General features: G+C 44.5%; 3 protein-coding genes and 1 non-coding gene across 4 annotated transcripts; 1 reads left to right on the top strand and 3 right to left on the bottom strand.

The window, feature by feature from the left end:
* Positions 1-11,354: 11,354 nt before the first annotated feature.
* On the bottom strand, positions 11,355-18,284 carry FAM209A (family with sequence similarity 209 member A). The gene is made up of 2 exons (XM_012467504.2): positions 12,643-18,284; positions 11,355-11,711 (listed from the first exon to the last, which is right to left on the bottom strand). The coding sequence occupies exons 1-2, from the start codon at positions 12,919-12,921 to the stop codon at positions 11,445-11,447; spliced, it is 546 nt and encodes a 181-aa protein (XP_012322927.1). The 5' UTR covers positions 12,922-18,284; the 3' UTR covers positions 11,355-11,444.
* Positions 18,285-18,370: 86 nt separating this feature from the next.
* On the bottom strand, positions 18,371-70,193 carry RTF2 (replication termination factor 2). Its single transcript, XM_012467503.2, has 9 exons — positions 70,057-70,193; positions 68,286-68,380; positions 66,582-66,675; positions 63,580-63,719; positions 57,394-57,472; positions 24,670-24,783; positions 20,593-20,647; positions 20,062-20,157; positions 18,371-19,160 (listed from the first exon to the last, which is right to left on the bottom strand). Exons 1-9 carry the CDS (start codon positions 70,123-70,125, stop codon positions 18,982-18,984), a joined length of 921 nt encoding a protein of 306 aa, XP_012322926.1. The 5' UTR covers positions 70,126-70,193; the 3' UTR covers positions 18,371-18,981.
* Positions 39,949-48,369, top strand: LOC105727546 (beta-1,3-galactosyl-O-glycosyl-glycoprotein beta-1,6-N-acetylglucosaminyltransferase 7). Its single transcript, XM_012467505.3, has 3 exons — positions 39,949-40,925; positions 42,598-42,693; positions 48,085-48,369. Exons 1-3 carry the CDS (start codon positions 39,956-39,958, stop codon positions 48,309-48,311), a joined length of 1,293 nt encoding a protein of 430 aa, XP_012322928.2. The 5' UTR covers positions 39,949-39,955; the 3' UTR covers positions 48,312-48,369.
* Positions 65,079-65,182, bottom strand: LOC135277138 (small nucleolar RNA U13). Its single transcript, XR_010344736.1, has one exon. It is a non-coding gene; the product is annotated as a small nucleolar RNA U13 (small nucleolar RNA).
* Positions 70,194-71,101: the final 908 nt, after the last annotated feature.

The following is a 71,101-nucleotide window of genomic DNA, read 5'->3' as shown; positions in this document are numbered from 1 at the left end:
CTCTAGAGAGAACTCTGGGAATTTCTTGTTCCTGGATAATAAAATGATGAATCAAATAAAACAGTTAATGTATCAAGACTAATGGCAGCTGGAGAAGCTTTGCTTCCGGGCCTCACCTGGCCCCACCCCTCCAACTGTCAAATATGGAGCTCTGCCCAATTCCAACCAGCACCACCGCCTGAAGACCCACCTCAGTAGCACCCAGCTCAGACGTAAAACTCCATCAATATCCCCATCTCACCTGCCCTCCAGAAACACCTGGGCGGTCAGGGTGGTTTCTCCCTGACTGCCGTGAGTCCAGTGCACGCAGCTTTGATTGGTCCACTGATTTCCTGGTGGTCTTTTGGTGACGAAAATGTCATAATTTACCTAAGATTTTTCTTTAAATCACTTACTTTTTTTAAAAAAAGTAGGTAAATTAGCTTTAAAATAAAACTTTATATCATGGCCACATTAAGAACTCACAATCAATGGAAATTAATGTTAAAATAAATCTGAAACTATTAGACTTTTAAATTTTTTTTATTATTTATTTTATTTTTTGAGATGATGGAGTTTTGCTTGTCACCCAGGCTGGAGTGCAATGGCATGATGTCTGCTCACCACAACCTCTGCCTCCCAGGTTCAAGCGATTCTCCTGCCTTAGCCTCCTGAGTAGCTGGGGTTACAGGCATGCACCAATACGCGTGGCTAATTTTGTATTTTTAGTAGAGACGGGGGTTTCTCCATGTTGGTTAGGCTGCTCTCGAACTCCCAACCTCAGGTGATCTGCCCACCTCAGCCTCCCAGAGTGCTGGGATTATAGGAGTGAGCCATCGTGCCTGGCCTACTTTTTTTTTTTTTTTTTTTTTTTGAGATGGAGTCTGGCTCTGTCACCCAGGCTAGAGTGCAGTGGTGTGATCTCGGCTCACTGCAACCTCTGTCCCCAGGGTTCAAGCAATTCTCCTGCCTCAGCCTCTCTAGTAGCTGAGATTACAGTCAGAAGCCACCACACCTGGCTAATTTTTGTATTTTTAGTAGAGACAGCGTTTTGCCATGTTGGCCAGGCTGATCTCAAACTCCTGACCTCAGGTGATTTGCCCACCTTGGCCTCCTAAAGTGGTGGGATCACAGGCATGAGCCACCGTGCTCGGCCACTGTTTGACTTTTTCAAAGTTTGTTTCCCACTCATGCATTAAAAAATAATGAATTTGGCCAGGCGCGGTGGCTCACGCCTGTAATCCCAGCACTTTGGGAGGCCGAGGCAGGTGGATCACGAGGTCAAGAGATTGAGACCATCCTGGTCAACATGGTGAAACCCCGTCTCTACTAAAAATACAAAAAAAAAATTAGCTGGGCATGGTGGCACATGCCTGTAATCCCAGCTACTCAGGAGGTTGAGGCAGGAGAATTGCCTGAACCCAGGAGGCAGAGGTTGCGGTGAGCCGAGATCGTGCCATTGCACTCCAGCCTGGGTAACAAGAGTGAAACTCCGTCTCAAAAAAAACAAAAAATGAATTTGGGCCAGGTGTGGTGACTCATTCCTGTAATCCCAGCTCTACCTTGGGAGGCTGAGAGAGGTGGATCACTTGAGGTTGGGAGTTCTAGACCAGCCTGGTCGACATGGCAAAACCCCATCTCTACCAAAAATATAAAAATTAGCCGGGCGTGGTGGTGCACGCCTTTAATCTCAGCTACTCAGGAGGCTGAGGCAGGAGAACTGCTTGAATCCAGGAGGTAGGGGTTGCAGCGAGCCAAGATTGCACCACTGCACTCCAGCTTGGGCAACAGAGTGAGACCCCGTCTCAAAAACTAAAAATAAATAAGTAAATAAAAATGTAAATCAGGCCGGGCGTGGGGGCTCACACCTGTAATCCCAGCACTTTGGGAGGCCAAGGCAAGCGGATCACGAGGTTAGGCGTTTGAGACCAGCCTGACCAACATGGTGAAACCCCGTCTCTACTTCAAATACAAAAATTAGCTGGGCACAGTGATGCGCATCTGTAATCCCTGCTACTCAGGAGGCTGAAGCAGGAGAATCGCTTGAACCCAGGAGCGGAGGTTGTAGTGAGCTGAGATTGTGCCACTACACTCTAGCCTGGGCAACTCTCTCTCAAAAAAAAAAACAAAAAAAAAGTAAGTCATAGAACAGGACCTTGGGTATAGGATGTCTCCAGAGCTAGCTAATTCCACAGTTTGGCTCCAGAGTCTCCTGGCATCTCTTCCCTCCACATCCTCAGCTTGTCTGTGGCAGCTTCCTCCATCGTCACAGGTCGGCCAGAGAGACCTCCCTTCTGGAAACCTCTTGGGCCTGGAGCATCAAGTGAGGACTCTCATGGATAAATGTCTCTGTTTACTTTCTTTCTTTCTTTCTTTTTTTGAGACAGAGTCTCACTCTGTTTCCAGGCTGGAGTACAGTGGTGCAATCTCGGCTCACTGCAACCTCCGCCTCCTGGATTCAAGTGATTCCCCTGCCTCAGCCTCCTGAGCAGCTGGGACTACAGGCGCATGCTACCACACCCGGCTAATTTTTTTTTTATTTTAGTAGAGACTGGGTTTCACCATGTTGGCCAGGATGGTCTTGATCTCCTGACCTTGTGATCCACCCGCTTCGGCATCCCAAAGTGCTGAGATTACTGGCGTGAGCCACTGTGCCCGGCCTCTGTTTACTTCCAGATAATTATTCTGACTGGGTTTTCTATCTCTGGTAGAATCCACTTAGATTCTACCTGATGGGTGCTGGTTTTCTTTTCTTTCTTTCTTTTTTTTTTTTTTTTTTAAATATTTTTTAGAGACAGGGTCTCGCTCCATTACCCAGGCTGGGGTACAGTTGTGTGATCACAGCTCACTGCAGCCTTGACCTCCTAGGCTCAAGCGATCCTCATACCTCAGCCTCCCAAGTAGCTGGGACTACAGGTTTTCTAATGTCTTTCTAGTACCTAACCTCATAGCAGCGTAGCTTGTAAATTGCAAAAGACCAAAGCAACCTGTCCATCAACAGGGGAGCAGTTGAACGAATGGTTTACTAGGCAACCACATAATGGAACTGACTAGGACTATTCAAGAAAAAGGGGGAAAAGAAAGAGAAGACCAAAGATTTGTGTTTGAATACAGGGCAATTTCCAAGAAAGAAAAAGCCAAGTATGAATGAAAGTACTACCCTTGTGTATTCAAAGTGAGAGTAAAGATACACAAATGAGATAAATAGATCTATGTAGTAAATGCGTAAAATATCACTGGAAGGGTACAGAAGAAACTAATAACATTGTTTAACTTTGGAGAGAGAAAATTGGGTAACTGGGAAAGAGGGAGACATTGACTTTCGAAGCACAAAACTGTTACCCATTACACTGTCAACTTACATGTTTATTTGTGGATTTCTGCCTGGGAAAAATAACATACATAATAGGTTATAAATAGGTTCTGGTGTTTTTTTTGTTTTTTTTGTTTTTTTGTATTTTGTTTTTGGTAGAGACAGGGTTTCACCATGTTGGCCAGGCTGGTCTTGAACATCTGACCTCAAGTGATCCACCTGCCTGGGCCTCCTAAAGTGCTAGGATTAGAGGCGTGAGCTACTGTGCCCCGTCGAACATGTTTATGTGGTTACAGAAATGACCTGGAAACTAGGGACCAATCAATGATGGAGAGAAAATTGACAGTTACAAAACTAATTTCCTCCAGTAGGTGAGAGGAGATGAAATCCAGATCCAGCTGTGGTCACTGGAGCAGGAAAGGAGGAGAGCAGATGGATGCAGAAGCCAGCAGGGAGGTGGACTGGGTGGGGAAGGTGATTAGCAGGAACAAGTGTGGAAGAAAAGAGGCAAGGAGGTTTGAGAAGGGACACGGGATAAGCCTCTAGGAGTGTGGGAAAGGGAGCTCATTGGAAATGGAAAACAGCTGAGGTGCCAGAGGATCAGGAGAAGCCTAACGCCCAGTAATCTCATCAGCTCCCTGGATAGGAATAATCATTTTCTCATTCTCCTCTAAGGTGCTGAACAAATGCAGCTGCAAGCGCCCTTGAGTCTAGACAGCCACCAAGAGTCTCCCTTGCCCTGGAGTTGCCCCAAGGACAGACAGCAGTAGGGGTGGCTCTCACCTGCTCCCAGCCACCAGCTCTTCCAGCACCTGCTTGAGCTGTGCACAGACACCAGGTCCCGGCCTGCGCTGGTCCTGCGCAACCGGCAAGAGAGTCAGAGTCTCAAGGGTCCCTGACCCGGGCCTCTTGTAGACCACCCCCACCCGAGGCCCCACCCACTCATGACCACACCTCTTGGCCTACTCTTCTTTAGCTCCATCTGGTGGATGGCTCTTTCTAGCCCCCATTGGCTCCACCAAATGTGGGGCCCACCAGCAGTAGCTCTACCCATCTCCTTCACCCAGCCCCTTCCAGGGCCCAGCAATTCTGAGTCTCTGTCCTCCCACAGCTCCTGGCATCCTCAGTACCCCCAGAAGCTGTGCTTTTATTTATTTATTAAATAGGAAATAAATAGGTTCGCTGGGCACAGTGGCTCATGCCTGGGTAACAGAGTAAGATTCCATCTCAATAAATAAATAAATAAATAATTCTTTCTTTTTTTTTTTTTTTGAGACAGAGTTTTGGTCTTGTTGCCCAGGCTGGAGTGCAGTGGCACAATCTCGGCTCACTGCAACCTCCACCTCCTGGGTTCAAGCGATTCTCCTGCCTCAGCCTCTGAAGTAGCTGGGATTACAGGCATGCGCCACCACCCCCAGCTAATTTTTTGCTTGTGGTTTTTTTGTTTTTTTTTTTTTTTGAGATGGAGTCTTGCTCTGTTGCTCAGGCTGGAGTGCGGTGGCGTGATCTTGCTTCACTGCAACTTCCACCTCCCTGTTCAAGCGATTCTCCTGTCTCAGCCTCCTGAGTAGCTGGGACTATAGGCATCCACCAGCTCGCCTGGCTAATTTTTTTGTATTTTTAATAGAGACAGGTTTCATCATATTGGTCAGGCTGGTCTCAAACTCCTGACCTCTTGATCTGCCTGCCTCAGCCTCCCAAAGTGCTGGGATTACAGGCGTGAGCCACTGCACCTGGCCTTAGTCACTGTTTCTTGAATGACAAACAGAGAAACGATTGAGTGAACTAAGAGCTAATGGGTCCTCGGGAGGGGATGTTTCTGGAATAACACAGCCGAGTCAGGCGGCTACTGACTGCAGGGGTCCAAGTGAGAGACCACATTCTGGAACTGTTGGCCGGACCTCTGCGTCCACACGCACTGGGGAAGATCCTGAGCAGCCTGTGGCCTGCCCAAGGTCAAGGAATCCAGAAATCTCTGCTCTGTAGACCTACAGGGCTGTGTCTTACGGACCAGGAATGAACTTCGGGCTGGGGGCCTCCAACTCACCAGACCTCACCCCGTGGGTGAATGAAGCCTCGGGCAGGGGAAAGAGGAGGAGTAGGAAGGAAGCTTGGGGGCGTCAAGATGGGAAGGGAATTGGCTATGGGAAGAGAAGCTGGATGTTGGAGGAAGGCTCTGGCCAACTGCCTTTAGGACTCTGATCTGTCCATCCACCCACACTGATGTCGAGGAGCAGAAAGTTTGCATTTGCCTGTGGTGTGTCCACCTCCCAAATCTCTCTCCAGTGTATCCGCTCTGCTTCATCTCCCCTGGAGGACAGTGTGCCCTGGGCTTCCCCAGGTGACTGAGATGGCCTAGAGGAGGCAGGACCCACAGTGAAGGCCATCAGCCTGCCTGCCCCACCCCCGCCCCTCTCCTCCCAACCAGAGTTCCATTCCAGGGGTTTTTAATGGAAGGGAATCTAATTTCTTTCTGAGAGCAACTTGCTCTAGGAGGTCATCATTTCTACACTTGTTACTCATCGGAGAAAGGCCCAAAGCACTGGCAGAGGGAATTTTTTTTTTTTTTTGAGATGGAGTCCTGCTCTGTCGCCCAAGCTGGAGTGCAATGGCGCAATCTCAGTTCACTGCAAACTCCGCCTCCCAGGTTCGAGCAATTCTCTGCCTCAGCCTCCCGAGTAGCTGGGATTACAGGCACGTGCCACCGTGCCTGGCTAACTTTTGTATTTTTAGTAGAGACAGGGTTTCATCATGTTAGCCAGGATGGTCTTGATCTCCTGACTTCGTGATCCGCCCGCCTCAGCCTCTCAAAGTGCTGGGATTACAGGCATGAGCCACTGTGCCTGGCCTGGGAAATGTTTAAAAGAACGTAGACTCACAACTCCCATACAGAGATAAGCTGACTGTGTGACATAGACTTTCTCTGACTCATTATTTAAGGAGGAAGCAAGTAAGAGGTTGCAACCACTTCAAAGGAGGATACGGAGAAGCACGCGCGGCAGTCATGTGCTGCTGGGAGTTCGCAGGCCACGCAGGCCTCAACGCGCTGCAACTCATGCGCGTTTTCATGAACAGGAATGTTTGCATATTGTTGGTGTTCTACAATTTACAGATTTTTTTTTTTTTTTTTTTTTTTCAGATAGAGTCTCACTCTGTCACCCAGGCTGGAGTGCAGTGGTGCGATCTGGGCTCACTACAACTTCTGCCTCCCGGGTTTAAGAGATTCTCGTGCCTCAGCCTCCCAAGTAGCTGGGGTTACAGGCATCCACCACCACACCCAACTAGTTTTTATATTTCTAGTAGAGACAGAGTTTTGCCATGTTGGCCAGGCTGGTCTCAAACTCCTGACCTCAAGTGATCCACCCGTCTTAGCCTCCCAAAGTGCTGGGATTACAGGCGTGAGCCACAGCAACCAGACTACAAAACCGTTAAGTAGCTCAAACACAATCAGAGGCTGAGGACCCCCCGAAGGGCACCCTGCACGGGCCTAGTTTTCTGCCAGTGGCCTCCATAGTCCATTTCAGAGCGGGACACAACCCTCCCTGACTGCATGCTTGCTCTTCCTGGGAAAAAAGGCTTGTTGCCCATCTGTTGCCCACCACCCCCAGACTGTCAGAGCCCGCTGGGTCCAGAGTCCAAGTGTTACAGGAAAGGGGTCCTGATCCAGATCCCAAGAGACAGTTCTTGGATCTCGCGCAAGAAAGAATTCAGGGTGAGTCCGCAGTGCAAAGTGAAAGCGACTTTATTAAGAAAGTGAAGGAATAAAGCCAGGCGCGGTGGCTCACGCCTGTAATCCCAGCACTTTGGGAGGCTGAGGTGGGCGGATCACCTGAGGTCAGGAGTTCGAGACCAGTCTGACCAATATGGTGAAACCCCATCTTTAAAAAAAAAAAAAAAGTAAAGGAATAAAAGAATGCCTACTCCATAGACAGAGCAGTTCTGAGGGCTGCTGGCTGCCCATTTTTATGGTTATTTCTTGATGATATGCTAAACAAGGGGTGGATTATTCATGCCTCCCCTTTTTAGACTATATAGGGTAACTCCTGACGTTGCCATGGCATTTGCAAACTGTCATGGTGCCGGTGGGAGTGTAGCAGTGAGGATGACCAGAGGTCACTCTTATCGCTATTTTGGTTTTGGTGGGTTTTGGCCGGCTCCTTTACTGTAACCTGATTTATCAGCAAGGTCTTTATGACCTATATTTTGTGCTGACCTCCTATCTCATCCTGTGACTTAGAATGCCTTAACCATCTGGGAATGCAGCCTAGTAGGTTTCAGCCTCATTTTATCCAGCTCCTATTTAAGATGGAGTTACTCTGGTTCACATGCCTCTGACACAAGCTCCTCTCGCAATCAAACCCTGGGATCAGGGCCGGCCTGTGGTAGCCATTAGTAAGTACCTGGTGAATGGGTGAACTGCGGTGAGGGGAGTGAGCTGAGGACAGCTGCCTTCTGTGCTTCTGAGAGATTTGATTTACTCTCCCACGGCTCTCCTTTCTCACAAGGACAAATCCAAAGTCCTTCCAGTAGCCTACAGGGCCTCCATGGTCGACACCCTGCTCCATCTCTGCTCACCACACACACACACACATACCCCCATGCACACACACGCACGCATGCACATATATGCACACACACACACACACACCGTGTTTCCCTTCTGTGCTGTCTTTCTCCAGAGCGCCTATGCCCCCAGTAGACTATATATTTGGCTTTTGTATTTCCTTTCTGTCTCTCCCCCAGGAAAATAAAAGCTCTATGCAGGCTGATGGTTGTGTGTGTTTGTTCTTAAATCTCTTCATCCCAGTGCCCATAACAGCACATAGAACAAATATACACTTATTGTATGAATGCATAATCAAATGAAAATGTTACTTGCTAATAAAAAAATGTTACTATTACTACCAGTATTACACATGCTACTTGTGGCCAGCGTGGTGGCTCATACCTGTAATCCCAGCACATTGGGAGGCTGAGACGGGAGGATTGCTTGAGGCCAGGAGTTTGAGACCAGCCTGGGCAACATAGTGAAACCCTGTCTCTACAAAAAAATTAACAAAATTAGCTGGGCATGGTGGCATGTGCCTGTAGTCAGCTACTCAGGAGGCTAAGGCAGGAGGATCACTTGGACTCAGAGGCAGGTAGAGGCTGCAGTGAGCCAAGATCATGCCACTGCACTCCAGCCTGCACAAGACAGCAAGACTCTGTCTCAAAACAAAACAAAACAAAAACAAACTCCAAAAAAAGTTAGTTATTGTGTTATTAGTCATTTAGAAACAGCCTATTACTCCAATTTACACAACTGTTGTTTATCAGAGGTCCCTGAAGCAAAATCTGGAGAACGTGAGCTCGCTGTTCTCTGTGACGGGCTGTATCTGCCATCTAGTGGCACTCTCTAGTAACTGCAAGTCGCGTAAGCACCGGTTCTAACATTGATGCTGCGGGGTGAGCTGCTCCAGCCATCTAGCCATATGTCAATCTCAACGACCTGTACTAGCATCTCTTGTGAGAATGCGAATTGCCACAATCCTTTTAGAGGGAAATTTGGCAATACCTAATAAAACTCCATATGCACTTAACTTTGTACCTTACAATCCCACTTCTAGGAATCTACCCTGAAATTACAGCTTCAGCAATACTAAAATACACAGACACTTTTAAAGGACCAGATCACACAAGAACTCACTCACTGTCACAAGAACAGCACCAAGGGGATGGTGCTGAACCATTCGTAAGAAATCCACCTCCACGATCCAATCACCTCCCAGCAGGCCCCACCTCCAGCACTGGGGATTACACTTCCACATGAGATTTCAGCAGGGACACAGATCCAAAGTATATCAAACATAGAAATAAAAACAGAACAGGAAAGCCAGGTTTCCTGCTGTTGGATAAAGAAGCTGTAAAGAAGGAGAAGGAAGGTGGCTAGGATGAACATGAAGTGTCTTTCTAGAATTGGAGGAGTCAGCATAGAGTCATGGTATTTCACATGTGTATACCCAGACAGATGCAGAACCATAGCTGTGTTTGGGGAGAGGCTTCATATGCCCAAATGTATATTTCCTATTAGAGGGCCTAAGAGCAATAGCAGCCCAGTAGCAACAAGCACACCTAGGAACCAGGTCCTGGCTTCTAAACACCATCCAAGAAAAGGAACTGGGCCCTTGGGGAAGTGGCTGATCCAGGATGAAGGAGGCAATGAACCAGATGACCATGGAGCATCTTGGGTTGCCAGAAAGGGATTGCTGAAAAGAGGAAGGGGCTTGCTCACAGAACACATGTGCCAACCCGAAGGAGCTCCTAATGCCAAAGGTGGGAAAGTTGAAGCCAGAAAATAACAAAAATATCAGATTTTAATAGAGTAAAATAAACACCTAAAAGTCCATACTGAAATCCATTCATCAGTCAATGGCGAAGGAACAGCTCTTCCTTACAGCAGAATTCCAATCAAGAAAAAATGTACAAGGAGCGAGGAAAATTGAAATCGCCATCAGGCAAGCACCGAACCCTGCAGAAATCATTGTTGCAGCAAGGCCCACTGATGCATGCTCAGCTTAGTGGGTGGAAGGCTAAGGAGGCAGGATTGATGCATCTCAAAGTAGTTCCCCTAATACATTTATTAACAATAAGGGGAAAGATACTGTTCCAGAGCCGACACCCATCATAGCCCAGTGAACACCAGTATCATCCAATGAGCACAGCTAATGTGCACAGTAAGGGGTGTAAACACAACACAAACCCCGGTCCGAGGCACTGAGGACACCACAATGCTTCTCCAGCATTACTGCCACACAAGCACAACCGTGTTCCCATCATGAGAAAACACCCTTCAAACCCACAGCATGGCACATTCCACCAAACAGCCGATCACTGTTCTTCGTTATACAATTGACTGTGGAACAACACGTTTGGGCTGCAGGTCAGTCTATGCTCAGATTTTCTTCCTTCTCCGCCACACCTGAGGCAGCAAGACCAACCCCTCCTCTTCCTCTTCCTCCTCAGCCAACTCAATGTGAAGATGACGAGGACGCAGACCTTTATGATGATCCACTTCCACTTAGTGAACAGGAAATACATCTTTTATTTCTTGATTTTTTTTTTTTGAGACAGTTTTGCTCTTGTCACCCAGTCTGGAGTGCTACTGGCGCGATCTTGGCTCACTGCAACCTCCGCCTCCCGGGTTCAAGCAATTCTCCTGCCTCAGCCTCCTGAGTAGCTGGGATTACAGGGGCATGCCATCGCACCTGGCTAAGTTTTGTATTTTTTTTTTTTTTTTTACTATAGACGTGTATAGAGAACACGTAGTATAGAGAACACGTCAACTAATCTGGGAGCTCTGGTTAGCACATCTGTATCCAAAACTCCAATGGCATAGAGAGTATGAATTCTTTCTCCCGTTTTTTTTTTGTTGTTGTTGTTGTTGTTGATTTAAAATAGTAGAGACAGGATCTCACTATATTGTCCAGGGTAGTTTCAAACTCCTGGGCTCAAGCAATCCTCCCACCTCGGCCTCCCAAAGTGCTAAGATTACAGGTGTGAGCCACTGTGCCCGGTCTCTCCCTTTTTCTTAATCCCACTATTGACAAATGTAACTGCTAGTTTGGTAAAGGGAAGAGTCAATACATGGAACCTTTGAAATGGAATGAGTGAAAGGACTCTTGTGGTGCTGAGAGAATCAGACGGACTCTAGAATACACCCCTCCTAAATGAATCATTTTGCCACTTAAAAACTGTCATTAAAGTCGTCTTTTGTAATGTGTCAAAGACAAAAAGCAGTTCTGCGTCTTGCACAAATAGATACTATAGAGAAGAAAACAAGAGTTTCTCTGGAAATGACATCAGCATCTCATCCCAGATTTCCCAGCTCCGTCGTCCACCCGCGGCCATTGCATGGAAGCACGAAGTCATTGCGTACTATTATGTAGCTTTCAGTGCCCTTCTCACCACCCACAGCTCTAGAGGACGTGAGAGAGGCAAAACCAAAACCATCACTGCTGTGGCTGCTGGTCTCACATTCACTTTTCCTTCTAGTGAAAAAAGAAAATAAGCAGGGTCTCAAATGTGGAAGTTCTTCAGAATAGTTTTATTAGTTTGCATACAGTTTGTTAAAACTCAACTTTTTTCTCTCCTATTTTTTTGACACACAATCCATTCAGTCAGAGTCTTCTCTCCATATTTCATAGATCGTGATATTACTGTGTGGATCTGCAGGCATCTCTGACCTTCGAAGCCTGACATTACTGCCACCACCTGTTGCCATGGCACCTTTAAGATTCCGCACCTTGGACACACATTTCACAAGCTCTACCTCGAGTTGGTTTAAGGTGTTGAATGCACAGTCTTTGTTGGGGGATGCTTTTTTATTTTTCTTTAGTGGAGTGCGAAATTGGCAGCCTTGAAGGCCAGGAGGACTCTGCTCCTGTCGAGAAAGATACTCAAAGTCAATAATATAGTGGACTTTGCTGGTTTTGACACAGTTCCAAAAGAGTTGGGCTCATTTAAGAGAAGATGGTTCTTGCATTAGAGCAATCTCTAATGCAGGCATTGGCAGACTGTGGCCAAATTTGGCCCACCGCCTGTTTTTGTAAATAAAGTTTTACTGGGACATGACTATGCTCATTCATTTGTATAGTTAAGGCTGCTTTCATGTTACAATAGCAGACTTGAGTAGTTGCAAGGAAGACCGTACTGCCCACAGAGCTGTACCTATTCCCACCCTCCCTAGTCCTTTACAGAAAAAGTTTGCCAATCCCTGCTCTGATGGGTTTGGGCACAATATCATGATGTGCTGGGTCTTTCTAGGGGAGAACACACTTTCTCCACGAACACTGGGCACTTTCCCCTTCTGCTTGAAAGAGTTGTTTTTGGTCACTTTGAGGCCCAGCTCAAACTACTTTACACCTTTATCTCTTTAGCACAAGTCTCATATTTTGTTGGGTAATAATACCATTTCCATTTAGCTCAGGAATTTGTAGTAAGTCAAAACTAGGAAAAATGTAAAAACCAGGGGACAGTGAATCTGGCCCTGTGAATAATTTTGAACCTCTGAAACACACCATAAGTTGCTGAATCTATCCTACATTTGAAAAAAATCCATCTAACCAGAAAAACTGGGAGCCAATAAGCAGAAGGTCATCTTCCACTGTTTGTTCCAGTATCTGTGGTTCTGGGGACTTGTCTTCACTAAGGATACATCAGGAAGGGAATATGCCAACTTTGCCCAGGGCCATGAGGTAGGTTCATCATATGCAACGGTCCCGCCTAGACTCACTAGAACATCCATTTCCCTGAGACCCGGAGACTCCTGAGATTGAATCAATTATGGTGTAAAAAAATGGAGCCATCCTTACCTTTTTCTTCCCACTGTCTCCTCGACACTTCAGTATCACATACAGCACAACACCACACAAAAGCCAGAGCCATTTGTTCCAAAGCCAGCCTTGGGTGTGCTCTGGTGGCTTCTGCCGAGTCCGAAAGTGCCCTTCGTACGGTACCTTCCCCTGAGGTTCATTAGTTTTCTCTCTCGGAGAAGAGAATATAAAGGCATAGCTATAGGTGAGGCACAGAAGCAGGACCAGGAACCATTTCAGCGTCCACATGGTGAGCAGATGGGGAAGGGAGTTGCTCATGATGAGTTTGCTTGCTCTTGCAACTGGGAGACTGGGTATTTGGTGCCAGGCCCTTGGTGATGTCACAGAGGCCCTGACCTGAGGCCACTCTGGCCATTGTGATGATTTCAGGACAGAGGATAATGAGGCTCCAGGGTAGCCCCGGAGGAGGAATCAAAGGGAGATGGGGACATTTCCAGTAGGCAGTAAGAGAGAGAGGATGGGCATAATGGGTGCCAATTCCCTGCCAGGGGACTCTTTCCAACCCTGGAGCTTTGCTGGGCGAGGCCATCATGTTTTCATTATTTATTTGTTTGATCCAGACATTATGATGAGCAGAGAGGAGATGGCATGTGCCCCGTGGAGCTGAGTTGAACGGGAAAGAAAGATGTTAAACCACAGGCGACCTGCAAACTCGGAGCCACCTATATGGTTGTTTTTGTTTGGTTTGTTTTTTTGTTTTTGCTAATTTTGTATTTTTAGTAGAGACATGGTTTCTCCATGTTGGGCAGGCTGGTCTCAAACTCCCAGGTGATCTGCCCGCCTTGGCCTTCTAAAGTGCTAGGATTACAGGCGTGTAATTGGTGGGCCACTGTGCCTGGCCCACCTATTTGTTTTGTTTGGCCTACATTGTTTTTAAAAATTGTCAGTACAAATATTAGGGGGCATTTCACTTTAAAACTCCAGGTTCTGGCTTCCTGTGAAGATATGGGAGGTCTGCAAACACTGGGCACACACTCATAGAAAGTTTCTCTGCTGGAGCCAAGCGAAACCGGCCTTTCTGTGGCCATATTCCCTCCACAGTCCCCAAAACTCCCCATCACCTCACACCATCATTGATCATAGCAGTGTGTGCTCACCCTGGGTTAAGAGTATACTTTAGGCCGGGCGTGGTGGCTCACACCTGTAATCCCAGCACTTTGGGAGGGCCACGCAGGTGGATCATCTGAGGTCAGGAGTTCGAGAATAGCCTGGCCAACATGGTGAAACCCCGTATCTACTAAAAATATAAAAATTAGCCCAGCATGGTGGCATATGCCTGTAGGCCCAGCTACTTGGGAGGTTGAGGCAGGAGAATCGCTTGAACCTGGGAGCCAGAGGTTGCAGTGAGCTGAGACTGTGCCATTGCACTCCAGCTGGGGCAACAGAGTGATACTCAGAAAAGAAAAAATATATAGTTTGATTAAAATTGTGATAAGAACACGCAGCTTTAGAGACTAGCAGAAGGAGACTGTTGTAAATTAGGTTATGCAGGAAGAGTTTCCAGAAAAAGACGGTTGAGTAGAGCAGGAGAGATGATTAGGAGTTGGTGGGTAAAATGGGAAGGAGCTGAAGCCCCCAAATGAGAAGGAACAGCTGGCCTGACAACTGAGGCCAAGGCTGGGAATAAACCTAGGGCTCCACAGTATACTGGAAACCATGGGTGTTTTTAAAATGACATGAAACAAGAAATCCTGGGTACTGGAACGCCCAGCTTGTTCCCCTGGGTCATCTGTAGAGCCAGCTTCCTGAGGAAGGCTCTGATTCGAGGATTTACTTCCAAGGAGCAAAACTTTATGCTTCATGAGAAATAATCAAAGGTCTGCTGGGCACCTTCGCTGTGCCTTAAACTGTACTGAGCTCTGTGGAGTGACAGAGTAGTTCTGCAAGACTGGCCAGGTGCGGTGGCTCATGCCAGTAATCCCAGCACTGTGGGAGGCCGAGGCGTGCAGATCACCTGAGGTGAAGAGTTTAAGATCAGCCTGACCAACATGGTGAAACCCTGTCTCCACTAAAAATAAAAATAAAAAAAACTTAGCTGGGTGTTGTGGTGCACACCCGTAATCTCAGCTACTCAGGAGGCTGAGGCAGGAGAATCACTTGTATCCAGGAGGCAGTGGTTGCAGTGAGATGAGGTCGTGCCACTGTACTCCATACTGGGCAACAGAGGGAGACTCTGTCTCAAAAAAAAAAAAAGTTCTGCAAGACTATTCTAGAAAACCAAAAGGGGAAAACAGCACTGAGCTGTGCTGCATGGCTTCCTCCATGAGCGTGGCGCAGTGTCGGCTGGGGAGTGGGGCTTCCTGCCAGAGACTGGGCAGGACTGGAGAAATGCAAATCTCCAGGCTGATGAGAAGCCGGCACTTCTCTTCTTACAGGAGCCCACTCAGCTCGGCAGCTACTGCCTTGAATTATGTCCACTGTAGAGGCAGCTGCCCTGATGTCCAGGGCCTTGGGCCACCCTGTGACCTCAACTTAGAGGCCCGTCCTTGGTATCACGCTGCTCCGTCCCCAGTCTTCCCCATTCCAGCAGCTTTGAAGGCTGGCTGCTAAATATTTTCAGGGGCCTCCAGGTCCATACGCCTGTGTCTTTTTTTTTTTTTTTTTTTTTTTTTGAGATAGGGTCTTGCTCTGTCACCCAGGCTGCAGTGCAGTGACATGATCTTGGCTCACTGCAGCCTCGATAATTTTTATTTTTTTGGTAGAGACAGAGTCTGGATAATTTTTGTTTTTTGGTAGAGACAGGGTCTCCCTGTGTTGCCCAGGCTGGTCTAACTCCTGGCTTAATGAGTCCTCCTGCCTTGGCCTCCCAAAGTGCTGGGATTGCAGGCGGGAGCCACAGCGCTCAGCCAGCCTGTCTTAAGTGGGCTGGGAAGTTTGGCGGCTGTGGTGAGATGCAGCAACAAGGGGCAAACAGACTTGGTTTACAGGAATGGCCCCAAACAACAGAAATGTCAGAAGTTTTGCCACATGTGATTTTGTTATTTGGAAATGTTCACGTCTTTAATAATAGCAATCACTTTTTCCTACATGTGTTCAAAAGTGTGGAGTGCTTTCCAACCGAGCAGGACCAGTGGGAAAGCAGACAAGATCTTTGAACCAAACTTCTCTCTGAGTTGTGGGATGGAGTGGCACTGTTTTCATTCATTCTGGCACGGCTTTAATTTCATCTGTTGGAAATAAAGGGCTGTGGGAAGTCGAATAGATGGTATTTCGGAGAATTTCTCATCTTTCCAATTTTCTCCTCCCAGCTCCCTCCTCTGGTAGAAAGCAGCTCGGGTCCTGGGGGTGGACGGGGGAGGAGGAAGAGCCACTTTCCCCTTGGGCGCAGCACCTGAACCCGTGGTCTTTGCGTCCTGGGTGGGAGTCTGCCCCAGCTGCCACATTTCTTCATCTGGTAAGGACTGAATGGGGAGGAGGTGTGGTGTGGCCAGACAGAACTGTGATTCACCTCGCTGCTTTGGAACTCAGGAACCTCATCTATAAGGTGGGGGATGGCTATCTTCCCACTGAACTGGGTGGCTGGGAAGTCCCAGTAGAAGAAGTCTTTCAAGTGCTTGGCTGTTCAGTGAGCCCTAAAAACAATGTGAACAATCACCCCTCCCCAGCCACTAGCATACTGAGGTCCCATGCCCGGCATAGGTGGAGACATACATTGTGGACACCTTCTTCCCTCACATTGGCTAGGAGCCTTGAAGAATGGTGCCTTAGCAAAATATTAAAGGCTGGCTGGAAATCTCCAAGGAAGCCCTGATCCCTCCTGCGTGGATGGTCCTGAGGCAGCTGGGGAGGGAGGCCCACAGCCTGTTTATTTCAGAAAGGCCCAAAGCAGAGGACTTTGAGATGCTAAAGTTTTCATGTTGAGGATGCTGTGACTCAAGTTACCAGAGATAACTGGACACAGTCAATAAACTCAATGCACAATAAACTCAATGAACAATAAAACTGATTCAGGCTAACATGAAGAAAACGGAATTGGTAAAAATAATGGTGATTAAAAGAAAAAAAAGCCCCATGATGGCAGAAGCTGTATTAGTAAAATGTGACTAAAATGTGACTAAAAGGATTGATCAAGTTTTCTCAGTAAAATTAAAATAGGGAAGAAGAGTGATAGAAAATAAAATAATGTTATTCAATTGAGGAAAGAACTGACTGTTGTGAAAGTAAATTAACAAAATGAAAAGGGGGCCCAGGCAGGGTGGCTCACGCCTGTAATCCCAGCACTTTGGGAGGCCGAGATGGGCAGATCGCTTGAGCCCAGGAGTTCAAGACCAGCCTGAGCAACATGGTGAAACCCCATCTCTACTGAAAATAGAAAAATTAGGTGGTGCAGTAGTGCGCATCTGTAATCCCAGCTACTTGAGAGGCTGAGGTGGGTGGATGACCTGAGCCCAGGAAGTGAAAGCTGAAGGTTGTGATGAGCCATGATCATGCCACTGGACTCTAGCCTGGACAACAGAGTGAGACGAAACCCTGCCCTGTCTCAAAAAAAAAGAAAAGGGAAAGAAAAAGGTGTTGAGATTCACTCAGGTGGCTGGCAAAATATTAAATATTAAGAAGAGTTATAGATTGTAATCTCAAACCTTTTGGAAGGCCAAAAGGTTTTACTGGGCAGGCTGAAGGCAGCTGCCTCATTTACATTAGCATAGGAAAGAGACGATCAAAGGCATTCCCAGTTTAAGTCTGTTTACCCCACATCCCTTTGACTCCACTGTTTACTCATGTAAACGTAGTGCTTGGGGGTCCTCTCAGGGGAGATCAAAGGGGAATTGCCCGTTAATAGTGTTTACTCTGGGCGGCCCGGAACCTAAAGCACTTTTATCATTCATAAAACCACTGTTAACCATGTTAATTATCCGCAAGTGTGTTGACTTAGATCCTCTGTCAATTGGTTGCATTTCACCCTCTGAAAGCAGCCCACCCATCCCTAGCCCACTTGAATCACTAATGGTAAGAGAGTGCATTCGTTCATCCATCACTGAGTCAGGGTCTGAAGGCCAGACTTCCACAAGCGGTGCTCAGTACCTCACGTGGTGACCCTGACACGATCGAGGTCACAAACAAGGGAATAAAACCAATGAGAAAATGGTTGAATTCAGCTGTATAGAAAATTGATTGGGGAAATTAAATGGCTAATTCAGGTTTGTTCTGGAGAAGACCATGACAAAAATTCATTTAATATAATTTCGATTAAAATGCTCTATATCACAATGTCAAAATAGCCTTGGGGCCAGACCTTCCCATCACTGTGAAGCCGAGAACCACACAAGGTTTGAGAAGAAGCAGGGCCACCCATGGTTCTCCCTTGCTGGCCTCTCCCTGGCATTCTCCCCACGTCTGTGTGTCCCACAGAACCTGCCTACTCACCTCCCACCACTCCCTCTGCTTCTTAAGGAAACCCAGGGCCCCGGGGTCTGGTGTAGAGAACCGGTCACTATCTGTCATACCACTGTGTGCAGAACACCATACAGAGGCCTGGGGTTCTTGGTTCTTCATTAGGAGTGTAATGGGAAATTTCACTAACTATTGATGTCAACACACATTATAGGTAGATCAAATGCACCTTTTTTTGGGGACAATTCTTCCTTTACCATCTGCTGGAGGAGAGAAGGGTGATTTCTGTGACTTCATGGAATGACTCCTATCATCACCAATGCAACAGTTGCAATGTTCTTACCCAAGCATGAACAGAAGGTAGAAAAGATAAAAATAGAGGAGAGAAGAGGCAGATCAGCTTTATTTCTGAACCCAATCACTGGTGCCCAACTGAGACTCTGCTGTCTTCAAATGATGAGATAGGGGCAGACTCCCCTAATAGTATTTAGCTAGACCAACAAGGATCCGGGCTCCTCCCAGGGATGGAGCAGAGGGACGAGGCCCTTCAAAGCTTCCAGTGGGCACAGTGTATTTGAAATCCACCCTTTGTAAAGCCCAGTTTCACTTGACCTACTTAATTTATTGCTGGAAACAAAATCATAATTTTAGTTAATATGTGCCAACTCTGCTCTCATGAGGCCTCCGGAATCTCTCGTTACTGGAAGCATAAAAAGTGCAGCCTGCAGGGCTTCCTGGTCGTGGAAAGGACCAAGTGTGCCTGCAGGTGGAAGCAAGCAAGACCTCGGGCCACTGTGCAGCCCGTCCTATGTCCCCCCCTGGAACACACACACCTCACAGCAAGAGTGGCCACACCAGTTCCAAGGCTGGCCAGGTCAGCTTTATGACGTACAGAAAAAACACACAGCAGTGCGTGCAGGTGCACAGCGACCCACCTAGGTGGAAACCAGACAGCCTCCTGGGGCAGGAGCGGTGGCAAGGTGGGTTTCAGAAGCAGTAGGACGTGTGGGTGACCCAGTGGGCGGACTCCTCCTTGGAGCGCTTGGCAGAGCTGTGAGTGGTGAAGAGGGACTTGTAGGCCTCGGATTCTTCACTGTCAGCGATGGACCTCTTTATGGCTCCACACATAGGCTTCCCAGCTTTTCCAGAAGAGCTCTCATTTGTAGCTGGAAATATGAAGAGCCGAAGCTGTCAGGGTTGGGATGAGGATTATCCTAACTTCACAACCTCAGAAGGGAAGCGTGTCAGTCACTCTGTCCCAGACTTACTCCCGCTGGCTGTGCGAGCGCTGACGGACATAATCTTAATTGCCAACTCCAGCAAAGCAGACCCAGCACAACACATCTATTATTTACTGTCCCACCAACTACTCCCTGCTCTGTCGCAGACAATGGTCCCAGCCCCGTGAATGACTTAGATGGTCCTGATGAGGCGGGGCCTGCATTACAGGGGAAGAAACAGAGAGACACAGGAGCCTGAGTGACCGTCCAGTGGAGAGCTGGAATGGGAGCCCATCAGCCACCGTGGATGCTATTTAGAGCACAAGATCACAGTCTCTTAACAATGAGTCTGTGTTTTTCGTTTTGTGAAATAAATAGTATTTTCTTTGAGTTAAAGAGAGTGAGTTCTAGGAGAAACTTTAATCCCTGGTCAAGAGGCAGCAGAGAGGGGATTCTGAGAGGCATATGTGGAGCCCATAAGAACCCCAACAGTAAAGAAACGGGGAGCATTCCCACCCAGTCCCTCAGCCACAGTCCTTCTGACGGTCTCTGTGCGACATCTGAGTCAGTTCTCAGGGCAGCCTCTTTTGCTTGGCACCAAGCGTGTCTGCGACAGGAATCTAAACAATTAGTATTTGTGCCCAGACCCCATCAATCCTGCCAGGGCTCCTGATGAGGGTTTAAATATTTCTCAGTTATCCCCGCTAAAGACAGTTCAGTGTACTCTCTAGAGACATGACTTAGGACAGGCCTGGGCTTCCCATCCACCCACTCCAATGAAACCTGGGCTCAGCCGCCTGGGTTTCCAGCCTTCTCAACATCTCCCCGGAGCTACAACTAAACCCACCTGTGCTTCTGGGAGCCAAGTTGGTTTTCTTCTCTCTAGAATCAAGGCTGGCTTCTTCAGGCTTCCCTGTCTTAACTTTTGATGGCCCTGGGACTTCTGTAAAAGAAACAAAATAGGGCTGGGCATGGTGGCTCATGCCTGTAATCCCAGCACTTTGGGAGGCCGAGGCGGGTGGATCACGAGGTCAAGAGATTGAGACCATCCTAGTCAACATGGTGAAACCCCATCTCTACTAAAAATACAAAAAAAATTAGCTGGGCATGGTGGCGAGCACCTGTAATCCCAGCTACTCAGGAGGCTGAGGCAGGAGAATTGCCTGAACCCAGGAGGCGGAGGTTGCGGTGAGCCGAGATTGTGCCATTGCACTCCATCCTGGGTAACAAGAGTGAAACTCCGTCTCAAAAAAAAAAAAAAAAAAAAAAAGAAACAAAGTAGACAAAGCAAAAACAATGCCAAACAAAGCGTGAACTTACTAGCAGACTGGCCTAGAGTTGTATTTTGCTAAAATAAGGATCTCTTGTAGCATCTTACCTTCACTGGCATCTGGTTTTGAAACAGACTCTGCTGCCTTGGGTTTCTTTGTTTTCTGTAAAAAGAAAGAGGATGTTGGAGGATGTGCTCAGATTCACTCCACTTCAGCATCAGTGTGGCTGCCCATTGTCCCGGGGACCCTGTCAAACAGGGCAGCCACACTGACGTTGAGATACCAGTCACATGAGACAGGCAGTCACTCTGACGAAGGCCTTTGATGTTCCGTAACTCCTAAGCCTGAATCCTCTGCATGTGACTCCCGTCATGCACTTCTGCCTCACACAAGAATGTATCTGCACAGAGCTGCTCACTTTCATATTTACATTTCCCAAATCACATTTGCAAAACTTATAAATGAAGTTGACCGATTTCAGTAATAAGGGCCAATGTTAACGGTGACTACTGTATACAAAGGAGCACTTAAATGAATAATAACACAAAGTTTACATGGGTATGTGAAGTCCAGCCAGCATAAGCACGAACTAAATCTTGCCCATTCCACTAACTTTCAAAGCTGTCAAACTACTTTGGTGTTTGTTATTCAAGTATAAGGCCTTAAAGTTTATATTAAAGACAGTTTAGCTAATTATTCTAAACTCAGGACTACTGTTGTTAAGATTTTCAGGCACTAGAATTGTTACTCATAATATTTTGACCAGCAATAATAAAAGAAACAAACCATTCTACAGTTACACAGCAGCGCTGGAATTGATTTAATTGTAGAAATAACAAGTAGGACTATGTTCATTCAATTTACTTTAAAATGTCAATTTCCTAACCATCCAAAAGGTGGCACTAAAGATGCGCAGCCTGACTACTATAGCCATCCCCCAGCACTGAGCATTGAAAAAAGACAGGCCTTGAATTTGTAACACATACATGCAATGTGATTTATAACAAAACAAAGACCTTCTGCTCATTTCACACATCCAATGCAAGCATGCACATCTGTGAATATTGATACTCAGTCCTTCAAACTGAGTATAAAAGACAACTGTTTATTTCTAAGCTGTCCATTCACAGCTGAGGTTATTTGAAAAGAACGGGCAGTCAGGTGTTAGGAAATGTTATCTCCTGCTTCCAGTACCAATTGTATTTGGGAAATATTTTGGTATCCTGGTAGCAGTAGCTATGAGGCATTCCCAGAAGCTCTGGAGAATATTTTGCAGAGAGAGGCATGGAGTCCCTCTGGGCTTTGAATAAGTTGGCAGGAAACCTGTGACCAAGAAAACTCACAAAAGCAAAATGGTCAAAGGTAATAATGAACTATTTCTAGTAGCTTCCTTTGAATTTTCTTGTGTGTGTGTGTTTGTGTGTGTGTATGTTTCAGACAGAGTTTCACTCTGTTGCTCAGGCTGGAGTACAATGGCGTGATCTTGGCTCACTGCAACCTCTGCCTCCCAGGTTCAAGCAATTCTCCTGCCTCAGCCTCCTGAGTAGATGGGATTATTGGCATGTGCCACAATGTCTGGCTAATTTTTTTATTTTTAGTAGAGATGGGGTTTCACCATGTTGGCCAGGTTGGTCTCGAACTCCTGACCTCCAGTGATCTGCCTGCCTCGGCCTCCCAAAGTGCTGGGATGACAGCACCTGGCCACCCTTTTTTTTTTTTTTTGAGATGGAGTTTTGCTCTTGTTACCCAGGCTGGAGTGCAATGGCGCAATCTCGGCTCACCGCAACCTCCGCCTCCTGGGTTTAAGCAATTCTCCTGGCTCAGCCTCCTGAGTAGCTGGGACCACAGGCACACGCCACCATGCCCAGCTAATTTTTGTGTTTTTAGTAGAGACGGGGTTTCACCTTGTTGACCAGGATGGTCTTGATTTCTTGACCTCGTGATCCACCCGCCTCGGCCTCCCAAAGTGCTAGGATTATAGGCTTGAGCCACCATGCCCGGCCCCTTTTGTGTTTTTTAAAAACTGAGCTTGATCAATGATAGTGAAGAACAGGGAGATCCCTTTTGGCAACTGCCCTTAGCTAAAAAGACCTCAAACTGGCCGGGTGCGGTGGGTCACGCCTGTGATCCCAGCACTTGCGGAGGCCAAGGCGGGCAAGTTACAAGGTCAGGAGTTCGAGACCAGCCTGGCCAACATGGCAATACCCCGTGTCTCTACTAAAAGTACAAAAAAAATTAGCCAGGCATGGTGGACACTAGGGACAGTGACGCAGGAGTTGCGGTGAGCAGAGATAGTGCCATTGCACTCTAGCCTAGGCGACAAGAGCAAGACTCCGTCTCAAAAAATAAAAGGACCTCAAACTTAAGCTTCCCTCTTTTTTTCTCTCTTAAAATAATGAAATCATAGTAATTTAGAAAAACAACTTAGAATTAACACACTTTATATACGATATACATGTATTCACTTTTCAACCTTAACACAGCACTTAAATGGCCAAGTGGCTTTTTTTTTTTTTGAGACAGAGTCTTGCTCTGTCAGGCTGGAGTGCAGAGGTGCGATATCAGCTCACTGCAACCTCTGCCTCCCAGGTTCAAGCGATTCCCCTGCCTCAGTTTCCCAAGGAGCTGGGATTACAGGCACGTGCTATCACGCCCACCTACCAAGTGGCTCTTTAAATAGTTCTTATGAATGTTGTATTAACATCTTACAAAATTGCTCCACAGAATATTTCTACTGGCATCTGAATTCCAAGTTTGGCACAATTACTACAGAGCCATTTTCAGACATTATTTTCTACCTAGGTAAAATGATGAAAGGAGAAAATGCAAATGCTTTGGCTCTTTCTTTTTTTTTTGGAACGGAGTTTCGCTCGTTACCCAGGCTGGAGTGCAATGGCGCGATCTCGGCTCACCGCAACCTCCGCCTCCTGGGTTCAAGCAATTCTCCTGGCTCAGCCTCCCAAGTAGCTGGGACTACAAGCGTGCGCCACCATGCCCAGCTAATTTTTGTATTTTTAGTAGAGACAGGATTTCACCATGTTGACCAAGATGGTCTCGATCTCTTGACCTCGTGATCCACCCGCCTCGGCCTCCCAAAGTGCTGGGATCATAGGCGTGAGCCACCGCACCCGGTCCTGCTTTGGCTCTTTCTAATCATTCTGGGTTCATGTGTAAAGATAACACTGCTACCATGTGCTCAAGCCTCACAACCATGCATTACACATTATTTCAGGGTGATAACGGTCCTGTCTCATCTTCTATTAGTTTTATAAAAACCTCAAACCTCTGAAAAATCATAAACGATTCCATCATTCTCACCTTGGACTGGCAATGGTAAAATGCAGGCCCAGGTGAGGGTAGGCGATTTTTTTCATAATTTTATGTCCTCAGCCTACTGGAACTAATTTTCTAGTACTTCAAGCATTTTTTGGCCTTAGTTCTGATCACATAAAGTTTTCTCCCTAGTTTATCCTGAACCCAACTTTGAGCAATGCCTTGCTTCTGGTTGCCAGGCTCCCTTCTGGTCGCTGAAGCACCATGCTCCGTAAAAGCCCCTCCCTCTCCCCATGGGACAGCTTAGGAAGGTGACGGATTTGGCCCCCATTTTTGGGAGAGCTACTTATTAGCTCCTTGCTATTCAAAATGCACCCTTGAGTTGCATTCACATGCCCTAGGAGTGGGTGAGAAGCGCAGGTGCCCAGAGCCTACCCAGGCCTAAATCTGACAGCCACAGCGATGATGGTGACTTTTCATTTTTCCTGTTTTACAAGCTGTGAGAACCGAGTATGTACTGTCTCAGAATCAACAGCAACAGTAAGTGACAGCAACAGCAATGGTGGTGGCTCCCTTTCCCCAAGGCTCGCTGGGGCCACATCAGTGACAGAGCTTTCCCCAGGCATGGTCTCTGGAGCCTGCTGACAGCTCCGTGCCCTTGCATGTCATCACTGCCCCACTTCAGTGATGACAAAGCTGGGCGTGGAAGAGCAGAGGTGCTGTGCTCACCACAGCCAGGCAGTGCCCGAACCACAAGAACCTGGAATCTGCTTCCACAGTCCAGGGCCTTCTAGGTAATAAAAATCACCTTGATAGCGCAAACCCCTAAGCAGCTGCCAGCTCAGTTCAGTGGTTTCAGTCGGCTCTGGAGTAGAGGTGGGGGCTGGGTGGAACCTGAAGACTCCCATTACCTTTTCCAGCTTTGCTCTCAGCCTTCTCTCCTCCATCCTGGTCTTCAGCACGTCCACATCCTCCTTGGTGCCATTGAGCACGATGACATCATCATCCTGAAAGGCAGCACCACACTGGAGAGGGCAAACGAGAGGGCAGATTCCATCACCACTCAGTGGGGAGCCCACGCTTCGGTCCCCCACTCTCAGCCTTAAGCAGTGGCCCTCAGGCTCCAAGTAAATTCCCATTACCGGTTTTCAGTTCAAAGTCTTGGTTTGGGAAGTTCCCAGGCACAGAGAAGTGTCAGCATAGCAGCTTAAGAGTGCTATCACTTGCAAGGCAGGTGCCTGGCTGGTGTTTGGGAGCTTGGATTTTGGGAGGGTTCCCGATATTTTTTAACTGGTAAGAGTAGCTTGGCTCACTGTGCCCAGACCATCTGTATGAACAATGTGGTCTATGCTAACACCTGCCTTCCTTAGGGGAGTGTGGAATTCTGGAACATGCTAGGTCGAGGGTATAATGCCAGCCCTCAGCCAAAACTCTGGGTACCGAGTCTCTAACTTTCTTCCCCAGGCAAAAACATCTCACAAGTGTTGCAGTTTTGTTGCGGGGGGAAGTGTTCACTACATGCAACCCCGTGAGGGAAGGAGTGTGCGCAAAGAAGCCCCACGTGGATTCTTCCAGACTCTACTACCTGCGCCTTTTCCCTTACCACCCAGCTCCGTATCCACACTACACTGCTGCTGGGAATCTCAGAGCTGAGTACAACTGTATGCTGTGTCGAGTCTTTCTAGAAAATCCCCAAGCATGACGGCAGTCTTGGGGACCCCCAACACACCCTGGCAGAACAAGACTGTGAGCAGGGTCTAGACCACTCAGACATACCGTGCACACCCAAAGGCGTGCCCACACTCAGAACTGTCAGTGGGCAGCTACTCAATTCAAAATGTAGGACTGGGAGCCTCCACTCATGGTACTCATTTTTCTCCCTTTTTCCTGTCCCCAGCCCTGGGTACCTCTGCTGTGCCAAAGACTGGGTAGCTGCTGGCCCGCAGCAGGGAAGAAAGCATAGACGAAGTGAGGAAGATGAGACTTCAGGTCCTGATTAGCGCTTGTAATCCCAGCTACTCGGAAGGCTGAGGCGAAAGAATCACTTGAACCTGGGAGGCAGAGGTTGTGGTGAGCCAAGATCATGCCACTGCACTCCAGCCTGGGCAACAGAGCGAGACTCACTGCACTCCAGCCTGGGCGACAGGGCGAGACTCACTGCACTCCAGCCTGGGCGACAGAGCGAGACTCACTGCACTCCAGCCTGGGCGACAGGGCGAGACTCACTGCACTCCAGCCTGGACAACAGGGCGAGACTCACTGCACTCCAGCCTGGGCGACAGAGGGAGACTCACTGCACTCCAGCCTGGGCGACAGAGGGAGACTCACTGCACTCCAGCCTGGGCGACAGAGGGAGACTCACTGCACTCCAGCCTGGGCGACAGAGGGAGACTCACTGCACTCCAGCCTGGGCGACAGAGGGAGACTCACTGCACTCCAGCCTGGGCGACAGGGCGAGACTCACTGCACTCCAGCCTGGGCGACAGGGCGAGACTCACTGCACTCCAGCCTGGGCGACAAAGGGAGACTCACTGCACTCCAGCCTGGGCGACAGAGGGAGACTCACTGCACTCCAGCCTGGGCGACAGAGCGAGACTCGCTGCACTCCAGCCTGGGTGACAGAGTGAGATTCTGTCTCAAAAAAACAAACAAAAAAAGATCTAACCCAAGTGCAGTGGCTGATCCTGCTCCCTGGTGGACATTTGGCAGTGTCTGGAGACATTTTTAGCTGTCACATCTGGGGTACAGGTGCTATTGGCATCTTGTGGGTAAAGGCCAGGGATGCAGCTAAGCACCATACAATACACAGGACGGCGCCCCTCACAGAGAGTTACCCGCCAAGATGCCCCTGTGCTGAGGCTGAGAAGCCCTGGACTACCGTCATAAACACCTAAATGTAAGAAAGGAATAAGAATAAGAAGAATTTATAGGAAAATGTGTTTTATAACTAGGGTAAGGAAAGTCATCTAAAATAGCAGTCCCCAACCTTTTTCGCATCAGGGGCCAGTCTCATGGAAGACAATCTTCCCACGGCTGGTGGGTAGTCAGAAGAAGGTTTCGGTATGAAACTGTTCCACCTCAGATCATCAGGCATGAGATTCTCATAAGCAGCAGGCAACCCAGATCCTTCACATGAGCAGTTCTCAACAGGCTTTGTGCTCCTGAGAATCTAACGCCGCCGCTGACAAACTCAGGCAATAATGTTCTCTAGCCCACAGCTCACCTCCTCCTGTGCAGCCCAGTTCCTAAGAGGCCATGGACTGTCCTTCTGATCTAAAGCTAGTTAAGGTTAACAAGTTTTACTATGAAAAATTACAAACTTTTACATGACAAAGTCACAATAACAAAAACAAAAGCAAAAGGCTAAGAATATTAGTAGCACATATAACAAAGGATTTATTTACAGAACATACTCATATAACTTTTTTTTTTGCCACAGGGTCTCACTCAAACACCCAGGCTGGAGTGCAGTGGCGCCATCATGGGTCACTGCAGCCTCAACTTCCCAGGCTCAAGCAATCCTACCTCACCCTCCTGAGTACCTGGGGCTATAGGTGTGCACCACCATGCCTGGCTAATTTTTGTATTTTTTATAGAGACAGGGTTTTGCCATGTTGTCCAGGCTGGTCTCAGGTAATCCACCTGTCAGCCTCCCAAAGTGGTGGGATTACAGGTGTGAGCCACTGCGCCCTGCCTCAGTTTAAAGATTTCATTGATTTCACCCTGCAGCTGGTAGGCTCTGTGTGGTTTTTTCTTTTTATTTATACTTTTAAGTTCTGGGGTACCTGTGCAGATCGTGCAGGATTGTTACATAGGTATACACATGCCATGGTGGTTTGTGGCATCCATCCCCCAGTCATCTACATTAGGTATTTCTCCTAATGTTATCCCTCCCCTAGTCCCCCTACCCCCCAACATACCCTGGTGTGTGATGTTCCTTCCCCTCCCTGTGTGCATGTGTTCTCATTATTCAACACCCACTTATGAGTGAGAACATGTGGTGTTTGGTTTTCTGTTCTTGTGTCAGTTTGCTGAGAATGATGGTTTCCAGCTTCATCCATGTCCCTGCAAAGAACACAAACTTGTCCTTTTTTATGGATGTATAGTATTCCATGGGGTGTATGTGGCACATTTTCTATATCCAGTCTATCATTGATGGGCATTTGGATTGGTTCCAAGTCTTTGCTATTGTGAACAGTGCCACAATGAACCTATGTGTGCATGTGTCTTTATAACAGAACAACTTATAATCCTTTGAGTATATACCCAGTAATGGGATTGCTGGGTCAAATGGTATTTCTATTTCTAGATCCTTGAGGAATCACCACACTGTCTTCCACAATAGTTGAACTAATTTAACAAACAGAGAGCCAAGTCATGAATGAACTCCCATTCACAATTGCTACAAAGAGATTAAAGTACCTAGGAAATCAACTAACAAGGGATGTGAAGGACCTCTTCAAGGAAAACTGCAAACCACTGCTTAAGGCTCTGTGTTATTTAAGACAGTCTCTGCCCTCTGTGAGTTGGGTGGGGAGTTCTTAAAAATAAAAAATGAAGGAACAGTGAGCTTACTGCTACCATCCTGTCTATGAAACTTCTGTTCTCCCCTGCCTGAGGAAGTCTCTTCAAACTTTTATTTACTCTGTAGCTAACTCTTAGAAGAGCATTCTGGGTTTCTGTTTTATATCTTCTGATCTCCCAAACCTTTTTTTAGGGGTCGGGGAAGCAGAAATCATGTTTTGTCTCTTAGCTCACAGTATAATGCTCAGGACACAGAATGCTGAGTCGGCTCTAAAAGGAACAGCTTCAGCACCTTGTGCATTTGCTACCTAACTGGTCTTTTTAACAAACAGGCTTTCTGAAATCTAATTTACATAACATAATGACATGTACAATTCAGTGGCTTTTAGTATATTTAGAGTTGTGCAACCATCACCATAATCTAACTTTAGGGTATTTTTTTATCACTTCCAAAAGAAATCCCATACCCATTAGCACTCACTCCATTCCCCTTTTCCTCAGTCTTAGACAACTACTCATCTTTCCATCATACAAATTTGCCTCTTCTGGACACTTCTATAAATTAAATCATATAATATATGCAGGTTTTTTTGCGACTAGATTTTAGCATATGTTTTCAAGATTTATCCATGTTATAGTATGGATCAGAACTACAATTCTTTTTATTGCCAAATAAAGTTTCATCTACGAATCACCTGACAGACAACTGAGTTGTTTCCACTTTCTGGCTAAGAAATTCACCTGGAAGTCTTTTGTAGACAGATGTTTTCATTTGCGGCCAATCATTCCAATCCTGGGTAGATACCTAGGATTGGAATGATTGGCCATAAGTTAACTTTACATTTAACCTTTGGAGGAAATGTCTTTCCTCAAATGATGAATTTCCAAAATGGCTGCACCATTTTACATTACCACCAGCAATGCTTGAGGATTCTCTACATCCTTCCCAACACCTGTTATCATTTTTCTTTCTTTTCTTTTTTTTGGGGGTTGGGGGCAGAGTTTCACTCTGTTGCCCAGGCTGGATCAGAGTGGCTCAATCTTGGCTCACTGCAACCTCCACCTCCCAGGTTCAAGCGATTCTCCTGCCTCAGCTTCCCTAGTAACTGGGATTACAGGTGCCTGCCACCAAGCCCTGCTAATTTTTGTATTGTTAGTAGAAACAGGATTTCAGTATGTTGGCCAGGCTGGTCTCAAACTCCTGACCTCAAGTGATCCACCCGCCTCCCGAAGTGCTGGGATTACAGGTGTGAGCCACCGTGCCCCGCCTGTTTTTCTTTTCAGTTACAACCATCCTAATGGGTGTGAAGTGCTGTCTCATTGTAGTTTTAATTTGCGTTTCCCAAATGACCAATGATGTTGAGCATCTTTTCACCTGTTAACTGGCCATCTGTAAACCTTCTCCGGAGAAATGTCTGCTTAAATCCTCTTTCCATTTCTGGTTGTCCACGTCTATTTGTATTGTCTCTTCAATCTTGAGTTCTAAGAGGTCTTTACACAGCATATTCTGGATATAAGTTCTGTCTTAGTCCAAGACTGTTACAACAAAATGTCTTACACTGGATAATTATAAAAGTGTTTTATTCTGATAAAATTGGACTTACCAATTTTCTCCTACCACTACGTTTTGGTGTCATATTTAGTAAGTCATCGCCTAACCCAAGATCGTGATTTATTCCTGTGTTTCTCCTAAGTGGTTTGTAACCAAAACTTACAGATTTAAGTCACAGATTTAGGTCTGTGATCACTTTCAGTTCATTTTTACATTCAATGTAAGGTAAGGGTCCAAATTCATTCTTCTGCATGTGGCTATCCAGTTACCCAGCACTGTCTGTGGGAAAAAACTATTCTTTCCCCCACCGAATTGTCTCGGCCCTTTTGTCAAAAATCAATGACCATACATGCGAGGGTTGATTACTGGACTCCCCATTTTATTCCATTGATCTATACGCCCGTCCTTATGTCAGCACCACACTACCTTGATTAGAGTAGGAACCATGACTTGTAAAAGCCACATACTGAGTGGATCAGCCAAATTTTGTTTTCTGGTATCTATGAAAAACTCTATTAAATGTTTAGTCATAGATATTTAAAAGTATGCCAAATAAGGTCTGTTATTAACTAAAATATTTAGTTACTCCGTAAGACGCTGCCTCTGAAAAACATCAAGGTAGGCAACCAAATAATCAACAAAATTCTTTAAATAACTGGATCAGTAATTTTTACAGACCTACCGTGCCCAGAACAATAAGAGACATACTATGCCTGGAATCTCTTTTGTAGAAAGCATTATCAGCACAAGAAAAGCCATAAAAGTACTTTTTTCCCTAAAGTTGCCAAAGATTTTCCAGCATCTCCCAAATTCACAGAAGATATCAACAAGCATTTGCTGACCCCTCTCAGTCCCGCCTTAGCTTGGTTATTTAATGTGCTTCTTGTATCTAAAAGTGATTTTCAGGTTAAGATCAGCTTTCTTTCTAGGGTGGGTCCGGTAAGTTTTCATGACTGAAGATAATTTTTGGACCAACAGATCCCTGAGGGTGGTGCCATAGAGAAGTTCTGTCAATGACTGAAGCAGGCGCCCAATCTAGCATTTAACTGGGACAAGCCTTGAAGAAAGGAGCTTGTTTTTAGCCGTCACTGCAGAGAGCTGGGCTACAGGAGGAAGAATGGCCTGCTCTGCTACAGGAGGTCCCTGGGAAGTCTCACACTATCGGAGGTCTGAGTGGAGCTTTCCCTTGGCTCTGGAAGACAGTCTCTTCCTTGGAGAAGGAATGAAAAAGAATCTGCAGGAACAGAACCAGGTGGCAGTTAAGGCCCAGTGGGAGCTGCGGCTCTGGCGTCCATGGCCAGGGTGGGGAGGATCCAGCGTCTGCTCCCTGTTGGTGCTGCCCGCTCCTTTCTCTTTCTCTCCTCCCAGGTTTCTGCTGCTGCTTCTTTCTGTCACTCCTTGCTGCTCCTCCTTACGACAGTGTCAGGGTCAGCGGTCTCCTTCCTCTAGATCTGATCAGAGGCCATGGACCTTATTCTGCATATAGCTGTGTCGTGTTGTGCCCAGACTTATTGTACTCTTAAAGTTGAACTGGCACTGACAATAAGAAGTCAGGAACCCCTCACATTAGAAATGAAGCAATCTTGCTCTTTCTCTTAAAAATTCAAAAGATCCATTAGCACCAAACCCACACCTTCAAGAGTGTCAACGGCTTGGACCTTAGTAGGAATGCCCCTGGAGACTGGGCACAGAGTCCTCTCAACCGCTAGAGAGGGGCCCCATCACCCGTTCTGGATACATGTTTGACCCTAGAAATCAGAGTGCAGTGGTTCATCCCTGAAGGATCAGGGAAAACAAGCACAGGGGCTACTGAGGAGATGGGGAGTGGGGCTGCCGCAAAGGCACAGCTGGCCCACGGGGACCTGCTCCTCACCTCCTTGGTAAATAATATATATTATACAAACAGAAAAAACACCGTATCTTCCTGCTAGTGCGTTTATCTTGAATATTGTTATTGTACAGTAGAAACTATATATCCATTTTAAATTTTATCTTCATTCCCTTTATCACTTGTAACTCCGATGTCCAAAAAATGGGGAAAATGGTTAAAAAAATCATAATACATTCCCAGAAAGGGAGATTATATAGTTATTTTAGAGTTTGGGGCAACGTAGAAAATGCTTATCATAAGTTAAAGGAAAAAGCAAACTAGTAATTGTATATTTATAGTCATAAGTCCTCTGGATGCTTTTTAAAAGTATTTTTAAAAAGGCCAGTAGGGAAAGTGCCAAGAGGGAACAGTGGTCAAATTAGGAGCAATATGCTAATGTATCCAGATATTTCTATCACTCTAACAAATGGAATAGTGGCTTCCCAATCTTTGTCCTTACCAGTAATATTAGCAGTGAATAGCTGACTGCATGCATCTCTGACCCAGGAATTCCACTTCCGACACATGCTCCTTTCTCTATCACGGAATCCTGTTTTTGTTCCCATGGCTCAGAGTAAATGAGTATACGTCTGCATGTTTGTACTGACTTTTAAAACAGTGTGTTCCCTCCGCTACACTGTCAGTCCCAAGCAGGAGGCATTTTGTCTTCATGTTCCATGGTGGGAGCCTAGGGTTCTGCCCACAACAGATGCAGTGAATAACTGCTGAATGAGTAAGAACAGAGCCTAAGGAAAGATTTCAAAGTAGGAAAAAGATGAGATTTTAAAGCCATGCAGTCTCCCAAAAGCTCGCATGAAATATACATCCCTATACATGAGCGTGCCCATCACACCACATGTTTTGAAGAAAAAGAAATTTATGCTAATCTGAATTGCAAGGGAGACAGCTCCTTTTTGGCTTGGATTAAGAAACATAAAAAAACCCACTGCATTCACAATACCTGTTTCGTAAATTATGTCCTTTTATTAGGGATTTTATTTTTTAAATGTTTTACTTTAGTCAATCTGTATACGAGGTTTATACATAAAGCCTCTTTACCCTCTGTCCATTTATTGTCAATAAAAATGGGTGCAACAGCTCCTCCAGTATGTTTGGTTCTTGTGTTGACATTTCCCTCAGCGCTATGGAAGTGTAACGTTTCATGTGGGCAACACTCCCCAGCATTTCCTCTGTTGCTTCTTCCCCTGCTGTTTGGCTTAGAACGGCTTCCTCCTTCCAGAGGTAGGATGCGAGACAAGTGAAATGAACACATCTGCTGTCCAGTCCACCTTCACCACGTGCTATGGCGCAGACTTACCCATGGGGGCGCTACAGAGCATACAGCAGGCTCAGCCCCTGCCTTCTGAAATGTCTGGATTTTTCTGAATGCTATTTATGGAGAAACAGGATTTTTAAGTGATTTTTATTTAACCCCTTAATGAAAGAGGGTCTGATAACTAAATCATGCCTCCTGTTTTTAAAATCATTTCAAGAATCTGACCCATGAATGCCACAATTTCATCCTGCAGTTTTCTGACTGTGCACCCTTCATCTGGGCCAGCCATCTTCTGTTGTCTCATTTGGGTTTTCAGGAGGGATCTAGTCCCAAGGAAATACTCAGAGAAGCAAAAGCAGCAACGACTTTTCAGTCTGCACGTCAGAACCAACAGGAATAAAACTCTCCAGGGATATATGGCAACAAAACCTGCCAAGCAACTCTGCTCAAGTGATTGAAGCAGGTGCCGCTGCCGGGAGGAACCGACTAGAGAGAAAGGTCGGGCTGGGCCCTGACGCGCCAGGACCCCCACTCCAGGAACCAAGGGGCTTCTCCTGGTAAGCGCTTCAGTAACTATGCAGGACCCACCAATGGCAAAGGTTAAGCAGGTACACTTGTGTGTGGGGGGCGGGGGGACGGAGAGCAGGGTCTCACTCTGTCACCCAGGCTGGAGTGCAGTGAGGCAATCTCAGCTCACTGCAACCTCCATCTTCTGGGTTCAAGCGATTCTCCTGCCTCAGCCTCCGGAGTAGCTGGGACTACAGGCACATGTCACCACGCCTGGCTAATTTTTAGATTTTTGGTAGAGACGGTATTTCACCGGCTGGTCTCAAACTCCTGACTTCAGGTATCCACCTCGGTCTCTCAAAGTGTTAGGATTACAGGCATGAGCCACCAAGCCTGGCCACAGGTATACTTTTTGAAGTAGACTGTTTTTCTTTGCCCTCTCTATGGTTTTAAAATGTTAGAATATGAGTAATATTTGAAATGGAGGTGTTGCAGGTATCTTTTTCTCTCAAAAATAGTCCCTACTTTTTGTTTAAGCCAAAGAAAATAAAAGTAGAATATTTTCCCAATATGGCATCAACTCGATTTTTAAATATAAAATGCCACCATTTGTTAACTCCTCACATGAGGCAAATGCAAGGCCATGTCCAAATCCTCAGCTCTCATTTTGTGAAATAAAATGTTTTATTTCTTGTGATTGTTTTGAGAGGATATCCTAAAATAAAGTTTTCTTTTTTCCATCAAAATAGCTAAAATAATTTATATGTTTTAGAAATAAGCATTTTGTGAAAGATATCCATTTTATCAGACAGATAGCTTTGAATTCAAAATCAGTCCAACTCATAATGCAAATAACTCAAGAAAACACTGTGCTAACACTGAGGCTGCTCTGGACAGCATTCTAAGCTCAGAGAGGAAAGGACACCACATTTTCGTTGTGTGGCTACAGGGACTAGAGGACGAGTGGAGGGAGCACCTGCAGTTACGGTTTCAGGCTGCATTACTCCGAGGGCTGAGTGCCCATGAGCACGGAGCACCTCCAGGGGCCAGGCTCAGCATGAAACTCACATCCTTCACTCCTCACCTCCTCCCAGTGTCCTTGAGGCAGACACTACCATACACCACGTCTGCAGTCAAGAAAATGGACACTCAGGGAGCTTCCATTACTTGCCCCACAGACTCCTTAAGTGCTAGGACTGTGAGCTTAATGTGAGAGCCCTGATTCAAAGCCCATTCCCTGAAGCTAAATATGAGGTTCCTAATAAGGTCAATGCAATAATGAGCCCCCCACAACCCCCGCAGGGAGTGAAGCGCTCAAAAACTTTATTTGGGTGCTAAATCAGCTGTTTATGCTGGTTAAACTAATGTTAATGCTCTAAAACAGTAAAATTCTACACTGTATGGCAAAATAGTTTGAGTTCACTTTTAAAGGTACCCATCCATTATCTATTTACTCATGGGAATTACCTTTAAAATATACAAATATAAAAAATTCAGCAGAAAGAATATATATGGGATGCTGCCAACTCTCCCTAAAAAGTCTTTATCACAAATTAAATACCATCATAACAAATTCACAAAGACTATCCTTCAACGAACTGTTCTGGAGGTAATGTGATATCAAACCCATATTGCTGACTGTTGCTATTGGCTGTGAAGGCTTGTTGGGAGTGGGGAGAGGAAGACTGTAAATTAGAAGAGAAAAAGAACACAGGCACTAGCTCTCATTAGGAGAGCAATGTGTTTTGAAACCACCCCCTGGAAGTACTTTAACCTTCTACAAAAACATAAAATGTAAAATAATTCCACTCTGAGAATTATTAACTGGAAATCATTCCTGTTCTTGTGCAGATTCTGGCACTAAAAAGTTAACCACCATCCTGACCATAAGTCTGATCATTATTTCCACTGAAAGATACTATCTCTTGGATGCTAGATGGCTTCAGTCAACCGAATGTATGACTTTATTATTCACTGCTTGGAAGCTGTTTTGTTCCGCTGCACACTATATACATACTTAACAATGCTACTTTTCAAAGGCTGCAGATATGGAGGGCTAAAAGATTATTAAAATACACAAGGTCTAGAAAAGACAATTTAAAGATAGACAGTACACAAAAAAAGCCTTGAGATGCTCTCACACACAAACCCCCAAATTTATTTTATTTTGGAGACAGGATATCACTCTGTTGCCTAGGCTGGAGTGCAGTGGCGTGATCATGGCTTACTTCAGCCTTAAACTCCCTGGCTCAAATGATCCTCCCAGTAGCTGGGACCACAGATGTAGCTAATTTTGGGACCCCTAATACTTGGCTAATTTTTTATATTTATTTTTTTGGTAGAAATGAGGTCTCACTGTATTGCCCAGGCTAACCCCCAAATTTTAGAAACTGTTTGTGATCTAGTAATACACAAGGAAACAGGACACTGGACTGGTAAAAATAGGTCTGTTTCAGACAAAGAACTTGCGGTAGTACCTGCTCCATAACACACAGGGTAACAGCCACTCTTTCTAGAGCCTTTACATTAAGTATCTTAACATCTTTCTATGGAGGAAAAAAACGGTTCAAAAACTCAGTATGACAACTTTTTTTATGAGAGGCATATTCCCCACACTTAGAAAATAGCACCTACATTTACTGGAAATTAGTGATAGAGAGTCACACGTTTAGTAACTAAACTTCCATTATTTTTTCATTAAAAAGTTGACTTTGCAATAGAAATAAAACAGTCACAACAAAAACTCACTAAGAATTGCTAGGAAATGTTTGCAAAACTGAAAATACTGTTCACCATTACTTTAAAAGGGAAAAAATGCCAGGCCATGAAAAGTTTCTTCCTCTAGGAATTTTCATATTACCCATTAGATGTTATGTTCAAGTGATAGCAACAGCAGCGAGATCTCCAAAGGCTACATTTACAATAGAGGGCCTGGCTGCCTTAAAAAGCTTGTGTTGATATACTGTGTGCACTGAAACATCACTTTATGCTCCATAAACATATACAACTATTATATGTCAATTTTTAAGTTTTTTTTTTTTGAGACGAAGTTTCACACTGTTGCCTGGGTGGGAGTGCAGTGGCGCGATCTCGGCTCACTGCAACCTCTGCCTCCTGGGTTCAAGCGATTTTCCTGCCTCAGCCTCCCAAGTAGCTGGGATTTCAGGCACGTGCCACCACACCCAGCTAATTTTTTGTATTTTTAGTAGAGACTGGGTTTCACTATGTTGGCCAGACTGATCTCAAACTCCTGACCTTGTGATCCACCCACCTCGGCCTCCCAAAGTGCTGGGATTACAGGCGAGAGCCACTGGGCCCAGCCATTAACAAGTTTTTCTTTTTAAAGCTTGTGTGGCAAAACCCCATCTACAAAAAATTAGCCAGGCGCCTCTAGTCCCAGCTATGGGGGAGGCTGAGGTGGGAGGATCACCAAATCCCAGGAGGTTGAGGCTGCAATGAGCCATGATCATACCACTGCACTCCAGCTTGAGTGACAGAGTGAGGTCCTGTCTCAAAAAAAAGCTTATACTGAAACAATGACAAACTAAACTGCTGGGGACCCTGGTTTCCACTCAACAGGGCAGTCCAGCAGGCATCCATTCTGAGGTTTCATGGTGAACCTGAGCCAAAGGGAAGATTTAACTGGGCCGAGGTGAAAGCTGTGCTGATGGAACCGAGGTAGAAGGCATCAGCAGGTTAACACTGAACTGGCCATGTCCCTGTGTCTATATAAGGGAGAGAAAAACACTTAGCCTGGGTATTTTCCCAAAGGACAATGGACTACGCTTGGGTCCTGTCTTCATTTAATTATCATAAACTACTGAAAATACCCAATCTCCTGGGCTCTGCACAAGGCTAAGTTTACATGGGGTATCATTTGACAGTGATGAGGGGCTAACTCACTTCTGTGACAGGAGGAACAGAATGATTTCACAGTCAGCTTAAAAACAAAATAGCCAGGCATGGCGGCTCAGGCCTGTAATCCCAGCACTTTGGGAGGCCAAGGCAGGTGGATCACCTGATGTCAGGGGTTCGAGACCAGCCTGACGAACATGGAGAAACCCCGTCTCTACTAAAAATACAAAATTAGCCTGGGTGTGGTGATGCATGCCTGTAATCTCAGCTATTTGGGAGGCTGAGGCAGGAGAATCGCTTGAACCCAGGAGGCAGAGGTTGCAGTAAGCTGAGATTGTGCCATTGCACTCCAGCCTGGGCAACAAAAGAGAAACTCTCATAACAATAACAACAAAATAGGCCAGGCGCGGTGGCTCACGCCTGTAATCCCAGCATTTTGGGAGGCCGCAGAGGGTGGATCACTCGAGGTCAGGAGATCGAGACCAGCCTGGCCAACATGGTGAAACCCTATCTCAACTAAAAATACAAAATTTAGCTGGGTGTGGTGGCAGGTGCCTGTAATCCCAGCTACTTGGGAGGCTGAGGCAGGAGAATCCCTTGAATCTAAGAGGTGGAGGTTGCAGTGAGCTGAGACCGTGGCACTGCAACAGCACCATCTCGGCTACTGCAGCCTCTGCCTCCTGGGTTCCAGCAATTCTCCTGTCACAGCCTCCTGAGTAGCTGGGAACTACAAGCGCATGCCACCACGCCTGGCTAATTTTTGTATTTTCAGTAGAGATGGGGTTTCACCATGTTGGCCAGGCTGGTCTCGAACTCCTGACCTCAGGTGATCCACCCACCTAGGCCTCCCAAAGTGCTGGGATTACGGGTGTGAGCCACCGCGCCTGGGCTACTTTCATTTCAAGAACATTTTTCATTCCTATTCAATTTCTATTAACAGGTTTTATTTATTTTAGAACTCTCATATAAAATGTATAAATTATGATGGTTTTATGTTTATAAAAATAAATATTACATAATTTATAAGACTGTCTTTAAAATTAGGTTGTAAGATTTCATGTTTGAGGCAAAAAACATTTACTGAGCCAGTGGAACACACTGTAGCCTGACATACCTGGGCAGTGGCTGCTGGTTATTTTTGAAGCATGATGGGTAGAAATAAACTGTACAATGAAAATAAATGCATCTTTAAAATCCAAAATTAATGTTAATAGCTTTTGGTGGTTCAGAGTTTAAGAACACAAGGATAACTCAAAATGCTGCCTGGTTGAGGCTTTATCCAAACAGCATTTGTAAAAATCATGTGGAAAGGCAAGGGACCAGTGTCCAATTTAAGCTCAAACACCAGTTGAACATACACAGGCTTTTTAAAAACAGAAATAGGAATAAGATGCAACTAAAAATTAGCTAGATGTGGTGTTTCCCTGATTATCCCATTGCACTCCAGCCTGGGTGACAGAGTGAGACTCTATCTCCCAGAAAAAGAGAAAGGAAATGAGTTTCTGAATTGTTTGTAGGAAAGATGTCATAGATTAAAAACAAGCTACCTTTATCTAATAAATAAGATTATTTGACAATCATATAGTTGTCTGTCTTGAGTCTACAAAGGTGCATGAATACGTGTAGCAGTAGCAAAAAGTGACCAAAAGTGTTTCAATTAATTAATTATTATTATATGCAAAGGTCATTCTTTGGAGTTTTTTTTTCTCTTTTTTTGGGAGACAGAGTCTCACTCTGTCACCCAGGCTGGTGTGCAATGGAATAATCAGGGAACCACCACATCTGGCTAATTTTTAGATTTTTTGTAGAGATGGGGTCTTACTATTTGAACAGGCTAGTCTTGAACTCCTGGGCTCCAGTGGTTTTCTGCCTTGGCCTCCCAAAGTGCTGAGATCACAGGGATGAGCCACTACGCCTGGCCCAGAAACTCACTTCAACAGGTTTAAGTGTATAATCATAAAATTCCTCTTAATTTGTCACTTCTTTTGTTGGAACGATTTAGTCTTATATACAGAGTAATGGCATACAATGAACTTTGAATAATACAGAACAGGTCAGTGTCTATGTCCAAAATAAGTATTTGAGATTTTTCATCTCCCTAAATAAGGGCAATAACATGAAAATATGCTCAACATCATTAGTCATTAGGGAAATGCAAAGTAGAACCACAGGGAACTAACATTACATACACATTAAAAGGTAAAAAAAAATTGACCACAGCAAGTACGCACGAGGATATATAATCAATGGCACTATCATACATTACTGGCACAACCACTTTGGAAAACCGTTTGGCAGTTTCTTAAACAGTTAAACACACAATGACAAACTAATCTATAGTGACATATAGATTATGGCATATCACAATTGCCACAGATGGGGATGGAAAGAGAGGATGAAAAGGAGCATAAGAATACTTTGAGGGGTGAGGGAAATGCTTGTTATCTTGATTGTGGTGATGGTTTCATGGGTGTGTATATGTAGTTTAGTATACTTCAATAAAATTGCAGAGGAGAGTTATGACATCCTAAACTGTATCTGTTGTTCTTTTAGGAAGCTTAAAGGAAAAAATACTCAAATTATGGTGATAAGAATGCACTTGGAGCTCAAGACATGAGCCAGCTTCGAGCCACAAAGTCTGGACTTATGGTGTGCACAGTTATCTGCATCTTCATTTTTCTTTATTTAAGGAATCTAAGTCCTGCAGAACCAGAGGAGGAACCTGTCTATCCAGAAGTAGTAGAATGTGGCTTTTACCCAGATGAACTGTGTTCTGCTTTATTTGAAGGGAAAGGGGCAGCCCTCCAAATTGCAAAATTTTGCAAAATCCCTCATAAATCCAAAATACATGCTCATTTACACACACCAGGAAACTGTTCCAGGATTTCTCACGGTCTGCATTTTATAACCAGACCCCTGTCTGCAGAAGAGGGCAATTTCTCTTTGGCATATATTATAACTATTCATGAGGAGCTGGCCATGTTTGTACAGCTTCTCAGAGCTATTTATGTACCTCAAAATATTTATTGTATTCATGTTGATGAAAAGGCCCCAAAGAAGTTTAAGACTGCTGTGCAAACCTTGGTTAACTGTTTTGAAAACGTTTTCATTTCCTCCAAGAGAGAGAAGGTGTCTTACGCTGGCTTTACAAGACTACAGGCAGATATTAATTGTATGAAAGATCTAGTGCATTCCAAATTTCAATGGAACTATGTCATTAATCTTTGTGGACAGGATTTTCCCATCAAAACCAACAAAGAAATCATACACTACATCAGAAGCAAATGGAATGATAAAAATATCACTCCTGGAGTAATCCAACCACCACATATTAAATCCAAGACAAGTCAAAGTCATTTTAAATCCAGTCCTAAAGGAAATACCTACGCATCTCCAAATAAAAGATTTAAAGATAAACCACCCCATAACTTAACTATTTATTTTGGAAGTGCTTACTACGTACTTACGAGAAAGTTTGTAGAGTTCATACTGACTGATATCCGTGCAAAAGACATGCTTCAATGGTCCAAAGACATCCACAGCCCAGAGCAACACTACTGGGTGACTCTGAACCGACTAAAAGGTAAGAATGACCCAACGGTATGGATGCCTCTTCAGGTCAGCAGCAACAGATTAATTTACTTTTTTTTGAGATGGAGTTTCGCTCTTGTTGCCCAGGCTGGAGTGCAATGTGATCTCAGCTCACTGCAACCTCCGCTTCCCAGGTTCAAGCGATTCTCCTACCTCAGCTTTCTGAGTAGTTGGGATTACAGGCATGCACCACCATGCCCAACTAATTTTGTATTTTTAGTAGAGATGGGTTTCTTCATGTTAGTCAGGGTGGTCTCAAACTCCTGACCTCAGGTAATCTGCCTGCCTCAGCCTCCCGAAGTGCTGGGATTACAGGCATGAGCCACTGTGCCCAGCCAGAAGATTTAATCTTTTTTTTTTTTGAGACACAGTCTCGCTCTGTCGCCAGGCTGGAGTGCAGTGGCGCAATCTTGGCTCACTGCAATCTCCGCCTCCTGGATTCAAACAATTCTCCGACCTCAGCCTCCTGAGTAGCTGGGACTACAGGCGCGTGTCACCATGCCCAGCTAATTTTTGTACTTTTTAGTAGAGACGGGGTTTCACCATGTTGGCCAGGATGGTCTCAGTCTCTTGATCTCGTGATCCACCCACCTCAGCCTCCCAAAGTGCTGGGATTACAGGCGTAAGCCACCGCACCCAGCCCAGAGGATTTATTCTTTTTTTTTTTCCCCTCAGTCTTGGATACATCTTTATCAGCAGAAGGTTTATTCTTAACTGAAGATTCTTTTTTCTATTTACCTATGTTTCTTTGGCTTTGTAAATGTTCTACATTTTGCAGGACCTTCCACTTAGGGAGACAGGAAGTTCTCTGATTTTAGGGGTCTGAAGTTAGCTAAAAGATGTACCCAAATCAGTCTGGCTGCTTTTGTTCCCTCCCTAAAAAGAAGTACTTGCATTTTGCATTTCCTCAGAGACTTTGGAGAAACCTGAGCATAAATCTTTAGAAAGTCCTTCATTTATTTGATAACTACTACTGGATACCTACTAGTGCAAGGCATTGTGCTAAGGGCTCTGTAAGACGGAAAATATTAAAGCTGGTAATATTTTTGAGGCAAGTCCGATACTTCAGATGGGTTCTCTGAAAGGTAGAGGGAAATCAGTTACCACCCTTTAAGTGGACTTCAGTATTTTCTCTTTGTGAAATGTGAACTGCCTCCTATAGGGAGTGTAGCTTCAAGCCTGAACAACCAAGCTAATCAGCCTAGATAGTGGTGTATGATGAATCCAGCAGAAATTGGTTAGCATTTTTCTTATAATCTCATATCCACTGCAAGTTCTATTTTCAAATAATCTGAGGGCTGTTACGGAGAAAACACAATCCAAAGAACCCCAAGAGAATCACGAAGAGCACTCTGCATACAACAAGCGAGTAACAAGGGATGGAGAAAGGGATTAAAAAAATGAAATCCAAGTACAAAGATGGGGATCCCTGACCTTGGTCCACCCGGATGCTACTGCCAGTATAGCACATGCTACTACCCCCAAGAGCACTAGCCTTTGATCAGATGTAACAAGTGAAAGATTTCAAGGAAGGCTGGACTTTCCCCTTTACTTTTCTCATTGACTACTTCATCTAGAGGAAATGGAAATGATAGCACAGAAGAACTTATACTAAAAGAAGTGGGAAGCAGATTCCACACCGTATGGTTTTGTTTTCCTCTTAGATGCTCCAGGTGCTACACCAAATGCTGGCTGGGAAGGAGATGTTCGAGCTATTAAATGGAAAAGTGAGGAAGGAAATGTTCATGATGGATGTAAAGGTAAAAAGAAAAACAAAACAACAAAAAAGCCTTCAAATTTTACAACAACTAGAAAGCTGCCTCAATTCCAGTGGGAAAGCCTGAGGATCATGTTTAAAGTAATCTGGAATTAGTGATGATCCAATTAGCATAGGTTGAGTCAATTTTTAAAAATCGTTTTTATATAAGATTCATAAAGAAAAGTACATAAATCACAAAAAATAAAGGTTGATAACATCTCACAAAGTGAATATACCCTCTGCGGCAATAGCTGGGCCCTGCCGTGTGTCTACACACAGCTTCCTACCCAGTGACAGGAACTACCGAACAAAGATACAAGAACTGATTTTAACAGTGCTTCTGGGTAAGGTCCTTGGGTTTCAATATAGTAGACTAGCTATTAAAAATAAACTAGGTTTACCCAGTTTTTCAGCTGTTTAAAGGACTGGCCTAAAATAAACAGGTTGGAGACAAAAAATGTAAGTTAAATACCAGACTAGTCCAAAGACAAGTAGTCCTGCTGCCAGCGTGCACAGCCACCCTCTTGTGTAGAGGTACCAGGTTAGAGGGCTGGAACCATTTTCTAGTGAAGTGGTTTTTTAAAAAGTAGATATGATTCAATTAGGGATCCATTCACACGGTAGAAAGGTGACAGGTAAACCACAGGTTAACAAGAGCTCTGCTCTTTCTTTAGAAAGCAGGGGCTCCCTGTCATTACACACTGGGGTTCAGGACTTGTCAGTATGCTCAGAAAAGCAGGGGGCTGGATTCTTCCTGGAAACAGGAGCTCCTCAGGTGTGCACATGGTGTAAGAAGTTATGAAGAGTTGATACTATCAATAATAATGATTCAGAATTCTGAATGAAATCCGAATGTTTTAACAATGTTTTAAAAAACCCTAGTTATTATAAATCCTAATAAAGTTCTCATTCCCTAAAGTAGACACTTCAGAAAGTTCTTACCATCCCCAGCTTCAGTATGAAAACAGTTCTCACAGTTAGGCAGTAGTGTGGCATCTGTGGCCAGCATTCAGATCAGCACCCAAAGTAGGCCAAGCCCTGGTGTAGGGAGGCGGTAAACCTTCGGGCCTGGCTCTGGGCCTGCACTCAATCCTCACACAACAATTCTCAGGTAGAAACAACTATTATTCACCCTTTACCGATGTGGAACCCAAGGCTCAGGGAAGTGAAGTCACTCCCACGGGCACAGGGAGGGGCAGGGCTGGGGCTCAGACTGGGGGCAGCCACCTGCCGCCACTACAATGCGTGAGCTCCCAGCCCGACTCTGCACGCAGGACGGCTATCCCATTAGAAGCAGCAACCAAGAGTTCTTTTATTTTTAATCACCCAAATAGCATTAACACAGCTCTGAAAATGGTCCACTGATTTTTATTCCCTTCTAGTTCAAATTCATCTGTGTCTAAACGGCACAGATGTATCGTTATAATCAAGGTGTAGCTGAGCTGCTTTTCACTTATGTCCTGTTTCTCCCACTGATTATCTTCATATCTGTAATCTTTTTTTTTCTTTCTTTTGAGATGGAGTCTCACACTGTTACCCAGGCTGGAGGGCAGTGGCGCGATCTCGGCTCCCAGCAGCCTCCACTTTCTGGGCTCAAGTGATCTTCCCACCTCAGTATAAGTAGCTGGGGCTACAGGTGTTAAGCCTGGCTAATTTTTTATTTTTGCAGCGATGGGATCTCACTATGCTGCCCAGGCTGGCCCTGAACTCCTGGGCTCAGGTGATCCTGCTGCCTTGGCCTCCCAAAGTGCTGAGATTACAGATATGAACCACTGCATCTGGCCCATATTTATAATTTTAAACTAGTTAAATGTAACTCTACTGAGATTCTAGCACATTGTAACAAATAATGTTTAACAGTTAAAAATTTTTAAATCATGGTAACAGCTGCTACTTACACAGTCTTACAAACAACACTGGACTTTCTGTGCAAACATCCCCCTGCCCCTTTCAAAAATAGTATTTCCTTAAGATAGTTTTTAAAAGTAGGATTACTGGGCTGGTGTGGGGAAGAGAGCAGCAAGGAGCTGGACAGAGACAAAGCAAGGTTTCTGAAACAGACCTCCTTCCCTCTCATACACACGCTGAGCCCTCACGTCTCTAAATCTGTTTCTTCACCTGCAAACTGAGAATAGCAATAGAATCCACTTTACAGTGTTCCTGTGAGAATTAGAGAGCAGAAAGAGCCAGACACAGCTGTCAAGCACATAAAAAATATTACTAAGTCTCCAAGGAATCCGGTCACCACTGGATTCCAACACTCATTCCTACTTTTAAAAAAAATTTTTTTAAAATTAGAGACAAGGTCTCACTCTATTGCCCAGTCTGGTCTCAGACTTCTGGGCTCAAGTGATCCTCTTGCTTTGGCCTCCTAAAGTGCTGAAATTGCAGATGTGAGCCACCATGTCGGGCCTGTAATCCCACTTCAATGTTTCTAACAAATGTTCACTCTGAAAAACCAATAAAAAGCAGCACCGGGCACGGTGGCTCACACCTGTAATTTCAGCACTTTGGGAGGCCGAGGTGGGCAGGTCACTTGAGCCCAGGAGTTTGAGACCAGCCTGGACAACATAGTGAAACCCTGTTTCTATAAAAAACACAAATATTAGCTGGGCATGGTGCTGCATGCCTGGGGTCCTCAAGAAAGGTAGAAGCAATGACTTATTAAAACCCGTAACATTCTTTTTTTTTTTTTTTTTTTTTAATGCACTGTCCCTACTCTTTCCCGTCAAGCTTTTTAAACCATTAATTGCATTGCCAATATCTTTTTTTTCTTTTTTTTTTTTCAACATTTTCTTTTTTTTTTTTTTTTTTAGAGAAAGAGAGAGAGAGAATAGGAAGGAGAAAAAAGGAAGAGAAAGAGAGAGAGAGAATGGGGAGGAGGGAGAAGGAAAAGAAAGAAGGAGAGAGAATGGGAGTATTGCTTTCTTGCCCAGGCTAGAATGCAATTTAGTAATGGGTATTGAAAACCTCTTTTATACTGATAATTATACTTAATGATGTAATCAGGAAGGAGTAAGGGAAGAAGATAACAAACAAACAGCCAACCAATATTAAATTTAAACCTATGAAATGCTATGCGATTACTGAGGAGTGATTTACTTCCAATTATATAGTCACCTTTGGAATAGGTGTGAGGTGGTAATGTATGTTTTGTGTATTTGAAGTGGAGAGTACTATAAATATTTATTAAGTTTACTTGTTCCGGGTCTGAGTTCAAGTTCTGAATATCCTTGTTAATTTTCTATCTCGTTGATCTATAGAATCGTTAGCTCTTCTTGTTGCATTGATCCTTTTGCCATTATGTAATGTCATTCCTCGCCTCTTTTGATCTTTGTTGCTTTAAAGTCTACTTTATCAGAGGTGAGAATTGCATCTGCTGCTTTTTGTTTATTAGTTTATTTTTACTCTCTGTTCAATTGGTAAATCTTCCTCCTTCTCTCTGAGTCTTTGTGTATTGTTTCATGTAAGATGGGCCCGGATGCAGCATACCGATGGGTTTTGGCTTTTTATCCAATTAAAATATATGTAAGTTTAATACCAGCATTTGATGCTAGCTGGCTGTTTTGCCCATTAGTTGATGTGAATTTTTTATTGTGTTAAAGTTCTTTGCTTTTTGATATATTTTTGGAAAGGCTGATATTGGTTGTTCCTTTATATGTATAGTGCTTCTTTCAGAAGCTCTTGTAAAGCAGGCCTGGTGGTGGTGAACTCTCTAAGTACTTGTTTGTTCGCAAAAGATTTAATTTTTCCTTCGCACATAAAGCTTAGTTTGGCTGGATAGGAAATTCTGGGTTGAAAGTTCTTTTCTTTAAGGATGTTAAATATTGGTCCCCACTCTTTTCTGGCTTGTAGGGTTTCTGCTGAGAGATCTGCTGTAAGTCTGATAGGTTTCCCTTTATGGGTGACCTGAACTTTCTCTCTAGCTGCCCTTAGTATTTTCTCCTTCATTTCAACCCTAATAAATCTGGCAATTGGTCTTCTTGAAGAATATCTTTGTGGTGTTCTCTGTATTACCTGGAGTTGAATATTACCCTGCCTTGCCAGGTTGGGAAAATTTTCCTGAATGATATCCTGAAGAGTATTTTCCAACTTGGATTCATTCTCTTCATCACATTCAGGTACACCTATCAAACGTAAATTAGGTCTTTTCACATAGTCCCATATTTCCTGGAGACTTTGCTCATTCCTTTTCATCCTTTTTTCTGCATTTTTGTCTTCTCGTTTCATTTCACTGAGCTGGTCCTCGACTTCTGATATCCTTCCTTCCGCTTGATCAATTCGACTGTTTAAACTTGTGCATGCTTCGCGAAGTTCTCGTGCTGTGTTTTTCAGCTCCATCAATTCACTTATATTCTTCTCTAAATTGTCCATTCTCATTAACATTTCGTTAAACCTTTTTTCAAGGTTCTTAGTTTCTTTGCATTGGGTTAGAATAAGTTCTTTTAATTCACAGAAGTTTCTTATCACCCACGTTTGGAAACCTGCTTCTGTTATTGGAATACCGGTGTAATCTATTAAGCCTTGTTCCGTTACTGATGAGGAATTGCAATCCCCTGTAGAGGGAGAGGCATTCTGATTCTGAGTATTCTCTACCTTTTTACGCTGGTTTCTTCCCTTCATTATATATTTGTCCGTCTGTCGTCTTTATAATTACCGACTTTCTAACTGGGTCTCTGACGTCCAACTTGTTGATTCCCTGCGCCGAAATCTGAGCAATCCACTGAGCCGGCCAAAAGAGCGGTGTTAAGATTGATGGTGCTTTTCTGCCCGGGAATATCCGGACTCTGCACCAAGAACTGGCGTGCTAAGGCACCAGCAAAACCGCCACGCCGGCCACAAGAGTCGCCCTGGCGACCCGTGGAGCTCCTCCACTGGGAATCTCGTGGTCCGTGAGCAACTAATATTCGTCTGAAAGTGTGGCGTCCTCTCGTTCTTTGCGCTTTCACTGGGAGGTACGTGCCCGAGCTGCTAATCATCAGCCATCTTGGATCTCTCTCCAAAACCCGTAACATTCTTATGAGCTCCTTACAACCAATGAAAAACTTAGAAGTTCATGGAACTTAGAATCTATCAGAATTGAGATTTTATCAGACAGCTGAGTGCTAGCTCACCTCCCTTGTGCCCATGATGAGCTAAAATTTCATGGTATTCACCTAACATATTAACTAACAAAGATTTTAGAAATCACTTAAAAAAAAATGAAGGCATCCCTTTCCACCCTAAGTTCAAAATTCAACATAAAAGCCCCTGTCAAAGCAATCATGGAATGCTGTTTGATGTGAACTCTGGTGAAGCTGAGGCTCACAGATGGCAATGGACGAAGCCACTTTCTGTGCACGCAGAATGGGTGAGAAAACAAAGGCAGCTAGGTTTTTGTTTCTTTCTGCAGGCCACTACATCGAAGACATCTGTGTATACGGACCAGGAGACCTGCCGTGGCTCATTCAGTCGCCTTCTCTATTTGCCAACAAATTCGAACCCTCAACAGACCCACTTGTGGTTACCTGCTTAGAGCAGCGGCACAGACTTCAGGTGCTCAGGCAGGCAGAAGTTCCTATAGAGCCACACTGGCATTTCCAACAGCAGAGTCATTTCAGCATGAGACTGCACCGCTAGGGAGTGTCTGCTTTCTTACTTGTTGACTTGAAACAAGAGAACGTCGAACCAAAGAAAGTGGGAAAATCATTCCTAGATAGAAATTATTCCTTAAATGAATACAGAAACATGCTGTTGACAAGACTTTATTGTTGATTACAGGCCACTTTTATAGCTGCGGGGAAGAAATCACAAGACAAAAAAACTCAAGCTACCACTGGTGACATACATCAACGCACTTAGAAGGCCAACTGCTTCAGTAAAAAGCTGCTGAAAACACAAATTCTCCTAACACTTGGATCCAGGCTCAAGCTAGAATAAGAACCAGCCTGTTTTGAAGACCCAGATATTAAGAAAGAACAAACTCCCAGTGAAAATGAAAATATGCTTATCTGAAACAGTCCTCACTGGCTGCAAACAATGTAACTCTGTTCTGGCAGTCCCAGACAAATACTGAACAGTATTTGTGTTTAGGTGAAATGGAACTCATCTGCAGCAGAAAACACACCTGGTTAAAAAGGGTGCCCTAAGTGTCTGCAGTCCTGACGTGACCTGTCGTCTCCTAGCACCTTCTGTGGGGTGGACGCATTCCACAGCCGAGCTGTCCAATGCTCGCCACAGCCACAGGGGCTCCTGGGCATTGGAAATGTGGCCAGTGCAACTACAAAAGTGAATCTTCATTTTTATTTAATTTTCTAAAATTAAGTTACCTTTAAATAGGCACATGTGGCTACTGGCACCATGCTGAACAGCACGGATCTGAGACACGAATGGTCTTCATGATCTCTACTCACAGATCTAGGTCTCCTCCCTCACAAAGTCCATGACTTTTTGTTGTTGCTGCTGCTGCTGTAGAGAACTTTATATATAGTCTTTCTCCAACAAGAGTTCATACGGCATCATATGAAACTGAAATGCATGACTATTAAACGGCACAACATACAAGAGATTTTAAAAAGGCATTTAAAAAAGAGAACACTGGAACCAGAGGAGAGGAAATTAAAAAAACATAATTCCAACGCAAAGTGTAAGCACCTCAGTACATGGAAGCTTCCCACGCATAGAAATGAAGTCAGATCACCCTGTGTCAATGAGATAGCCCTGGGAAAACATAATCGCTAGCCAGAGAGGAGAGGAATTTGGAAGGCAGATCCCACAAATCAAACACAAGGAACCAGAGAAAATTAACACCTTTGTTTAAACAAACATTTCTTTCCCTTGGATATCTAATCCAAGAAAAGCACATATGGAAAATATTAAGACTTTCAAAAAGAACATAGGAGCCCCATGACAGCACACCACCGCCTTCCTACACATTTTTACAGGCAAACAAGGCACTCCCAAAGGCAATAGCTGGCTACGTGCTGACGGGCTGTTCATTCAGAAAGCTCAGATCAGCCACAATTATGTCCCCGGTGTTTTATAACTCAATAGCAACTGAATGTAAACCCCACTAAAGGAACAATAAAAAAGCTTGTATCATTCAAGTTACTTAAAGCACAAGCCTGCCTTCACTTCATTCCAGTATCAACCCATGTTATACCCAGTCACATACTGTGGAGGGGGCCTTGTGAGAGCATCTGCCCACCAGCACTGTTAGGAGGGCGTTGGTGCTCCAGGGGGAGAAGCACTCAGAGAAATGTCTGATATTTTTAACGGAGGAGGAAATTGAGACACAGGGAGATGATGAGATGTTCCTGGGATCACACAGCTGGGAAGGTAAGGATGGGATTTGGACCAGGCAACTACACTCTGCAGTATCACTGCTGAGTCCCAGGCAGCTACACCACCTTACTTCACACAAAGCAGCACAAATTAAAACAAACACCTGCCCCCAACAGGCTTAAATGCTGTAATGAAGTCGTGTCCTGAACAAATCATTGCAGTAACAGCAGGATAAAGCAGAATAATAAAAGGACCCTAAATGCATGGTGGAATGCAGCAGCCTGAGACTGGGCTTCTGTGGAGGGTGGGGGTAGTGATGGAAAAGGAGGCTGAAAGGCAGGGAGGCCGAGAGGAAGAGAGGCTGAGAGGCGGCCTCAACAGGCCTGGGAGGCCAAGGGAAAGCAGCAGCCTCTGTGAGCATCAGAACAAGAAGCCTAGGCTCACTCTCTCCTGATCAGACCCTCAGTGTGTTCATGGGTACAGTAAAAGAACAAAATTAAATCACATGTAAAAAATGTCTGAAATGTATTGCCAAAGTGATGTATATAAATAGGAATCTCGAAATAACTCATCTAGCTTTTTGGGAACAGAACCCTCTTGCTACCACATGAAGTTTACTCTTCAATTTTTTGATTCAATTTTTCTTAGATGTGAAAGTTTAAGGCTGCCTGTGCTGTGTCTTATGTGATTTCTTGAGGCTAAATATTCACAAAGAGTATAAAGACAGCATAAAGCTAAAATAATTTCAAGAAGGCCAAAGCCTGAAAACCAGAATTAGTTGCGCTGACCACTACTGTCTACACTCCTTTTCCCTAACCTAACTTTTCCCTTTCCACTCCACCCTCTCCATGAAGAGCAGGTAGACAGTGCAAGTATGTATTTTTTGACTTCTGACTTTAAAACATCCGCACACCTCATTCACCTATCTACAAAGCCCAAATAAATGAATCACAGAGATAGCAAGTGCAGTGCTACTGATCACAACTCCAGTACTCCACATTGGCACTTTTCAAATTTTACTGTGCATACAAATCATCGAAAGATCTTGTTAGAAATGTCTACTTCAGCTGATCTGGGGTAGGGCCTGAGAGTCTTTCTTTCTTTTCAGTTAACTAATTATTTTTAATCTTGGTTTTTTTGTTTGTGTTTTGCTTTTTCTCCCTGAGACAGGGTCTCACTCTGTGTCACCCAGGCTGGAATGCAGTGGTACCATCACTGCAGCCTTGAACTCCTGGGTTCAAGCCATCCTCTTGTCCTAGCCTCTCACGTAGCTAGGACTACAGGTATATGCCACCGCAGCTGACTATTTTAAAATCTGTTGTAGAAACAGGGTCTCCCTATGTTGCCCAGGGGGGTCTTGAACCCCTGGCCTCAAGTGATGCTCCCGCCTCAGCTCCTAAAAAGCTGGGATTATAAGTGTTAGCCATTGTGCCTGCCCAAGAGTGGGCATTTCTTAACAAATAAACAAAAAACCTGCCAGGTGATGACAATATTGCAGGTCTGTGGGTCATGCTTTGAGTAACAAGCCCATCATTTATTTTGCAGCCTGTAATTACTCCAATGTGTTTCTTCTTATTACAAGAAGTGCAGAGCACAGTAGGGAATACAATTAATTTTTTGGCTAGTGATTTGTTTATAGTAAACACAAAAACACCTAGCAACTACATCTCTTTGGACCCTGTTTACTGAAACCAATGTGCACACCCTGTGTTTCAGAACATGGCACCAATGCCATTTCAAGCTCTCAAGTCTCTTCCAGTGAACTGAAAAGCCAACTGTTGGTGAAACTATAGCCTGAAAAGTGGAGAAAATGTACACCCTCAATACCACTGAGTTTCCTGACATTCTTACGACACTGGTTTCTCTAAATGTTAGACATTACCTAAAAAGTGAAAATACTTGTTTTAGACTTTGACACTGTGGTTTTATCTCTCTTCATTCACATTTTTGTGATGCACTACAGTTCCTGAAACTGCACCATCACTTTTCTTTTTGGCAGAGTTTAGCTGAAATAGGTAGTGTTCACCTCTTCTTCCTGGGCATCCAGCTAGACTACATTTCCCAGGTTACCTTGCAGGTGTGGCCATATGACTGAGTTCTGGCTGATAAAATGTGAGCGGAAGCCACAGGCATTCCTTCCAGGCCTGGTCCATAACCACCTCCTAAAAGGTCCATAACATCTCCTAAAAGAGATGTTCTCGTCTCTTTCTGATGGGAGCATGTTCTCAAAACAAGAGGTCAGAGCTACAAGACAGCAGCAGCCTGAATCTTTACCTTTGGAAGAAGGCTGCCCACTGGATTAGCTGCTGGAAATTTGGGGTTGTTTGTTACAGCAGTTAGCCAACCCTGACCAAAACACAGGTTAAAAATTACTTATCAGAAAATATGAAATCTGAAATGCTTCAAAATCTGAAACATTCTGAGTGCTAACATAGTGTCATAAATGGGAAATTCCACACCTGATCTCATGTGATAGGTCACAGTCAAAACTCTGATTAATGTATAAAATCATTAAATATATTGTATAAAATTACCTTCAGGCTGTATGCATAAGTTGTATATAAAATTTAAATAAATTTAGACTTGGGTCCTATCCCCAAGACACCTCATTATGTTTATATAAATATTCCAAAATCCAAAAAAATCTGAAATTTAAAACACTTCTGGTCCCAAGCATTTCAGATAAGGAACATTCAACCTGTATTATTAAGCTTTAGAAATCTGAAATTAGAAATTGGAATTTGAGTCTTGATAAAAGTATATGAATTCGCCATTTATTTCCTTATTTTAAAATGTGATTGTTTAGAATTTTGGATCTAAATAAAAAGCATTTGAAAATTTACTATATTTCTTCATTTTACATAACAGAATCTGAGGGTCAAAGAGGTGAAGTGATATTCCCAAGGCCAGAGCCGGTGTGTGAGCCCAAACTGTTGTACTGGTTGTGCAATGGTTTGGATGTGTTCCTTAAAGTTCATTTGTTGGAAACTTGATCCCTAATCCGTGTTGGGAGGCGAGGCCTCATGGGAGGAGTTGGGGTCATGGGGACACCGCCTGCATGAATGGGATGGATGTGGGAGTGGGGTCCTTATTAAAGGGCAAGGCAGGCTCACTCTTGCTCTTGTTCTCTCTCCCTCTCTTCCTCCCTCCCTTCTCCATGTGATGCATTCCATCATGTTACAGCCCAGCCAAAAGGCTCACACCAGATGCTGGTGCCTTGATCTTGGACTTCTCAGACTTTGGAGCTGTGAGGAAATAAATTTCTGTTCTTCATAAACTACCCAGTCTTGGGTATTCTGTTACAGCAGCACAGACCAGTCTAAAGTTGCCTGCATAAATGAATGATTCCCACTCTAATGTGCCACTGACTGTCCCATGCTGTATTTTTTATTTTTATTTTTTTGAGAGAGTCTTGCTGTTATCTAGGCTGAAGTGCAGTGGCATGATCTTGGCTCACTGCAACCTCCATATCCCGGGTTCAAGTGATTCTCCTGCCTCAGCCTCCTAAGTAGCTAAGACTATAGGTGCATGCCACCATGCCCAGCTAATTTTTGTATTTTTAGTAGACACGGGGTTTCACCATGTTGGCCAGGCTGGTCTTGAACTCCTGACCTCAAGTGATCCACCCACTTCAGCCTCCCAAAGTGTTGAGAGCACAGGCATGAACCACTGCACCCGGCCCCATGCCCTATGATTTTCTAAATTGTGTATTACAGGTTGAATTATGTCCCCCTGCAAAATTGTTATGTTGAAATCCAAGCCCTAGTACCACAAAATGTGATGTTATCAGGAAACATGGACACTGAAGATGTAATTAGTTAAGATGACGTCATTAAAGTGGGCCCTAATCCAGTATTAGGACTGGTGTCCTAGTAAGGGAAAATCTGGATACAAAGACAGACATGACAGAGGGAAGAAGAGGGAGAAGGCCGTCTATAAGCCAAGGAGAGGCCTGGCATAGAGCCCTCTCTCAGAAGAAACTAACCCTGATGACAGCTTGATTTTGGGCTTTAGTCTCCAGAACTATAAGACAATGAATTTTCGGTAAGTCATCTTGGGTACTTGATTACGGCAGCCCCAGCAAACTAGCACAGAATATTCAACACAGGCCTCCAAAGGCAACTTTTATGTACAGTATACAAGTAAAAAGCATTCATTTTCTCATCCATTCTCTGTTGGCAACAGATTTATTTTTAAGGCAATTTCCTGAGGTATCCCTGAATTTCAACCAGTGTCCTGTCATAACTGTAGAAGGTCGCAACAGCCAAGGTGGCCTCCACGAGGAGCTGGGAGGAGCCTACGCTCTTGCTCATCACCTGGTCTCTGCTGTCCCTTAGGCAATCCTGACGTGGCTCTGTTCCTCTTTCCTCCTGCCTCCTTCCCTTCCCGTGAAGTGCGCAAGGTACAGACTGTCAACAGCTTACTAGCTTTCAGTATAATTTCCCAAGAACCAACAATATAATCTGAGTTCCCCTGCGATGCTGTATTTCCACGGAAAAGAATCAATTCTCTGTGCAGCTCTGCAGACAGTACAGTTTTACTGCGCATGTGTCCTCATGGTTACTAGTATGGATGTTTTAGGCCAACCAATGCAAACTGTGCATCCATCTAAGAGATGGGTACTATTATGGGCATAAGAAAAAAATTGGATTGCTTTAGATCAGTAGGGCCCCCAAACCTGGTTACCCATTAGAATGATTCTGAGAACTCTTAAGAACTAGAACGCCTGCTTCTCCGTCTGGCATTTGAAAGTTTCCCCAATCCACTCCAACTCGTACCTCGGCCTCTCTCCCTGTTCCCGTACTGCCCCCACCCGCCCACAGTCCTGACAGGACTAGGCCTTGATCACACCTGCTGTTCATCTCAGTACGGCTGCCTGGCTGCTTCCACTTCACCAATGCTGCTGCTCCTCCTCTTCCCCCCATTAACCAATCACAGTCCCTGCAGCACTTACAACAGTGTTTTGCAAACTTCAGCCATTCCCCTCCCAACTGTACAGTCAATATCTTAATATTTTTATTTAAATCTACCCGTTATTTCTACTTAACTTTATCCATTAACTTTTTCTTTTTCTTTTTTTTTTGCAATGGAGTCTCACTCTATCGCCCAGGCTGGAGTACAGTGGCGTGATCTCAGCTCACTGTAACCTCTGCCTCCTGGGTTCAAGCAATTCTCCTGCCTCAGCCTCCCCTACAGCTGGGACTACAGGCACGCACCACCACACCCAGCTAAATTTTGTATTTTTAGGAGAGATGGGGTTTCACTATGTTGGCCAGGCTGATCTCAAATTCCTGACCTCAGGTGATCCACTCGCCTCAGCCTCCCAAAGTGCTGGGATTACAGGCGTGAGCCACTATGCCCAACCTAACAGTTAACTTTATATTCCTAGGACAAATATAGAAAAACAGTACTCTTTGCCATAAAGTTACCATAAAAATGCAGAGAATACCAAACAGTTTTGCTAGATCCTGCCTGCCAAAGCTCTGAGCTTAAGATCTACTCACTTAGGCAGTTAAGAGAGGTGTTACACAACACCTTACAGAGATACCCAGTGCCTGGCTATGTACCTCCCGAGAGCCGCACCGCGACCACCAGCAATCTGTCCATCCCTGGGAGTCCAACCAATAACCACGCTCTTCCTTTGAGGCCCAGAACAAATGCCCCACCCTTTATAAAACCATTTCTCACCAGCAGACAAAAGAAAGTTCTCTGGCACCTTAATGCCAATATTTTTACTATCCATTTGGTACCTGGCCTCAAAAAGCAAAGTAATGATGTCTCAAAAGCGTGACGTTTCACACAATGCACAGATCCTGCAGGACTGAAACTCCTTGAGCACAGGAACCACGTCATCCCAATCTTATTTTCCCCTGGAATCTATGCCATCATCTTAATACAGGAGACATGATGAATACTTCTGGTGGAATGCTATCAACCGATTCCCAAATGTCTTCTTTGAATTTCTTTTCTTACAAGAAAGCTTAATAAGACAGACTCCTCATTCTATGAAGGCTTTATTTGTAGTCAACCCAAACTCGACACAACTTACCACCCCCACTGACCTCTTCCCCATTCACCTCTGCCTGCCTCTGGGCCTGGGTAACTGGAGGTGCCCAGTGTCCTCCTCCATGTCTAGGATTTTTAGAATAGTCACTTAAAAACTAATGCACATCCCATCTTGCTTAAAGCTGCCTTCTGGCTTCCTGATGCTCTTAGAATGAAATCCCTAAGCCCCAATGTGGCTCCCCAGAACCTGCATGAGACGACCCCTGCCTAACTCTTTAATCTCATCTACTCCCCTCACAGGCCCTCCACTCTCACCACACTTTCTGTTCCCTAAACTCGAAAAGTCCTCTGTCACTTCTGAGCTCTTGCACATGCTGTTCCTGCTGCCTAAGAGGCTGCTACTCAGGCTGTGCATGGCTGGCTGCCTTATGCCCTTCGGGTCTGAGCCCAAACCTCCAGAGACGCCTTTGCCAACCACCACTACACCAGCCTCTCTCCCTCCGTCACACTGTCTCATGCGTTTCCTTCCTGGGGTTTGTTATAATCGATTCTGCCTTGCTCATCTATCTGAGTGTCTCTCTCTTCAATTAGAATGTGGGATGCAGGGGGACAAGGGCCTTCATGGGTCTTATTCAGCTTGCTATCCCATATATCAGTGCCCAGCCCAACCATCACTCAATGAAAGCTGCAGGCTTTCACAACAGGAGCAACAATATAGGGAATGAAATACAAACAGGGTTGATACACACGAAACACAGTCAGAAGTTGCTGGCATCCATGACAATAAATGAAGCAGCAGGTTAGCAGTACACCAAAGACACAAACATTGTGGCTTCAGCACAACGCCATTAAAATAAAGCCATTGGTATTTCCTCCATATGGGTTGAGGCTAGCTCTCGTGCCTAGTTACTCGCCACCCATGCAAGCATTTACTGGGGACATTCTACATGCCCTGGAGAGAATAAGCCCCATGGATAAAGAGATGAACAAGCCTTGTTCCCCATCCTCAAAAACTAAGTCTGGTAGGGAAACAGACACATACACACACAATTGCATTGCGATGGGAGGAGTGAGATAACAAGGTGCTTGGGGAATGTGGAAGGAGGTTTAGCACCAGGGAGTCACAGAAGAAAGAACTATGGAACTGGGGCTCACAGAAGAACACGCCCTCCAGGACAGCAGGCCCACTAGAGGAAACTGAGGCAGCAGCATGTGCAGGATATGGCTGTCGTGTGGTCTGACCTGGACTGGCAGGCCATGGTCAGGTGACAAGAGGCTGGAGTCTGTACTCCCAGCAACCAAAATCCATGGAAGCAAAAAAGCAACTCATGAGAGCTGAGTTTCAGAAAGAACAAACGGAGGGAAAGGACCCTAAACCACCTGACTTCCTCAGCTACAGAGAAGGAACAAACGGTACTTGTCAAGAACTCACCGTGTGGCAAACTTCCGCTTTTATCTCTTTCAAGGCTCTCTCAGAAAACACACAGCCACAGCACCAAAGGAAGCAGAACCTGGAGAAATAACCCAACGAGGGTATGACTATGTTCATCATATAATCAATTCCCATTTACCCAAGAACCACAAAGATTAAAACAGTTACACTTCACTCCATTAAAAAAACCAGTACATTCTCATAGAAAAGGGCCAGAAGAAAAAAGAAAGAAAAAAAATCAGTTATATCCAAAAAAAAAAAAAAGATTGAAACTGACACAACATAAAAAGTCAAAAGAACAGGAACTCAGGGAGGAACTATTTTCAATAAATATAAGATTACTTTAAATCAAAAGCTAACAGTCAACAATGTAACAGAAAAATGAACAAAGAGGATTAACATGCAGTTCATACACAAAATAGATAAAGACCAAAGGATTCTTAACCTCAAATGTTAAAAGAAATGCCTTTTAAAACCATGACCCAGGCCGGGCGAGGTGGCTCAAGCCTGTAATCCCAGCACTTTGGGAGGCCGAGGCGAGTGGATCACTAGGTCAAGAGATCGAGACCATCCTGGTCAACATGGTGAAACCCCGTCTCTACTAATACAAAAAATTAGCTGGGCATGGTGGCGCGTGCCTGTAATCCCAGCTACTCAGGAGGCTGAGGCAGGAGAATTGCCTGAACCCAGGAGGCGGAGGTTGCGGTGAGCTGAGATCGCGCCATTGCACTCCAGCCTGGGTAATGAGCGAAACTCCATCTCAAAAAAAAAAAAAAAAAAAAAAAAACCATGACCCATCATTTTTTTTTACCTATCAGGCAGTAATTCAAGAGATTGGGGCTGGGCACAGTGGCTCACACTTACAAATTCCAGTGCTCTGGGAGGCCAAAGTGGGAGGATCACTTGAGGCCAAGAGTGCCCCAATACATTGTAATAGGCAACATAAGTAACCTAGAGTTGATTTAAAGTATACAGGAGGATGTGTGTAGGTTATATGCAAATACTGTGCCATTTTATATCAGAGACCTGAGCATCTATATAGATTTTGGTATCCACAGGGGGTGCTGGAACCAATCTCCCACATATATCAAGAGATGACCACATACAAACTAATCCAATAATCAATTTCAAGTGTGGAAGCTCTTATCAATAACACATGGACAAAGTCAAAATAAGTAAAGCTCAATTCATTGGGTAAGAGAAAAAGGAGAAGAGACTGACCAGCAAATCAAAGGAAAAACAGGGGAAGCCACCAGCAGAGCAACAGGCTGCAGGGAACTCCAACTCGAGACCCCACTGTGGAGCTCATTTCTGCTAAGTTCCTCTTCTGAGGTGAGCTCCAGTTTTCTTAAAAAGTGGGAAGTCAAACACGAAAGGTTACATATTGTATGATTCTATGTGTGTGAAATATCCAGAAGAGGGAAACGCATTGAGACAGAAACAACCTGGCAATGGGGAGTAACTATTTCATGGGCAGGGGGTTTTCTTTTGGGGTCATAAAAATGTTTTGGAACCAGACAGAGGTGGTGACTGTACAACACTGTGAATGTACTAAATGCCACTGAACACATATTTTAACTAATTTTATGTGACATTCACCTCAAATACAAACATATATATATGTATGTGTACAGCCACACACCCACACCCATATAAGATGGTGAACTCAATTAATATATGTGTGTGTGTGTGTGTGTATATATATATACGTGTGTGGGTACACACACACACACACACATAGAAGTTGGACATGGTTAGGTAAATGAGTCTGGTTTCCCAAATATGTCCCTACTTGACCCCAACGGTAGTTTAAAAGAGAGCCCTAAGTGGTTTAAATTCAGATTATTTGAAGAAGAGTGTAATATTTAAAAGCAAAAGGTCCTTGGGCCCTAAACTGTACTTCTTTCCAAATCCATGAAGCCCTCAGTTGTTCCATTTCAGAACAGGACAGTTAGTTTCCCGGGTGCAGTCTGCCACATGCAACACTGCCTGGCACACCGAGAGGATGTTCACGTACACCTATTAAATAAACAGGACACCAATGTGCCAGAATGCTCAAGATTAAATACTTGTTTATAGCTCAATGAAACCATTTTTACTTACTCAAGATGCTTTGCCCCAGGCCCTTCCTGAATGAAAGTAGTAAAAAACACTACCTTTCAATATGTTGTGTGTTTGACAGAAGATTCCAGAGGGCAGTCTGGACTACCAGCTACTGAGGATACAAGCACACTTTGTTTTACTGTGCTTTGCAGATATTGTGATTATTTTGCAGATGGCGGGCTCACGGCAATCCTGCATCCAGCAAGTCTGTCAGCATCTTCCCAGCAGCATGTGTTCACATCATGTCTCTGTGTCACAGTTTGGTCATTCTCAAATATTTCAAATGTTTCCATGATTACTATATCTGCTATGGTGATCTGTGCTCAGTGATGTTTGATGTTACTTTTGTAATTGTTTTGGGGTGCCAGAAACCACACCCATATAAGATGGTGAACTCAATTGACAAATGTGCGTGTTCCGACTGCTCCATGAACTGGTCATTCCCCTATCTCTCTCCTTCTCAGCTCTCCCTATTCCCTGAGACACAACAATATTGAAATTAGATCAATTAAGACCCCTACAATGGCCTTTAAGGGTCCAAGTAAAAGGAAGAGTTGCATGTCTCTTACTTTAAATCAAAAGCTAGAAATGATTAAGCTTAGTGAGGAAAGCAGATTCAAGCCAAGATAGGCCGAAAGCCAGCCTCTTGAACCAAACTCTTAGCTAGGCTGTGAATGCAAAGGAAAAGTTCTTGAAGGAAATTAAAAGTGCCACTCCAGTGAACACATGAATGGTAAGAAACAACCGTATTGCTGATATGAAGAAAGTTTTAGTGGCTTGGACAGAAGATCGAACTGGTCACAGTGACAGTTCCTTAAGCCAAAGCCTAATCCAGAGCAAGGCCCTAACTCTTCAATTCTGTGAAAACTGAGAGGTGAGGAAGCTGCAGCGGAAAAGTTGGAAGTTAGTAAAAGTTGGTTCATGAGGCTTAGGGAAAGAAGCCATCTTCACAACATAAAAGTGCAAGGGGAAGCAGCAAGTGCTGATGGAGGAGCTGCAGCGAGTTCTCCAGAAGATCTAGCTAAGATCGTTAATAAAGATGGCTACACCAGACAACAGATTGTCGGTGAAGACAAAATGGCCTTGCATTGAAAGATGATGCTATCTAGGACCTCTACAGCTAAAAAGAAGTCAATGCCTAGCTTCAAAGCATCAGAGGACAAGCCCACTCTCATTAAGGTCTAACATGGCTGGAGGCTTTCAGTTGAAGCCAATGTTAATTTACTGTTTGAAAACCCTAGGGCTTTTAAGAATGATGCTAAATCTACTCTGCCTGTGCTCTAGAAATGGAACAACAAAGCCTGAATGACAGTACATCTGTTTATAACATGGTTTACTGAATATTTTAAGCCCAATATTGAGACTTACTGCTCAAAAAAAAAAAAAAAGATTCCTTTCAAAATATTACTGCTCACTGATAATGCACCTAAGTCACACAAGAGCGCTGACTGAGATGTACAAGGAGATTCAAGCTGTTTTCATGGCTGCTAATACAACCACCATGCTGCAGCCCATGGATCAAGGGGAATTTTGACTTTAAAGTCTTATTATTTAAAAATACATTTCATAAGGCTATAGCTGCCATAGCCTTCCTTTGCCATTCTTCTGATGGATCTGGGCAAAGTAAATTGAAAACCTTCTGGAAAGAATTCACCATTCTAGATGTCATTAACAACATCTGTGATTTGGCCTTGTGGTGGCTCACACCTGTAATCCCGGCACGTTGGGAGGGGGAAGCAGGCGGATCATCTTTGGTCAGGAGTTTGAGACCAGCCTGGCCAACATGGTAAACCCTGTCTCTACTAAAAATACAAAAAATTAGCCAGGCATGGTGGTGGGCACCTGTAATCCCAACTACTTGGGAGGCTGAGGCAGAACTGCTTGAACCCAGGAGGCGGGGGTTGCAGTGAGCTGTGATTGTGCCACTGTACTCCAGACTGGGCAACAAAGCCGGACTCCATCTCAAAAAAAAAAAAAAAAAAAAAAAAGAGTCTGTGATTCACGAGAGGAGTGCAGAATATCAACATCAATAGGAGTTTGGAAGAAGCTGATTCCACCCCTCATGGATGACTTGGAGGGGTTCAAGACTTCAGTGGAAGTAACGAAAATGTGGTCGAATAGCAAAAGAATGAGAGTTAGAAGCAGAACCTGAAGATGACTGAATTTCTTCAGTCTCATGATCAAACTCAAATGGATGAGGAGTTGCTTCTTATGGATGAGCAAAGGAAGTGGTTTCTTGAGATGGAATCTACTCATGGTAAAGATGCTGTGAATATTGTTGACACAATAGATTTGAAATATTGCATAAGCTTAATTGATAAAGCAGTTGCAGGCTTTGAGAGAACTGATTCCAATTCTGAAAGGTCTACTGTGGGTAAAATGCTATTAAACAGCATCACATGCTACATACAGAGAAATCTTTCGTGAAAGAGTCGATCGATGCAGCAAACTCTATCGTTGTCTTACTGTAAGAAACTGCTACAGCCACCCCAAGCTTCAGCAACCACCACCCTGATCAGTTAGCAGCCATCGACATCAAGGCAACATCGAGGCTCCACCAGCAAAAAGATGAAGGTTCACTGAAGGTTCAGATGATCGTTAGTATTTTTTTTTAGCAATAAAGTAATTTTTAATTAAGAAAGGTACTTATTTTTAAGACATAATGTTATTGCACACTTAAAAGAACAGAGTATGATATAAACATAACTTTTTTTTTTTTTGAGACAGGGTCTTGCTCTGTCACCCAGGCTCTGCAGTGGCATGATTGCACCTCACTGCAGCCCTGAATTCCTAGGCTCAAGTCATCTTCCTGCCTCAGTCTCCCAAGTAGTGAGGTCTATAGGTGCATGCCACCATGGCTGGCTAGTTAAAAAAAATTTTTTTTTTGGTAAATACAGGGTCTCACTATGTTACCCAGGCTGGTCTCAAACTCCTAGCCTCAAGCAATCTTCCTGTCTCGGCCTCCCAAAGTGCTGGGATTATAGGTGGGAGCCACCGTGCCCTGCTAAAGAGAACTTTTACATGTACTAAGCAACCAAAATTTTGTTTGACTTGCTTTACAGTAATATTTGTTTTACTGTGGTGGTCTGCAACAGAACCCACAATATCTCCGAGGTATGCCTGTACTTCTCAACAGCGGGGGAAAAGGCTTAATGCTTTTGCTTAGTGAAACATCCTACGAAAAGGCAAGTACTAACCCATTCAACCCTTCCTATTTTTTAAAAAGGAAAAGATATAGGCTGCTTACATTTGCTACACAAATCTCAACCGTAAGATTCCTGGTGCTATCGCCAGAGAATTTGTTAGCTACAAATTCAAAGCAAGTTACCATTTTTTGAGCCTCTGGTTGACCGATTAACCACAGGTTCTAGAACTCTGCTTGCTGCTGCACAACTTTCGGCATTAGTGCCCAGAGGCGGTGGCTCTCACGTGTTATCCCAGTGCTTTGGGAGGGTCGTACAAGGCCAGGAGTTTGAATCCAGTCTGGGCAACACAGGGAGACCCTATCGCTACAAAAATAAAAATTAGTGGCCGGGCATGGCGGCCTATGCCTACAATCCCAGCTGAGCCAGGAGGACCACTTGAGGCCAGGAATTCAAGACCAGCCTGAGCAACAAAGTGAGACCTCATCTCTACTGGAAAAAAAAAAAAAGATAAAAAGATAAAAATAAAACTACAAAACAGAATAAAAATTAAAAAGCAACTGGAAGGAAATGGGATTTACTTGATGGGAAATATCTGCCTTTTGCTTTCTGTCCCACAGGAAAAGATGATCTAACAATTAAACTCAGGTTTCAAAAGTGTCACATGAGACATTTTCAGAATCCCACTTCACTTCAGGTTTCGCTTCCCCACCTCGAGAATGGAAGGCCACAGACAAAGCTGGGTCTTGTTGGAAGTCCTTGTACTAATGGCTGAGGGAAATGAACGTGCTCATGACTGAGCACCATTTCCTCTAAGGCGCTACCAAACCCAAGGACACCAGAAAGAAAGCCACATGACTGCTAAGCTATGGCACAACTGCTAACAAGACCGGCATTATTTCTGCAATCTGCCACAGTCTGTCCCATGTCCGTCACTAACCTGTGTCGGCCATTCATCTCCAGGCCCACAACAGGACAGATGAAACGTGCCCGCTGGAGGTCATCATGCTTGTCACCTTTAGTGTTTCCTTTATCCCCTTCCCAGGCAGGATTATCAGAAAGCTTCAGCTCTGTAACATTCTGAAAAAAAAAAAATTAATATTTTTAACAATTCATTTGATAAATAGATCATCTTTTGCCTTAATAACCACCTAAGTCAATAAATTGTCATTCCAGCCCTTCTCATCAAAATCTCTTCCTCATAGTCACTTTCCTCTGGTCCATAAGAAACATGGATATAATATTAAATCATAAATAGAAAACAGAAAACAAGGCCAGGCATGGATGCTCACGCCTGTAATCCCAGCACTTTGGAAGGCTGAGGCAGGCAGATCACCTGAGGTTGAGAGTTTGAAACCAGCCTGACCAACATGGAGAAACCCTGTCTCTACTAAAAATACAAAATTAGCTGGGCGTGGTGGCACATGCCTGTAATCTCAGCTACTCAGGAGGCTGAAGCAGGAAAATCGCTTGAACCCAGGAGGCAGAGGTGCAGTGAACCGAGATGGTGCCATTGCACTCCAGCTTGGGCAACAAGAGCAAAACTCCATTTCAAAAAAAAAAGAAAAGAAAACAGAAAACAAGATTTTTTCAATTCATTGACTAGCAAGTAAATTAGTTAAGTTACTTCTACTGCCAAGATGTTTTTAACTTAAGGAAAAGTACTGTCTCACATAAAAAAATTACTTCACTAACAGAAAGCTCTGCCTCAGTTCCACCCAGAAAGCAATGCTTTCTCTCCCTGCTGATGAATCAATCCTCTCTGAGGCTGCTCCATGTTACTGATCATCTACATTTATGTAATTGTTGAAAAAAGCAAAAACAAAACAAACTAACAAAAAACACATACATATATATGTTTAGCTATATGTGTATATGTAATTTTATACATATACAATTTAATATATATACATATACATATATGTATAATATATATATAAACAATCATTGAATAGACAGTAAAATGTGAGGCCAAGGCCTTATGAGATAAGGCACAATATTAGCCAGAAAATACCGTCATACTCCAAGACACAGCTATTGAGGTTTTCAAGAATTTCCAACTTTACAAGGAATTTGATACAATAGCTCTACTTTTGCATTCGAGGCATTTCTTCATATTTAATGAAACCATTTTGATTTCAACACTCTAGAGAGCAGCTGAGTGTCTCAAAAGGCAAATCACTATCCGTACAATCAGCTTCCTGGTCAAGAGCTAGTACGAGTCTGAGTTCTCTGCTCCAAGTATTTGTGGACTGTTAACTGACAGTAATGACAATCTTACGTATTTGCATTGTTTTATTTGTATTCTTTTTTTCTTTACTGTTCTAATTTCTTGGAGTTTTTTTCCATTAAAGATTCAACCATATAAAACTGAATTATTATATGCATTTTAAGTATACAACTGTATGAATTAGTGTCAATGATAACTGCAATTTTTTATGTCAGATGAGTAATGTGCTGATATCACAACAAGGTTTGAGAGAGGCACATCTTACACATGCATGTGAAACCCCAATCATAAAACTTATGAACAACAAAAGAATTGTTAATCGAATTTTTGATGTAAGATGATTCATACTACCATAGGTTTTTCAGGAATAAATTCTCTTCCCAAGGTAAAAGACCATTAAAATCAGAAAAATTTCTACAGCACTAACATTAGCTACATTTCAGAATTATTAATTTGCTCGAAATGAACATATCCTGTAATCAACCCCAAAAATTTGAACAAATAGCCTAATATAATAATGTGAAAGAGAGACAGAGATAGAGAGAGACAGAGAAGGAAGGAAGGAAGGAAGGGAAGAAGGAAGGGAGGGAGGGAGGGAGGGAGGAAGGAAGGAAGGAAGGGAGGAAGGGAGGGAGGGAGGAAGGGAAGGACGAAGGAAGGGAGGGAGGAAGGAAGGAAGGAAGGAAGGGAGGAAGGGAGGAAGGGAGGGAGGGAGGGAGGGAGGGAGGGAGGGAGGGAGGAAAGCAAGCAAGGAAGCAAGAAAAGGAAAAACCTAGAGCCTTAGACTGGGAGTAAGGGAATCTGACTCTGGTTTCAGTACTTCACTAGCCGTGTGGCCTCAAGTGAGTCATTTACAGAAAGATGATGGGTTTGACTAGCCTGATGGTCGTCAAATTCTTCACTACCTTTCTGAGTTTTTTCCACTGACCATATTTGAAAATGTGTCCTGTCAAGAAACTTCCTTTATTAAAAAACTTGTTTTTCCACTTTTATGAAAGAACTTTAACTGCCAATCAGAATCTTTAATCACCAGACAGTAACAATATGATTTAACAGGAATCCATAAAATTCTCTAATTCTACAAAAGTATCTTCCAAATCCAAAATCCAAGTAGGTGAATCTTAATAACGAAAATAATGCCTCCCAACATTAATACAGAACATCAAGAATTTTGAAAGCACAACACATAGGTGAAATCACAACAGATTTATAAGGTAGCAAGTATGCATGGTGGAACTCGTGCCTTGAGATTTAAGAGGCCTCCCAAGATCATACATGTATTAGATGGCCGGGTGGGACTGGAATCCCAAATTTCTGAGTTCAGTCTTTTTTTTTTTTTTGAGACGGAGTTTCGCTCTTGTTACCCAGTCTGGAGTGCAATGGCGCGATCTCGGCTCACCACAACCTCCACCTCCTGGGTTCAAGCAATTCTCCTGCCTCAGCCTCCTGAGTAGCTGGGACTACAGGCGCACGCCACCATGCCCAGCTAATTTTTGTAATTTTAGTAGAGACGGGGTTTCACCTTGTTGACCAAGATAGTCTCAATCTCTTGACCTCGTGATCCACCCGCCTCGGCCTCCCAAAGTGCTGAGATTATAGGCGTGAGCCACCGCGCCCGGCCCTGAGTTCAGTCTTTAACATGGATGAATTCGATAAAATGACCCTCAGACACTTTTGAGACCCTCACAGAACTTCACAATCACCTGTGTTACCTTAATGCTTTTAATGTGAGATGCTGCCTTCCCAAGAGCCTTTTCTGCAGATTTGTCCAAGAGAAACTCAATGACGGCATCCTTGTTATAAAGTCTGCAACAATAAGTATTAGTCAAAATATTATCTCGACAAACAACTTTCAAACAACCAAAGGAGTAAGAAGAAACTGAACACAATCCAAAAGTCACTTACATTTGATAACAGAAATGTCCTGAATTATTAAAAATATATTTAACCCTGTTTCAACTATTTCCAGAGCATACAAAGAAGAAAATTATTTATGCATTTACTGGAGACAGAGTTTTACTCTTGTCACCCAGGCTGGAGTGCAATAGCGGAATCTTAGCTCACCGCAACCTCCACCTCCCAGGTTCAAGCAATTCTCCTGCCTCAGCCTCCCAAGTAGCTGGGATTACAGGTGTGAGCCACCATGCCTGGCTAATTTTTGTATTTTTAGTAAAGAAAGGGTTTCACCATATTGGCCAGGCTGGTCTCAAACTTCTGACCTCAGGTGATTTGCCCATCTCAGCCTCCCTAAGTGCTGGGATTACAGGGATGAACCACTGTGTCTGTCCAGAAATTAGTTTAAATCAATGGTGGCAAACTGGCAGTCAGAGGGGCTGAATGTAATCTGAACAAGGATTTTTTTAATTGGAAAATTTAATGTAAAAGTACATATTTCCAATTTTTCTTTAAAAATTAAAACCAGAAGGTGTGAAAACACTAGGCTAGCACTTTTTTTTTTTTTTTTTGAGACAGAGTTTCACTCTGTTGCCCAGGCTGGAGTGCAATAGCGCAATCTCGGCTCACTGCAACCTCTGCCTCCTGGGTTCAAGACATTCTCCTGCCTCAGCCTCCCGAGTAGCTGGAATTACAAGCACCTGCCACCATGCCAGGCTAATTTTTCTTTTTTGTATTTATAGTAGAGACAGGGTTTCACCAACCTATGTTGGCCAGGCTGGTCTCGAATTCCTGACCTCAGGTGATCCACCCACCTCGGCCTCCCAAAGTGCTGGGATTACAGGCATGAGCCACCATGCCTGGCCAGCCTGTACTCTTGAACTGTACAAACTGCTGGAACTGAGTGGTGGCTGCCACTTTGGACGGGACAGGGTCTCTCCAGGATTCTCCATTCCCTGCCATTCTCGCCTATTCCTCACATGGCTCCTGTATGAGTTTATGCTTATAAGCTTCTAGTGGCCAGAGTTTGCATTTTTTTCAGACAGGGTCTCACTGTTGCACAGGCTGGGATGCAGTGGTGCAATTACAGCTTACTATAGCCTCAACCTCCCAGACTCAAGGGATCCTCCTGCCTCAGCCTCCTCAGTAGCTGGGACTACAGGATCATGCCACCACACCTGGCTAATTTTATTTTTTGTAGAGATGGAGTTTCACTATGTTGTCCAGACTGATCTCAAACTCCTGGACTTAAGTGACCCTTCCTCCTCAGCCTCCCAAAGTGGTGGGATTACACGTGTGAGCCACTGTGCCCAAGCTGGCCCGAGTTTTCAAACCATGGATTACATAAACCAAACTGACTAGAAGAATACAGAACTATGCTCGGAGACATGGAATGATAGCCTATGCCTCACAAATTTGCTTGGGATAATTCACACTTGATGAATGAAAAACTGCATTTACACATCAATATTCTCTTAAAAATAACTTAATAAACTCAACTTAATAAAGTGTAAAAACCATACCTGCCAAGTTCACAGGCAACTATTGGTCGTCTTAATATTTCCTGACTTAGAGTACAATAGTTCCATTGGGCCACTAATTCAGCATCTTTGTCAACCTAGTAAAAAACAAAAAATTCAATTAATGTTCATCTCTGAAAGACACATGGTTCACAATTCTACATATTAAAGTATATTCAGTAACACCACACTAATGATTTTTTCTTTTTAAATCAAAGATAATGACATAGGAAGTTGGGTTTTTTGTGTGTTTTTGTTTTTTTGAGATGGGTCTCACTCTGTCACCTAGGCTGGAGTACAGTGGCGCAATCTTCACTCACTGCAAGCTCCGCCTTCTGAACTTAAGCAATCCTCTCACCTCAGCCTCCAGAGTAGTTGGGACTATAGGTGCACACCACCATGCCTGGCTAATTTCTGTATTTTTTTTGTAAAGATGTGGTTTTGCCATGTTGCCTTCAAACTCCTGGACTTAACTGAACCGCCTGTCTCACCACCCAAAGTGCTGGGATTACAGGCATGAGCAACTGTGCCTGGCTCAAGTCAGGATTTTAAAAGTTACAAGTAATTAATACTACATCAAATAAAGGCCCATCTAAATATGACATGCACAAAGAAAATGAGCTTATATAAAATTATTAAACTGTTTATGCAAGCCACATACAAATATTAACATTTGTATCTTAATAATAAATTAGGGAGGCCATACAAAGAAACAAAAAAAAAAAAGCACGTTAATTTCTTTTTTTTTTTTTTTTTTGAGATAGAGTCTTATTCTGTCACCCAGGCTGGAGTGCAATGGCATGATCTCAGCTCACTGCAACCTCCTGGGTTCAAGGGATTCTCCTGTCTCAGCTTCCTGAGTAGCTGGGATTACAGGCGCACTCTGCCATGCCCAGCTAATTTTTTGTATTTTTAGTAAAGATGGGGTTTCACCGTGTTCCCTAGGCTAGTCTCGAACTCCTGAGCTCAGGCAATCTACCCGCCTTGGCCTCCCAAAGTGCTAGGATTACAGGTGGGAGCCACCGCGCCCAGCCCAGATTAATTTCTAACAATGGGAAAGCCCCCTAAGTTGTAGCAGAATTTAAAGACTTGAGAACTGAGAAGGCCAGGCAAGGTGGCTCATGCCTGTAATCCCAACACTTTGGGAGGCCAAGGCAGTGGATCACAAGGTCAGGAGTTCGAGACCAGCCTTGCCAATATGGTGAAAACCCATGTCTACTAAAAATACAAAAATTGGCTGGGGTTGGTGGCATGCACCTGTAGCCCCAGTTACTTGGGAGGCTGAGGCAGCAGAATCACTTGAATCTGGGAGCAGAGGTTGCAGTGAGCCGAGATCGCGCCACTGCACTCCAGCCTGGGCGACAAAGGGAGACTCTGTCTCAAAAAAAAAGAAAAAAAGAACACTAGTTATTTGTATTACTGCTACTAGCCGCAGGTAGGGTTTAAATGCTGGCTCTGCCATTTACTAGCTTTGCAACTTACTCCTTTTGAGGCTTAACTTCCATGTCTGAAAATGATGACAGTATGTAACCATAGAACTGTGATAATTACATGAGATACCCCGTTAAGATTACTGTCCAGTGAATTGCAACAGTCAGCACTCATTGAATGTGCACTCTTAATACTATTGCTAATTCTGAGTCCTCCGAACGGAATAAAAGAGCGCAGCTAGGTCCGGAACCCCGCTGGCTCCCCCTTCTTACCTCCTCTCGTTTCCTGGGGTCGTCAAATTCCCACTACCCGCTGTCCCCAACGGCCTGCCCACATCACTGACCTTCTCAACCTTCTTCGGCCCCTTTACCAGTTCATGCCTCTTGGGGATAGTTCCCCCGTCGCAACCCATCGCAGGACAGGAGTCACAGCCAGCAGCAAAACCCTAAGGAGGCCACTTCCGGGATTTCTGACGAAATCTTTAGCCACTTCCGGCGCACCGCGGTGACGCAAACGCTGCTCGCCACGTAGCAGGGCGGGGCAGCACGCTGGTCACGACGTAGTGGGCGGGGCGGAGCCGTTGCCAAGTGCCGGTTGTCATGGAGAGCGTCTCTTGGAGGCTGGGCGCGGGCGGGTTTCCTCTTTATTGTGAGACGCTGGATTTATGCTGCACAGTCGGAATCGTTCGCCCACGCTCCGGGAGGGCAGCGGGCGGGGGACGGTCCGGGAGCACCCACCGCTCTTTGGCCTGATCCCACCCAGGTTGTGTGGCTGCGGAGCGACCACATCCCTGGACTGCGAGCGCCTTGAGGAAAAGGGCTGCCTCCTGTTTCTGCGATTAAGTATCCGTGTGAACGGAATCTACCACATCAATGGACATTTTTGTGTTTAAAAGGAGAACGCATCTTTAATGGGCGCCAACTATGACTCAGGCACTCACAACAAATCCTGTGAAGTGATGTTACAGCAGATTCTGGGGAGTAAGACCCTCCCTAAGGCCTGGAACTTTCTGGTGTTGTCATGCATATTGTAGGTGGCATATATGTGAAATTTTGCATACAGTTTGTGCGTGTGTATATTTCATTCAGTTTCCTAAAGCCCAGGCTAAAAAATTTTTTATTAACAATCAAGTTTCATTAATAGGCAATAAAATAGTTGTTAAAACACACACACACACTGACGTTGCCATGCCCATTCCAAGAGACAGGTTGTATTTCATCTATAAGGAGAACACAAATCTCTTGCTAAAATCCACGATTGTCTGTCTGCTCTTAGGCGATTGCCTGTCTCTCTTGTTCGTTCCCTTAATTATCATAAATATTATGGGAAAGTTCCTATAATCCCAGCACTTTGGGAGGCCGAAACGGGAGGAGCGCTTGAGCCCAGGA

The sequence above is a fragment of the Aotus nancymaae genome, unplaced genomic scaffold (genome assembly GCF_030222135.1).
Source record: "Aotus nancymaae isolate 86718 unplaced genomic scaffold, 86718_ANA_hifiasm-v0.15.2.pri h1tg000029l, whole genome shotgun sequence".
Classification (NCBI taxonomy): Eukaryota; Metazoa; Chordata; class Mammalia; order Primates; family Aotidae; genus Aotus; species Aotus nancymaae.
Note: the sequence above shows the minus strand (reverse complement) of the source record. Positions and strands in the feature narration are given on the sequence as shown.

Excerpts from the sequence above, each read along its gene's own strand:
- LOC105727546 (XM_012467505.3), top strand. The coding sequence starts at position 39,956 with ATGAGCCAGCTTCGAGCCACAAAGTCTGGACTTATGGTGTGCACAGTT. Across the intron at positions 40,926-42,597 it reads GACTCTGAACCGACTAAAAG|ATGCTCCAGGTGCTACACCA; the intron begins GTAAGAATGACC and ends TTTTCCTCTTAG. Across the intron at positions 42,694-48,084 it reads TGTTCATGATGGATGTAAAG|GCCACTACATCGAAGACATC; the intron begins GTAAAAAGAAAA and ends TTCTTTCTGCAG.
- RTF2 (XM_012467503.2), bottom strand. The coding sequence starts at position 70,125 with ATGGGTTGCGACGGGGGAACTATCCCCAAGAGGCATGAACTGGTAAAG. Across the intron at positions 68,381-70,056 it reads GGCCGAAGAAGGTTGAGAAG|GTTGACAAAGATGCTGAATT; the intron begins GTCAGTGATGTG and ends GTTTTTTACTAG. Across the intron at positions 57,473-63,579 it reads GAGATGAATGGCCGACACAG|GTTCTGCTTCCTTTGGTGCT; the intron begins GTTAGTGACGGA and ends TTATTTCTCCAG.
- FAM209A (XM_012467504.2), bottom strand. The coding sequence starts at position 12,921 with ATGAGCAACTCCCTTCCCCATCTGCTCACCATGTGGACGCTGAAATGG. Across the intron at positions 11,712-12,642 it reads GAGACAGTGGGAAGAAAAAG|GAGCAGAGTCCTCCTGGCCT; the intron begins GTAAGGATGGCT and ends CTTTCTCGACAG.